This window comes from Ostrea edulis, chromosome 5, assembly GCF_947568905.1.
Source record: "Ostrea edulis chromosome 5, xbOstEdul1.1, whole genome shotgun sequence".
Lineage (NCBI taxonomy): Eukaryota > Metazoa > Mollusca > Bivalvia > Ostreida > Ostreidae > Ostrea > Ostrea edulis.
In genome coordinates, this window is record NC_079168.1 from 2656690 (window position 1) to 2728778 (window position 72089).

Genomic DNA, 72089 nt, shown 5'->3' on the forward strand with positions numbered 1-72089 from the left:
TATTTACAGATAATTATACACTGGATTCTGTAGTACAAGTCATACAGATGCATGTTTATGTGTGTATTTAATTGATTTATGGTAATGAAATGGATGTAAAGCGTTTCATAATCCTGCATTATTGGTGTGTTTTGACATGTGGCATTTGTTAGTGTATGTGTGTCCTTTACCAAAATTGTAAATTTCATGATCCAAGGACAGGGTTTTAGTTTAGTGTGGGATCAAAATTATCATAGTGACCATTGTTTTAACAACATCATATAAAATTTATATTTCAACGTGTTGAAAAGTTTCAGGACATTGCTTCCAATCCATATTTGTTATTTTCTTACAGAAAATGTACTACTTAGTTATGCGAAAATAAAGAATAATGCATAAACCTTTTTTTAATGTTGTTCCTGCTCATTAACATTACATACAGAATTCATGAAGTCAGCTTAGCGCTTTTCAGTACTTTGATTGTATTTAATGGCTGACTCTAGAATTCTTCAAGTGTAGTTTATCATTTCAAAATGTGTACTCAAATTCTTATTAAAACCCTTGAATTATATACGGCTGTAGAATAGTATATACTAAGGATCGTGACAGCGAGAGTTCTCTACCAACCGAGATATACATTGAGATCTCCGTTTCAAAATCATATCCAAAGAGCCTGTGACTTCTGTTTAATATTTTTATTGAATAAATCAAAAGAATTGGGAACACGAGATATACATCGAGATCTCCGTTTCAAAATCATATCCAAAGAGCCTGTGACTTCTGTTTCATATTTTTATTGAATAAATCAAAAGAATTGGGAACACGAGATATACATCGAGATCTCCGTTTCAAAATCATATCCAAAGAGCCTGTGACTTCTGTTTCATATTTTTATTGAATAAATCAAAAGAATTGGGAACACGAGATATACATCGAGATCTCCGTTTCAAAATCATATCCAAAGAGCCTGTGACTTCTGTTTCATATTTTTATTGAATAAATCAAAAGAATTGGGAACACGAGATATACATCGAGATCTCCGTTTCAAAATCATATCCAAAGAGCCTGTGACTTCTGTTTAATATTTTTATTGAATAAATCAAAAGAATTGGGAACAAGTTCTCACAAGCTACTAGTCATCTTAAAAATGCATCAAAGTGTCATGCATATTAATGATATGCATCAAAGTGTCATGCATATTAATGATATGCATCAAAGTGTCATGCATATTAATGATATGAATTTTGATTGAACAAGTAGTACACGTGTATGAAGTAGGCAATACGAACAATAATAGCTAAATTGAATCTACAAGTTTCATTAATATATTTGTGAACAGCAGAAAAAAAATCTATTCTATTAGTCTGTAAAGGGAATGCAACGTTATCACACAATAACAGATTTGTATCGATATTGATCAAGCCAAGCATAGAAAGTAGCAACCACCACCCATTTTTTAAAAATTACCCAAAACAATAAAAATCAGGTGTAATTACCAATTTTGAGTATGCTGATTTCAAATCTGGATTCCTTTTACTCCAATTTCTTATAGAAAATGAGGTATAGTGTCTTAAACACCCCTACCGTCAGGTTGCCTAAAACGGAAAATGTTTCATTTCGCATCAGAAAGTGACTCAACTGTATTTCTTGAAACACCATTACCCAAAACAATAAAAAGCAGGTGTAATTACCAATTTTGAGTATGCTGAATCCAATTCTGAATTCCTTTTACTCCACTTCCTTACAGAAAATGAGGTACAGTGTCTTAAACACCCCTACCGTCAGGTTGTCAAAAATTGAAAATGTTCCATTTCACATTAAAAAGTGACCTGAAAGTTATTTCTTGAAATAAGGCATACAACAGAAAAGGAAAACAATTAATACTGAATTGTTCCATGAACATTCTTAGTTGTTTTGGAAGGAATATATCTCACCTCTGGACTTCACAGATACAGGAAAGGAAGAGGAATACGGAGCGGATCAACGATCTTAAATTTAATCAGATTGGGCCGTAGCCTAATGAACTGATGAACAGGAGCAAAAGTAAAATTAATAGGAAAACTGATTTATTAAACATCAGCAAGTCTTTTCCGAGAACTTCTGGTAGAGCTGTCATGAGAATTTACCGAAACAGTGGACTCTCTGGCCAGTCTGGGGGCTGAGCTAGTTGCATCAGAACTGACAGAAACAGAACTCTCTGGCCAGTCGGGGGGCTGAGTGGCATCAGAATCTATTATTTATTTATTTTTATTTTTTCAAAATTCAGAAATTTAAAAACTGCATGATCAGATTTTTTTGGAACACCAATAATTAATGTCCCTTTATTGCGATGACTCTTCAAGTACAAACCATGATACTAAAAAAAAAAATGAAATGAAATGATAGATAAATAGATAAATAAAATATTTGTAAGTTACTTTATTTATCTGTAAGTCACTAATTAAGTGTAACTGGTGGCAGTGCAACTTGCAAGTGAAAATTGCATCATCTGTTACTTATGACCCCTTTTGCCTTGCCTTGTAATTGATATTGTTGAAAATTTGGCAAATAGAATTTTTAACCCCCCACTTTTCTTTAAACGTTAAAAATCCAGCTAATTCAGTGAGGAAGAAATGTCACTACCATATTTCGAATTTCCTCTAGACTATATCAAATTAAATACCGCACTGCTATCAGTCACAGATTGACACTGGTAGGGGTATGGGGACCTGATCTGTGAGTGTGATGGAAAAGATTCTGATGAAAATAAAGATTCACTCATCATTCAGAAATGTATAAACATTGTATTATTGTATACCACCGGTACGTTGTGAGTACGTTAATAATGGGAGTTATCTTTCCTTGGATATCTAAATCAATCAAATACTATATGAACACGGGCAATTATCGTCCATGTTTGACCTCAGTATAATTTATTTATGCATAAAATGTATTAATATGTCACTCTTTGTTGCGTATTTCACCGTTAAGTAAATGTTTACATATACTCGCTTTGCTTAATCGCTTCAATCTCAAAGGGATTTTCTGGAATGTGCCTAATCACGTGAGATACGCTAAATATAGCTATTTTAGATCCGAACGATCAACTTCGCATCATTCGTAGGCTCTAGGTTTATCCATACTAACCCGTAAAAAATAGGGTGGAACCTCGTCCCACTTTTCCTGTAGAAATAAAAATAGAACACGACGCGCCACCTAGCGAGCGTGGTTGTTGTTATAGAAAGGCGATTGAAGAAAAAGATTTCTTCACGTAGGTTTTGTGTAATTTTTACAAGCTGGAAAGAGATTTTTGATTCAGAACGCGTGACGAAGGAACAATCAATACCTATGATTGTTAAAAGAACGTCTTAAGTTTGACGCGACCGTCTGGTTTGAGAATCGGACACGCGACCCCTGGTGGCGAAGCGCGCTCCTTAACCACAAGATCACATGCTCCTACAAGTGAGAGCCTCGTCCTACGCTCCTTGTATACCTCGGACTCCTACCTCTGAACACCATTTTTCAACAAGCTCGTTCTGATTAAATTTTGGTCGGAAGGAGTTCTAAACAAAATCTACAGAAATAAATTGATATATTGGCCTTTCATTACCGCTAGCTAACTTTTATCTAATGGACTGAATCCTAATATCCCTTGGAAGTGCTAATATCGCATGTATTTAATCCCATTCGAATCGGTACACAAATAATCTATACATGATAACATAGAATACGAATGTTGTCGCTGAACCTCTAGCTGGCAGGAGTACAAGGTCACCGTGAGTAACGTCCTTTTTAAAAATAAGTATTGCGTTTAGATCATTTAATTATACATGTAGTTGGTAATTAAATGCAACAAGAACACCAAAGGAGAGACCCATATTGCGGTGCCATTGTTGTCATTGTACAATTGTATGGATGCATAATTTGAAATTCCAGGGTCCCAATCCTCCACAACTCCCAAATCCTCCCTTGAAGTTTCCATTATTTTCGTAGGTGATTAGCGGTCCATGCACCCCTTCAGACACAGATAGCTCGGATAATTCCCTAGTGGGTTCCGGATATAACGAGGGTCTTCACCTCCAATGTCTGGAGAGTGTTTTGGACTGGAGAATTGACAAAGTTTGTGTAACCCCTGATGACCTCGGAAATTTCCAGTTCCGGCCCTGTTCAATCCATACCACTGAACACGCCGGGTTTATAGAGCACCTAGACGAAATCTATCAACACCGTCTTAGTATTGAGTATAAATACCAAGTGGCGTCCTGTCTGGACAACCAACCAGAGGTAAGGAAGGAAGGGCGCAAGTTCAATGTTAGAAGCACCTTGTTGTGAATTACTATGTTCTTGCAACTCACTGATGCTGCTAGGAAAATAATATTTTCACGTGGATAATGTTGAGTAAATTTAAGCCACTTTATCAACATACTTTATTCATTGTAATGTTACGGGTATGTATTAACACCACTGAAGTTTTGAAGCTACTGCCTGATTTTCATTAAACTACAGGTGACTCCAGGCATGCGCGGACTTTTGATCAACTGGTTGACGGGACTTCATCATCAATTGAATCTCTGTCAGGACACTTTGTTTGTGACAGTCAACATCGTAGATAGAGTTCTAGATCTCATGCAAGCCTCGCGAGATTACCTGCAGCTACTCGGAATAACTTCACTATTGATAGCATGTAAATCTGTGAGTACTTTTAAAAGCTTTGAATTTTGTATGATTTGCCTTGAGTAAAACTCTTAGTATGTCACTAACTATGAATATTTGTGCTCGTACAAATGTGGGTTGTTTTGACAGGAAGAAATACACCCCCCAGAAATCAAAGAACTTTTGAGCAGATGTGACGACATGTACTCGCGTGACCAGGTGAAACAACTAGAGCGGGTCATTCTGAACGCGCTCCGATTTGACTTGATGGTTCCCACTTCGCAGTTCTTTTTGGAGTACTTCTCATCTTGCGTTATTAGTAACTTTTCTGGGTTCCACGGGGATCGCCTCAGGTACGCAATATATTGTAAACAGTCATTTTCTAAATTACCGAGCTGCGAAAGTTCATTCGGCACTGTGTTACTTAGAGACTATGTCAAATGCCCGACAGTTTATTAGATATGAAAGCCATTGTTGATTAATTCGTGTAAACTTCTAGGAGATTTTCGCCTTTGCATTTCCTTTGTTCATAAGCAGAATAAAGATGGAGATGTTAAAATGTCGTTGTTTACAGACAGGCACGAGCGATGGCGAGGTGTTTGTTGGAGCTCTCTCTCCAGGACTATGATCTCAGTCAGCTGCGACCCTCCATGTTGGCGCTGTGTGTGTGGAAGTCAGCCGTGGAACACGTCAATACAGACGATGGCAACTTCCTTCCGGAAGGCCTCTTTTTCACTCGCGAGGATTTTCATCATGTATATCAGGAGGTCAGGCTGTTCACCGAAAATCTTCGAAAAAGTTTTCCGGAAATCGTCAATATCTGTGATCACTACTCTAATTTGTATGGACACGAGTAATTCTTCTAGTACTGAAGGGGATTTGAAATACGTTGAGGCTGAAGTGTTAATGACGATATGACATGAATATTCGTGACTAGTTGTAATCAATCATGACTGAAAACAGACGCTTTGTGAATTTCTCTTATATCACATGACCCATTGGTAGCAAATAATGTACAATTTGTCTTTGACATGTTTTTTTTTTCTTTGACGCATTATTGTCTTTGACGCGTTTTTCTCTTTGACGCGTTATTGTCTTTGACGCGTTTTTTTTTCTTTGACGCGTTTTCCGTCTTTGACGCGCTTTAGTCTTTGATGTGTTTTGTCTTTGATGCGTTTTAAGATTTGACGCGTTTTTGGCTTAGGTGCGTGTTGTCTTTGACTTTGACGCGTTTTCGGCTGTGGCATATTTTTTGGCTTTGATGTGTTTTAGGATTTTATAAAAACCGGATAATTATTGATTCGTGCTTCTGGTTATAAGGCAGTTATAAAAATCTTGTAAATTAGTCAAACAATGATACCTGAAAGTTAAAGAATTTTGTCATAGATTATAATTCATGAAGGAAAATTATGTACACATGTGTGTTTCATTACAAACGTCTGTTATAATATATAAAGGAACATTAAGAGTATTTCATTACAAATTTCTGTTATAATTGATATAGGAACATTAAGAGTATTTCATTACAAACTTCTGTTATAATATATAAAGGAACATTAAGAGTATTTCATTACAAATTTCTGTTTTTACATTTTTGTATATGTTCTGTTAAACATACAAGTGCTGAAGTTTGTCTGTTAGCCTCATTTGTTTCTTTTTGGCTCACCTGACCGGAAGGCTGAAGTGAGCTTTTCTGATCAAAACTAGTCTGTTGTCGTCCGCGTTGTTAACTTTTCACATTTTCATCTTCTTCAGAACCACTGGGTCAATTTCAACCAAACTGGGTACAAAGCATCCTTGGGTGAAGGGCTTTTAAGTTTGTTCAAATGAAGGGCCCCTGCCCCATACAAAGGGGAGATAATCACATAAATGCAAAAGTAGGGTAGTGTCATTTAAAAATCTTCTTAAGAACCACTGAGCCAGAAGAGCTAAGATTTACATGAAAGCTTCCTAACATAGTGCAGATTCAAGTTTGTTCAAATCATGGACCCCAGGGTAGGTTGGGGCCACAATTGGGGATCAAAGTCTTACATACAAATATATAGGGAAAATCTTTAAAAAAAACTTCTCAAGAACCGTTGGGCCAAAGAAGTTGACATTTACATGAAAGCTTTCTGACATTGTGCAGATTCAAGTTTGTAAAAATCATGGCCCCCAGGGGTAGGTTGGGGCCACAATAGGGATTAAGGTTTTACATGCAACTATATATGGAAAGTCTTCAGATATGGACTAAGGTGATGCAGGTGAGTGATATGGCCCATGGGCCTCTTGTTTTTGTTTCTTTTCTTTCTTTCTTTTGACCTCTTCATGAAATTGAATAAGAATGTTTTTTCTTTTGAGGCTTTTGGTTTTTAGGGGTCTTTGGGGGTGGCGTTGATCATATATACTCCTTGTATAACTGATTGTGACAGGGGTTGCGAATCATCCTGGTTAGAAATAGATAAAAGTGACCTTGATTCTTAAGGGGTTTGGGGAAGTATATGTGAAAATGATAATCTGAATATGAATTACAAGAACATTATAATTTTAGAGCGATTTGATAACATTTGCTCGAGATGTGTTGGGTTATTTATGACCGCGTCTAGCGACAACGTGCCGTGGAGGGGGGGGGGGTGTATTTCAGCTAGCAGTCGAATCAATATTGAATCTTATATCCTCCTTGATAATGATATGTCGCTGTAGCGATCTAAGTGAGCGAATCAAAGGATCTAATTTCAATTAGATTGTTTAGCTACAGGACTTAACGACACATGCTACGAACTTTAAAAAAGATTTACGTTTTCTTATAAGTAATATGAATACGATTTACCATATGGAATGCAATTCATTTCCGTGATTTCTCAATCAAGTCCAAACAGTGGGAAAGATATAGGAATGCCAATAGACCGGTCGACTTTAGCATCATAGGAAATTTACAGGCCCTCTCCTTTTTTAGCTCACCTGAGCCGAAGGCTCAAGTGAGCTTTTCTGGTCAAAATTTGTCCGTTGTCTGTCGTCGTTGTCGTAAACTTTTCACAATTTTATCTTCTTCTCCAGAACCACTGAACCAATTTCAACCAAACTTGGCCAAAAGCATTCTTGGGTGAAGGGCTTTCAAGTTTGTTCAAATGAAGGGCCATGTCCCTTTCAAAGGGGAGATAATCACAAAAATGCAAAAATAGGGTGGGGTCATTTAAAAATCTTCTCAAGAACCACTAAGCCAGAAAAGCTGATATTTACATGAAGGCTTCCTGACATAATGCAGATTCAAGTTTGTTCAAATCATGAGCCCCGGGGGTTGGATGGGGCCACAATAGGGGATCAAAGTTTTACATACAAATATATAAGAAAAATCTTCTTCTCAATAACCAGAGTCAGAAAAGCTGATATTTACAAGAAAACTTTCTGACACAGTGCAGATTCAAGTTTGTTCAAATAATGGCCCCCGGGGGGTAGGATGGGGCCACAAGTGGGGGGGGGGGGTCAAAGTTTTACATACAAATATAGGGAACATCTTTTAAAATCTTCTTCTCAAGAACCATTGCGCCAAAGAAGTTAACATTTACATGAACGCTTTCTGACGTAGTGTAGATTCAAGTTTTCAAAAATCGCGGCCTCCAGGGGTAGTTGGGGCCATAATAGGGACTAAGGTTTTACATGCAAATATATATGGAAAGTCTTCAGATATGGGCCAAGGTGACTCAGGTGAGCGATGTGGCCCATGGGCCTCTTGTTGAAGGAATGCATAACTATTTTTATGGTTTCCGGACCATCTAGTACTCGGCAAATGTTAGCGACAAAAGTTCTCTATTTGTTTTAGTGATGATGCGCAAAAGTATAGTTCTCTTCCATTCTACACTGACAGGTTGTAAACTGAGCTCTTCTTGTATTTAATAACATTGTGTTATATAAAATGATTACTACTCTATACAAGTCAAATGAATTCAAACTTTGAAATTAATTACACCCCAAAGAAGACGCGAAAAAATATTTTTGTTAACAGCGTCGTGATGTATAGGCAAGTCTGAATAAAGGGCGGAGAACTCTAATGGGAAGACATTTATGCGCCAGTACAAAGTGTCAGGAATACAAATTACTTTATTTAATTTAGCTTACACACTGTTTCAAAATGTGATGATACCAATGCGGTTAGTTAATTTCAAAATAAGATTAAAAAATACTGTCATTTAGAATTTTCCGAATCACCCGCGTTTCGCGATTTTCGAAATTATTACTTTCACGCTAAACTTTGAACGACAAATCCACTCATTTGACACCCAAACAATTAGCACCCAGCAAGGTACATATTATTTATATTCCATATAATTAAAGGGTAGATATCATGCATTGATATATCAATTAACAGTTTAATTAATGAATTCACTATCATTAGCGTTCAATGCCCGTAAAGGAAACATTGCATGTTTAGTTACTTTCTAAATTTTGGTCAGTTGGACCACCAATCCAATTAAATTCAGATTATTTGATCCGCCCACAAGTAGTTTGCTATACAATATCAAAATGTGCAATTTTAATTAGTTTGGTTTGGCATCAGAGAGTTTTTGGTACAATCCAAAGAAAAGAGGGAAAAGTAAGTTATCTGATATAATAGGTACCCCCCCCCCCCCTCCATCTCCGACAAAGATAAAGAAACAGACGGTCGTAGATGACGGTCTGATGCCACATTGTATTACGTTTTATAAATACTTCTGAAACAATTCATATTTGTCTTGGATACCAGCAAGTTATACAGAAATCGGAGAAATGTGCAAAGGTCCGGCAGAACGATACAACTGACGATGAAACACAAAAGAATTATCCCTAATGACCCGACGCAAACCATTTCCGGTCTGCTATCCTGCACGGAAATTTTGGTCCTTATAAAGCTGGATATCGTTTCTTTAGGGATCACCAAATTTCGACTTATATTTAATAGCCAAACTTCTAGTTCTGCTTGTGTCATGGTGAAATTCTTTGCTTGGGGGCATGGACACGGGCATAAAGCTCCCATGGCTTGACCTGACGATGAAGATATTGTAGACGTGGTTTGTTGCTGTGTTGATGTCACCACATGTGTTGTGGATGCATGTGAAGATGTATGGAGCCGTGTACTTGATGAAGATGTTGAAGTTGTAGTCGTTATAGGCGCATGCGTAGAGGAAGTTATCTGCTCATTCGTTGTTGAAGTTGTTTCTGGTGGAAGTGTATTGGAAGTTGTGGTCGTCATAGGCGCATGCGTAGAGGAATTTGTTATCTGCTCATTCGTTGTTGAAGTTGTTTCTGGTGGAAGTGTATTGGAAGTTGTGGTCGTCATAAGCGCATGCGTAGAGGAATTTGTTATCTGCTCATTCGTTGTTGAAGTTGTTTCTGGGTGAAGTGTACTTGGAGTTGTGGTTGTCATAGGCGCATGCGTAGAGGAAGTTATCTGCACATTCGTGGTTGAAGTCGTTTCTGGCGGAAATGTAGTGGTAGGCGTTACTTGAAAAAAAAATCAACAATGAGCATTTTAAAGTCAGCTTAAAGAATGTTTCGTGCTTATGCTCTTTGTATCACCCCACCCCCTACCTTCTCGTATTTTAGGTATGTGAAACGAATTTGTAAGGAGGCGTTAACCTTTTGTCACGCTGAGGTGGTAAAAATATTACCTTCACATCCAATAGCATCGAAACGTAAACTGCAATACTGGTTACAGTCCGTGGGATACAGTCTTAAATATCGAGCACTGACCTCTACCGGAAATACATTTGTGACCGGGGTAGAAGGGTCGCTATTGGCGGTAAATTCCTGTAAAATACAAAACGGCTTCACAAGCGTGGGATTGGAGTACTGATTTCAGGTTAATCAAACTAATTCATTATAAAACAATGTTATGAGTAGAGTAACATTAGGCAATTATACTATCAAAAGAGTGGATGTTCTCAATTATACTATCACAAGAGTGAATGTTCTATCAATTATACTATCAAAAGAGTGAATGTTCTATCAATTATACTATCAAAAGAGTGAATGTTCTCAATTATACTATCAAAAGAGTGGATGTTCTATCAATTGAGTGTCCTTATCAAACGCTAATACTATCACGTGGAGTGCCGAGTCGGATACGTATCCATTAAACGATGATACGAAGAAACGGGGGGGGGGGGGCATTATCAAACAATAATGATATCCAAAGAATGTAATGCAATAATGATATAAAAGAATTGTTATTGTTGAACAACATAAATCTATTTCTCCAATCTTATAAACATCCTGATGATCGATATAAGGACAGATGGCGGCTTATTATTATTTTTTCAGATATGTATATATGTGATCTACATTATGTGATTTTTCTGAAATCTAAATAATTTATAATTATAATGTCTAATTTTTATAATATATTACATGGTTTTATTTATTGATGAAATATGTTTACTCTTCTCTTTACTAAATCAATGGAACATTTTTTTTCTATTGTTAAATGAAAGATCAACGTTTTTTTTCTATTGTTAAATGAAAGATCAACGTTTTTTTTCTATTGTTAAATGAAAGATCAACGTTTTTTTTCCCATTGTGAACCTATGTATATATACTTTAGTAACTCGAACTGCATGTACTTACTAAATGTATATTAAATGTCAGTACTTATTACAGTTTATCAAAGTACTTCCCATAGTAAACTTTAAAAGTACTCACTCAAGTAACAGTTTTACTATTGTAAAGTTGTTAAGTATAGTTACATAGATGTAAGACTTTCTTGAAAAAAAAATGCTTTCATTGGCTGTAATAAATACAAGGTACATTGCATCTAACTGGAGTAAAACGTAAAAGACGAATATTAAAACTGGCGAACAAATAGTACAATAATTAGTAAGCAAAGTTATGCAGAAATGTTGAAGACATCAGCTGGATGTAAGACATCAATGACATCGTTATTGCACAGCCCCGGTACATATCTTGTACATGTACATCGGTATTACACAGCCCCGGTACATATCTTGTACATGTACATCGGTATCACACAGCCCCGGTACATATCTTGTACATGTACATCGGTATCACACAGCCCCGGTACATATCTTGTACATGTACATCGGTATTACACAGCCCCGGTACATATCTTGTACATGTACATCGGTATCACACAGCCCGGTACATATCTTGTACATGTACATCGGTATCACACAGCCCCGGTACATATCTTGTACATGTACATCGGTATCACACAGCCCGGTACATATCTTGTACATGTACATCGGTATTACACAGCCCGGTACATATCTTGTACATGTACATCGGTATTACACAGCCCCGGTACATATCTTGTACATGTACATCGGTATCACACAGCCCCGGTACATATCTTGTACATGTACATCGGTATCACACAGCCCCGGTACATATCTTGTACATGTACATCGGTATCACACAGCCCCGGTACATATCTTGTACATGTAATATAATGGTAGGTGCAGGTACCAGTAAGTACTGTATATACATGTATAGTAGATTAAGTCACACGAGGAATATAAACTTTCCACAGTCTCCTTATAGATACTGCATGAAAACAAGCATGTGTCACAATGATTTAATGTATCCTGGTTTAGATTAAAACCTAACAAATAATTATTGCATTTGCTGAATGAAATGTTGACATACGTTAGAGGCGCCGTGAATGACCGTTGTCCATGTCGAGGCCGTGTCGCTGTACTTCACCTGATATTTTTTCACCCACTCCAGCAGTGACGTTTCCCCCAGTCCTTTGGTCACTACCCCTTTAAGTCTAACTACCCTTTCGAAGTCCACCTGAAAATAGCGCCCATGACAGATGCGACAATGTGTTCAAGATAAGATTTTTCGGGCATTCAAAATTATCATACAAATATAGGAATGTAAATCAAACATATAATTCATAACCATTATCCTTACTGATATATCCCATTGCATGTATAAATATTTCAAATATATAAATTGTATGTTACAGTGTTGTATGTGACAGTGTTGTATGTGACAGTGTTGTATGTGACAGTGTTGTATATTACAGTGCTGTATGTTACAGTGTTGTATGTAACAATGTTATATGTGACAGTGTTGTATGTTACAGTATTGTATGTGACAGTGTTGTATGTGACAGTGTTGTATGTGACAGTGTTGTATGTGACAGTATTGTGTGTGACAGTGTTGTATGTTACAGTGTTTTATGTGACAGTATTGTATGTGACAGTATTGTATGTGACAGTATTGTATGTGACAGTGTTGTATGTGACAGTGTTGTATGTTACAGTGTTGTATGTGACAGTATTGTGTGTGACAGTGTTGTATGTTACAGTGTTTTATGTGACAGTATTGTATGTGACAGTGTTGTATGTGACAGTATTGTATGTGACAGTGTTGTATGTGACAGTGTTGTATGTGACAGTGTTGTATGTTACAGTGTTGTATGTTACAGTGTGTATGTGACAGTGTTGTATGTGACAGTGTTGTATGTGACAGTGTTGTATGTGACAGTGTTGTATGTGACAGTATTGTATGTGACAGTGTTGTATGTGACAGTGTTGTATGTGACAGTATTGTATGTGACAGTATTGTATGTGACAGTGTTGTATGTGACAGTGTTGTATGTTACAGTGTTTTATATGACAGTATTGTATGTGACAGTGTTGTATGTGACAGTGTTGTATGTGACAGTATTGTATGTGACAGTATTGTATGTGACAGTGTTGTATGTGACAGTGTTGTATGTGACAGTGTTGTATATTACAGTGTTGTATGTGACAGTGTTGTATGTGACAGTGTTGTATGTTACAGTGCTGTATGTGACAGTGTTGTATGTGACAGTATTGTATGTGACAGTATTGTATGTGACAGTGTTGTATGTTACAGTGTGTATGTGACAGTGTTGTATGTGACAGTGTTGTATGTTACAGTGCTGTATGTTACAGTATGTGACAGTGTTGTATGTGACAGTGTTGTATGTTACAGTGTTGTATGTTACAGTGTTGTATGTGACAGTGTTGTATATTACAGTGTTGTATGTGACAGTGTTGTATGTGACAGTGTTGTATGTTACAGTGTTTTATATGACAGTGTTGTATGTTACAGTATTGTATGTGACAGTGTTGTATATTACAGTGTTGTATGTGACAGTGTTGTATGTGACAGTGTTGTATGTTACAGTGTTTTATATGACAGTATTGTATGTGACAGTATTGTATGTGACAGTGTTGTATGTGACAGTATTGTATGTGACAGTGTTGTATGTTACAGTGTTTTATATGACAGTATTGTATGTGACAGTATTGTATGTGACAGTATTATATGTGACAGTGTTGTATGTGACAGTGTTGTATGTGACAGTGTTGTATGTGACAATGTTGTATGTGACAGTGTTGTATGTGACAGTATTGTATGTGACAGTGTTGTATGTGACAGTGTTGTATGTGACAGTGTTGTATGTGACAGTGTTGTATGTGACAGTGTTGTATGTGACAGTATTGTATGTGACAGTATTGTATGTGACAGTGTTGTATGTGACAGTATTGTATGTGACAGTGTTGTATGTGACAGTATTGTATGTGACAGTATTATATGTGACAGTGTTGTATGTGACAGTATTGTATGTTACAGTATTGTATGTGACAGTGTTGTATGTGACAGTATTATATGTGACAGTGTTGTATGTGACAATGTTGTATGTGACAGTGTTGTATGTGACAGTGTTGTATGTGACAGTGTTTTATGTGACAGTGTTGTATGTGACAGTGTTGTATGTGACAGTGTTGTATATTACAGTATTGTATGTGACAATGTTGTATGTGACAGTGTTGTATGTGACAGTGTTGTATGTTACAGTATTGTATGTGACAGTGTTGTATATTACAGTGTTGTATGTGACAGTGTTGTATGTGACAGTGTTGTATGTTACAGTGTTTTATATGACAGTATTGTATGTGACAGTATTGTATGTGACAGTGTTGTATGTGACAGTGTTGTATGTGACAGTATTGTATGTGACAGTGTTGTATGTGACAGTGTTGTATGTGACAGTATTGTATGTTAAAGTATTGTATGTGACAGTGTTGTATGTGACAGTATTATATGTGACAGTGTTGTATGTGACAATGTTGTATGTGACAGTGTTGTATGTGACAGTATTGTATGTGACAGTGTTGTATGTGACAGTGTTGTATGTGACAGTGTTGTATGTGACAGTGTTGTATGTGACAGTGTTGTATGTGACAGTATTGTATGTGACAGTATTATGTGACAGTGTTGTATGTGACAGTATTGTATGTTACAGTATTGTATGTGACAGTGTTGTATGTGACAGTATTATATGTGACAGTGTTGTATGTGACAATGTTGTATGTGACAGTGTTGTATGTGACAGTATTGTATGTGACAGTGTTGTATGTGACAGTGTTGTATGTGACAGTGTTGTATGTGACAGTGTTGTATGTGACAGTGTTGTATATTACAGTATTGTATGTGACAATGTTGTATGTGACAGTGTTGTATGTGACAGTGTTGTATGTTACAGTATTGTATGTGACAGTGTTGTATATTACAGTGTTGTATGTGACAGTGTTGTATGTGACAGTGTTGTATGTTACAGTGTTTTATATGACAGTATTGTATGTGACAGTATTGTATGTGACAGTGTTGTATGTGACAGTGTTGTATGTGACAGTATTGTATGTGACAGTGTTGTATGTGACAATGTTGTATGTGACAGTGTTGTATGTGACAGTATTGTATGTGACAGTGTTGTATGTGACAGTGTTGTATGTGACAGTGTTGTATGTGACAGTGTTGTATATTACAGTATTGTATGTGACAATGTTGTATATGACAGTGTTGTATGTGACAGTGTTGTATGTGACAGTATTGTATGTGACAGTGTTGTATATTACAGTGTTGTATGTGACAGTGTTGTATGTGACAGTGTTGTATGTGACAGTATTCTATGTGACAGTGTTGTATGTGACAGTATTATATGTGACAGTGTTGTATGTGACAATGTTGTATGTGACAGTGTTGTATGTGACAGTGTTGTATATTACAGTATTGTATGTGACAATGTTGTATGTGACAGTGTTGTATGTGACAGTGTTGTATGTTACAGTATTGTATGTGACAGTGTTGTATATTACAGTGTTGTATGTGACAGTGTTGTATGTGACAGTGTTGTATGTTACAGTGTTTTATATGACAGTATTGTATGTGACAGTATTGTATGTGACAGTGTTTTATGTGACAGTATTGTATGTGACAGTGTTGTATGTGACAGTATTGTATGTGACAGTGTTGTATGTGACAGTATTATATGTGACAATGTTGTATGTGACAGTGTTGTATGTGACAGTATTGTATGTGACAGTGTTGTATGTGACAGTGTTGTATGTGACAGTGTTGTATGTGACAGTGTTGTATATTACAGTATTATATGTGACAGTGTTGTATGTGACAATGTTGTATGTGACAGTGTTGTATGTGACAGTGTTGTATGTGACAGTATTGTATGTGACAGTGTTGTATGTGACAGTGTGTATGTGACAGTGTTGTATGTGACAGTGTTGTATGTGACAGTGTTGTATGTTACAGTGTTTTATATGACAGTATTGTATGTGACAGTATTGTATGTGACAGTATTATATGTGACAGTGTTGTATGTGACAGTGTTGTATGTGACAGTGTTGTATGTTACAGTATTGTATGTGACAGTGTTGTATGTTACAGTGTTTTATGTGACAGTGTTGTATGTGACAGTATTGTATGTGACAGTATTGTATGTGACAGTGTTGTATGTTACAGTATTGTATGTGACAGTGTTGTATGTGACAGTGTTGTATGTTACAGTGTTGTATGTGACAGTGTTGTATGTTACAGTGTTTTATGTGACAGTGTTGTATGTGACAGTGTTGTATGTTACAGTATTGTATGTGACAGTGTTGTATGTGACAGTGTTGTATGTGACAGTGTTGTATGTTACAGTGTGTATGTGACAGTGTTGTATGTTACAGTGTTGTATGTGACAGTGTTGTATGTTACAGTGTTGTATGTTACAGTGTTGTATGTGACAGTGTTGTATGTGACAGTATTGTATGTTACAGTGTTGTATGTGACAGTGTTGTATGTTACAGTGTTGTATGTTACAGTGTTGTATGTGACAGTGTTGTATGTGACAGTATTGTATGCTACAGTATTGTATGTGACAGTGTTGTATGTGACAGTGTTGTATGTTACAGTGTGTATGTGACAGTGTTGTATGTGACAGTGTTGTATGTGACAGTGTTGTATGTTACAGTGCTGTATGTTACAGTATGTGACAATGTTGTATGTGACAGTGTTGTATGTGACAGTATTGTATGTGACAGTGTTGTATGTGACAGTGTTGTATGTGACAGTGTTGTATGTGGCAGTGTTGTATGTTACAGTGTTGTATGTGACAGTGTTGTATGTTACAGTGTGTATGTGACAGTGTTGTATGTGACAGTGTTGTATGTTACAGTGTTGTATGTTACAGTGCTGTATGTTACAGTATGTGACAATGTTGTATGTGACAGTGTTGTATGTGACAGTGTTGTATGTGACAGTGTTGTATGTGACAGTGTTGTATGTGACAGTGTTGTATGTGACAGTGTTGTATGTGACAGTGTTGTATGTGACAGTGTTGTATGTGACAGTGTTGTATGTGACAGTGTTGTATGTTGCAATGTTGTATGTTACAGTGTTTTATGTTACAGTGTTGTATGTGACAGTGTTGTATATTACAGTATTGTATGTGACAGTGTTGTATATGACAGTTTTGTATGTTGCAATGTTGTATGTGACAGTGTTGTATGTGACAGTGTTGTATGTGACAGTATTGTATGTGACAGTGTTGTATGTGACAGTGTTTTATGTGACAGTGTTGTATGTGACAGTGTTGTATGTGACAGTGTTGTATGTGACAGTGTTGTATGTGACAGTGTTGTATGTGGCAGTGTTGTATGTGACAGTGTTGTATGTGACAGTGTTGTATGTTGCAGTGTTGTATGTGACAGTGTTGTATGTGACAGTGTTGTATGTGACAGTATTGTATGTGACAGTGTTGTATGTGACAGTGTTGTATGTGACAGTGTTGTATGTTACAGTGTGTATGTGACAGTGTTGTATGTGACAGTGTTGTATGTGACAGTGTTGTATGTGACAGTGTTGTATGTGACAGTGTTGTATGTGACAGTGTTGTATGTGACAGTGTTGTATGTGACAGTGTTGTATGTGACAGTGTTGTATGTGACAGTGTTGTATGTGACAGTGTTGTATGTGACAGTGTTGTATGTGACAGTGTTGTATGTTACAGTGTTTTATATGACAGTGTTGTATGTGACAGTGTTGTATGTGACAGTGTTGTATGTGACAGTGTTGTATGTGACAGTATTGTATGTGACAGTGTTGTATGTGACAGTGTTGTATGTGACAGTATTGTATGTGACAGTATTGTATGTGACAGTGTTGTATGTGACAGTATTGTATGTTACAGTGTTGTATATTACAGTGTTGTATGTGACAGTGTTGTATGTGAGTGTTGTATGTGACAGTGTTGTATGTGACAGTGTTGTATGTTACAGTGCTGTATGTTACAGTGTTGTATGTGACAGTGTTGTATGTGACAGTGTTGTATGTGACAGTGTTGTATGTGACAGTGTTGTATGTGACAGTGTTGTATGTGACAGTGTTGTATGTTACAGTGTTTTATATGACAGTATTGTATGTGACAGTATTGTATGTGACAGTGTTGTATGTGACAGTATTGTATGTGACAGTATTGTATGTGACAGTGTTGTATGTGACAGTGTTGTACGTGACAGTGTTGTATGTTACAGTGCTGTATGTGACAGTGATTTCTACACATCGCTATACCTGTATCCACGGATCAGACTGGCCTGTATTTGGACTCCAGCCACGTGTGTTAGAGAGCCTTGCTTCGATTGCAGTATAACGGGGACCATAATTGCTTGACGCAGTGAGTTGATCGTCTGTCACATTTTCTATCAGATAACTTTGACAGTCAAATCCTACAAGAGACCATACCAAATAGACTGCAGTTGTTTGCAGAATTGTTTTACGTCCCTTCTAGCTTTTTTTTCACTCACACCGGGAAGTCATCAGCTGTATGTGAAATGCAACAAATTCAGATCTACGTATGGTTCTCAGGGCCGTTAGTGTAGCAGTGAGGTTCATTTATCCTGGCAATGCTTGTCACAACACAGGGGTTCGTTTTATTGGTGTCATCCAAAAGACACGTGATTCTCACTTCTACATGTCAAGGATTTGCAAAGTTTTTATATTTGCGTCTTTCGTTTGACGCGACCACATTAACGAGTAGGACTCGAATCCATAAACTTCCGGTCATAAAGCGAATTGAGCACTTTTTATCAATTAACAAAATGTCCATGGTTCCAAGTAGGGCTGTGCGGTGCACCGAAAATTTCGGTACACCGCGATTCATACCATTCGATTCGATGCACCGATTACAAATTCCGGATTTCGGTTCGGTTCGGTTTAGATTTTACTTACACCAAAACAACAAATATGGCGTCCGAGTGATGTTGAAAACATGCGGATTTTTGGGAGTTGAACTATGTTCAATCTCCCTTGGTCATCACGCACTTTTCTGCGTAGTAATTTGTATTGATTTGTATAGTGGTCGTCAACGGGGGTTCTGTGTCAGCTGATTTACTCCTAGGTAAATCAACATAAACTTTTATAAACATCCGCCATTAAATAATCCATGTAACTTTTCTGAATTAATCTAATTTTGATAATTGACATGTAAGTAAATGCAATGATATTGTATTCAAATCAATTTGAATACAAGATTTCGATCAAATTGATACTGATATACATAGAAAAATAAAAGATAAGGTTGAAAATTGTCGTTTGTAGCTCAGCGTCACCTATAAACATTGATAGGGAAACGAACAACAACTGCACACAAGACCTATTGACACCGTGGCGCGAAATATCGAATATGGTGCGAAACCTCAGAAAATTTACAAGAAATAACTCTACAACATTGTGTATGTGTATATATTTGGGTTTTTTTTAATGTGATATAAAAAATGCTCGATGTTACATGTATATTGAATTAAAACACGTCATTCCCAGTCAACAACTTTCGATCGGGATCGGAATACGAAATAAAATTTCTTATATCCGGTTGCAAAGTGAAACTGCTTCATGCTTCAAGTTATTGAATTACGTAGTAATTGCACGTTACACATTAGAGAACTGTTCCTTTTAATAAAGAAAGTCACAAAATAGATACAAAATGAGTGTACCTTATTCATTACTGTTACCGAGCTTTCGTCGGCGAAAATCTCGAAATGGCGTGTTTCACTGCGCTTGATGACGGTAAGGTCCACATTTTCTACGTGAGTATTTTGATATTTGTTTATGAATTTTTTGCGCATACATGGTATGTCTCGGCTAGGAATAATGGAAACTTTCTCACCTATGTATGTAAAGACATATTAATCTCTATTTTTAAAAATGTAGAACACTTTTATCAAATGACAATGTTTGAAAACGCTTAGAGCCCCGATGTCAGAATTTCCTTTTCCAAGACATCAATATGTCAAATTCATTATCCTTTTCGAATAGTATGTACCATATTTTGTACCAGTTATCCATTTTGAATCCCCTATTACAATGGGATTTTGCTGCACTCTGTAATGTTTGAGTGGATGTCATGAGTGTGTGTCAAACAGAAATTTTAAGAGCATGGGATAAGGTGCTGCCATGTATTACTTCACTATCAAAGTTTAACCCAGTTGCCACAATGTTGAATTTATGCTGCAAAAAGGATTGGAAATTGCTCTGGTCAAAACACATTGTTTATTTGTCTACAGTTTATTTGTCTACAGATGAAAGAGACATGAGGATTCTCCCTCATAAACTGAAAAAAAAATAGTTATGGATCTTGTACATGTATAGTTTATTAATCACTATAGATTTCCAGCATCACAAGTCTGATTCCACTGTATGCTTCCCATACTGTCAGGTTCATTCACCCCCTGTTTGAGCCACAGTATAATATCCCAAATACCTTGGCAATGAATAACATTATTTGACTAGTGTTTCATTTTTAGTGGAGTTGCGATGAAGTCGAACTCGGCTTATGATCTGATGAAGTGCCTTTGGGCGGGCACACATCAACATTTCATTTCCGCACCATAGCTCTTGAGCAAATTATAGGACCTCATTCAAACTTAGATGGATTGTCACCCTCAGTAAGATGGGGAAGCCTATCGATTTTGGGGTCACTAGGTCAAAGGCCAAGGTCACAGTGGCTATAAATAGACTGAAATTTGGAGAAAATTTTGTTTTTCGCACCATAGCTCTTGAACGAATCATACGATCTCAATCAAACTTAGGTGGATTGTCACCCTCAGTAAGACCAGGAAGTCTATCGATTCTGGGGTCACTACGTCAAAGGTCAAGGTCACTGGCTATAAATACACTGAAATTTGGAGAAAATTTTGTTTTCCACACCATAGCTCTTGAACGAATTATAGGATCTCAATCAAACTTAGATCGATTGTCACCCTCAGTAAGACAAGAAGCCTATCGATTCCGGGGTCACAAGGTCAAAGTCACAGTGGCTATAAATAGACTGAAATTGGAGAAAATTTTGTTTTCTGCACTATAATTTTTTAACAAATTATAGGATCTCAATTAAACTTAGATGGATTATCGCCCTTGATGAGACAAAGAAGCCCTTAGCCTATTGATTTTGGTCAAGGGTTAAAGGTCAAGGTCAAAGGATTTAAGTCGGCTGAAATTTATGTACGCAAAATTTTGCTCCTTGCTTGATAATTCTTGCAAACTTTTCTGCCGGTTTCCTTTATGCCCATTCCTTGCTCAACTCGGTTTGTGCATCTCCGATGCCAGACGATTTTTAATTTTTTTGCATTTCATATATTTTGAGTTATTATACAATTATTTACCATTCCATTGATCCTCTACAGGACTGTAGTATACTCAGGTGACAGTTTAGCATATTGGACTCTTGAATGTATATATACAGGGGAAAAAACTTCTTCATAACTGCAAGGCATTGATAACCATATTGATTTGAATGTTTGGGCCATAATATGTGGTCACATTTATCATGAGAATATAAAGGGGTGAAATTCTAGAAAACAACAACACAACTTCAGTTACTCGAGGAGCGTTGTGGCCCATGGGCCTTCCATTATCCATGTTTGCTGTTGTAACGCTTTGAAAAACAACAACAGTTGATTTGTATCTAAAATCATGATAATATTCAGTCATTTATCCCCCTATCCTTCCAGTGCTATCTGTTCTAACTGAATTTCCACAATGTTCAACTCCCATGAGTACTTTCAGTACTTTGATTATGCAACAGAGATTTAAATCACTACTGTGTTGAGAGTTAGCATTTTCACCACTCATATACCAACAGAATATGGTCCATAAGATCATTGCAGTTTATCTTTACATGACATATAACATTTCTGTCAGTGGTGGAATGAAATCAACATCGTAGGTAATGAAACAGATTTGACAGTTAATATGAGAGAAGTAAATCAATAAAGGAGAGATTTTCAAAGACTCTCAATTCATAGAATTATTGAATTTTTGCATATCAATGAAAGCAATATCATATACATTTTAGATTCACTATAGATTTGTTTAATAATCCAAAACTTATGTAGCATATTGATATAACAAATTTTGATAGACTGTCAGTGTTTTCTTTTTTCTATCAAAGTTATAAAATGTCATTATGAATAGATATGATCTTTACAAATGACGACATATAGTTATATAACTTGAATAAAATAAAATCAAATATGCTACTCATTAAAATTGTTAATTTTTGTGGTGTCATTAGATAAATTGGACCTAACATGAACCGAATCGAAAATAACCGAACCGTGCTGTTCTGAATCGAAACCGAACCGAATCGAGCTAACCCTGAATCGTCCCAGCCCTAGTTCCAAGGGACATGGACACATTTGAGCTGAAAATTGTCCAATTTTCTTTTTCCATTGTTAGCTCACCTGAGCCAAAGGATCAAATGAGCTTTCCTGATCAAAATTTGTCCGTTGTCTGTCGGCGTCGTCGTTGTTAACTTTTCACATTTTCATCTTCTCCAGAACCACTAGGTCAAGTTCAACCAAACTTGGCCAAAAGCATCCTTTCATGAAGGGCTTTCAAGTGTGTTCAAATGAACGGCCATGTCCCTTTCAAAGGGGAGATAATCACAAAAAATGCAAAATTAGGGTAGGGTAATTTAAAAATCTTAAGAACCACTGAGCCAGAAGAGATAAGATTTACATGAAATTTGCAAATCATGGTCCCCGGGGTAGGATGGGGCCACAATTGGGGATCAACGGTTTACATGGGAATAAATAGAGAAAATCTTTAAAAATCTTCTTCTCAAGAACCAATGAGCCAGAAGAGCTGACATTTACATGAAAGCTTTCTGACAACTTGCAGATTCAAGTTTGTTCAAATCATGGCCTCCGTGGGTAGGTTGGGGTAACTATAGGGGGTCATAGTTTTACATAGAAATATATAGGGAAAGTCTTTCAAAATCTTCTTCTCTAGAACCAATGAGCCAGAAGATCTGACATTTACATGAAAGCTTCCTGACAACTTGCAGATCCAAGTTTGTTCAAATCATGGCCTCCGTGGGTAGGTTGGGGTAACCATAGGGGATCATAGTTTTACATAGAAATATATAGGGAAAGTCTTTCAAAATCTTCTCAAGAACTACTGAGCCAGAAGAGCTAAGATTTACATAAAAGTTTCCTAACATAGTGCAGATTCAGGTTTGTTCAAATCATGGCCCCCTGGGATAGGATGGGGCCACAATAGAGAATCAAAGTTTTAGATAGAAATATATAGGGGGAATCTTTAAAACTCTTCTCCTCAAGAACTAATCAGCCACAACAGCTGAGATTTACATGAAAGCTTCCTGACATAGTGCAGATTAAATGTTTTACATAGAAATATTCAGGGAAAATCTTTAAAAATCTTCCTCTTTATGATTTTGGGTTCACGGTGATGGTTCAGAACCATTGGGCCAAAGAAGTTGACATTTACATGAAAACTTTATGACATAGTGCAAAAATCATATAGCGATGTGACCCATGGACCTCTTGTTAATGTTTATAATGCTTAACTTAGGTATTTCTAATGGTCAGCAAACTATCTGAATGTCAGTGGTCGAGTTACAAGAGAAATACGAATCTCCCAATTATCTGTTGATGTAAACAAGGCTCATGTCATGTTTTTGTTTACATAGGTTGATATACATGTACTAGTAAAAGTTTGGTTTAAAGCAGATTTTTTTCAAATTACATGTTGATTCTGAACAATATTTAATAGTTCTAGTGTTTAGCACATCTCATGCTATTTTCTATGTAAATAAAAACATGGCATGAGCCTTGTTTACATAACAAACATTTGTGAATGCTGTATCTCACATGTAACTCAACAACTTGCGCTCAAAGTTTTGCTGACCATTAGAAGTACTCCAGTTAAGCAATGTAAACGTTGAAAATGGAAAAATAAAATTAGCAAATTTTCAGCTCAAATCATGTTCATGCCCCTTTAAACGTGGCCTTGTGAATTTGACTTGTTAATATCTGTTCTGAGTATTGCACTATTCTGTTGAGAGAAGTCGAGAGGCATAGCTTTCATCGACTTCTCTTCGCAAACATTCATGCTTTGATTCTGGAAAACGTATAAATGCCGGAGTCGGTGACGGTTTGTACTTCGTCCGAGCTTTCGACTCGGATGTGCCTGGATTTACGCAATAGACAAGTTGTTTTCAAACCAATTTTCAACATGTCCCCATTCCCGGGATTACGTCACTGGTCTATGTCCCCATTCCCGGGATTACGTCACTGGTCTATGTCCCCTGTCCCGGGATTACGTCACTGGTCTATGTCCTCATTCCCGGGATTACGTCACTGGTCTATGTCCCCATTCCCGGGATTACGTCACTGGTCTATGTCCCCATTCCCGGGATTACGTCACTGGTCTATGTCCCCATTCCCGGGATTACGTCACTGGTTTTGGGAGAAGCTGTCACAATAGAGGACCTGTTAAGAAACGGCTGACGTCATCAGAGTTGTGATTTAAACCCGGGACAGGAGACATGTTGAAAATGGATTAAAAGCACGTAAGATAGCCAAGATAACGAATATTGATCAATCTCATAACTCCTATAAGAAATGTATCTGGTGAGAACGAAATTCTGATTAAAATTCTTCAGCTGTTCACAGATGAAAGGTGAAGATAATGAACAGTAATCAATCTAATAACCCCTATAAGCAATACAAAATAGATGGTTGGGCAAACACGGACCCCTGGACACGTCAGAAGTGGGATCAGGTGCCTAGGAGGAGTAAGCATCCCCTATCGACCGGTTACACCTGCCGTGAGCCCTATATCCTGATCAGGTAAACGGAGTTATCCGTAGTCAAAATCGGCCTAACGAATAAAAAAAATGGAGTATCTGTAATAATATAGGGTTATTGAACTTATATTGGTGAATATTGGCACGAGTTGGCTGTCAAAATGCACGAGCTTGCGAGTGCATTTTGACAGCCAACGAGTGTCAATATTCACCTATATAAGTTCAATAACCCTTTTATTATATAGCTAAAGTGTTTAGTTGTTAAATTATATCCCTTTTCACTCAAACTACTCCAAAATAGACGAGAATTCATCAATATTGGCATCTAAGGTGAAGGTGTGCAATATCGGCATGCATTTCTTAACTGTTCAATATTTAATCCGTCATTAATGCATGAAGCAAACTGATTTTGTGAATGGGGACATTATAATTTATGTACAGTAAAACATTTGCTTAAGTAAATATCAAATACCGGCTCTGTCAGATTCGGAGGACCGCCGTCTGCCATTTTGGCTTGTTTACGTCGTTACGGTAACGTCAATATTGAACGCTCATACTCGGAATGTTTCGGGCGCATACAATTTACGCAATGCAAAGTTAGCGTTCAATAAATTCTCGGGATATTGAACGCTAACTTTCTCTAGATTTTACGCAGATTTTATAATAGACTATTTATTAGCTATATAATAATGTCCATTATTGTTTGCGTGTAACACATATGAGGAAAAGCATACTGTAATACAAAGGAAAACAAAACAAATAACACCAGTTTGGGGAAGTATATGTGAAAATGATAATCTGAATATGAATTACAAGAACATTATAATTTTAGAGCGATTTGATAACATTTGCTCGAGATGTGTTGGGTTATTTATGACCGCGTCTAGCGACAACGTGCCGTGGAGGGGGGGGGGGGGGGGGTGTATTTCAGCTAGCAGTCGAATCAATATTGAATCTTATATCCTCCTTGATAATGATATGTCGCTGTAGCGATCTAAGTGAGCGAATCAAAGGATCTAATTTCAATTAGATTGTTTAGCTACAGGACTTAACGACACATGCTACGAACTTTAAAAAAGATTTACGTTTTCTTATAAGTAATATGAATACGATTTACCATATGGAATGCAATTCATTTCCGTGATTTCTCAATCAAGTCCAAACAGTGGGAAAGATATAGGAATGCCAATAGACCGGTCGACTTTAGCATCATAGGAAATTTACAGGCCCTCTCCTTTTTTAGCTCACCTGAGCCGAAGGCTCAAGTGAGCTTTTCTGGTCAAAATTTGTCCGTTGTCTGTCGTCGTTGTCGTAAACTTTTCACAATTTTATCTTCTTCTCCAGAACCACTGAACCAATTTCAACCAAACTTGGCCAAAAGCATTCTTGGGTGAAGGGCTTTCAAGTTTGTTCAAATGAAGGGCCATGTCCCTTTCAAAGGGGAGATAATCACAAAAATGCAAAAATAGGGTGGGGTCATTTAAAAATCTTCTCAAGAACCACTAAGCCAGAAAAGCTGATATTTACATGAAGGCTTCCTGACATAATGCAGATTCAAGTTTGTTCAAATCATGAGCCCCGGGGGTTGGATGGGGCCACAATAGGGGATCAAAGTTTTACATACAAATATATAAGAAAAATCTTCTTCTCAATAACCAGAGTCAGAAAAGCTGATATTTACAAGAAAACTTTCTGACACAGTGCAGATTCAAGTTTGTTCAAATAATGGCCCCCGGGGGGTAGGATGGGGCCACAAGTGGGGGGGGGGGGTCAAAGTTTTACATACAAATATAGGGAACATCTTTTAAAATCTTCTTCTCAAGAACCATTGCGCCAAAGAAGTTAACATTTACATGAACGCTTTCTGACGTAGTGTAGATTCAAGTTTTCAAAAATCGCGGCCTCCAGGGGTAGTTGGGGCCATAATAGGGACTAAGGTTTTACATGCAAATATATATGGAAAGTCTTCAGATATGGGCCAAGGTGACTCAGGTGAGCGATGTGGCCCATGGGCCTCTTGTTGAAGGAATGCATAACTATTTTTATGGTTTCCGGACCATCTAGTACTCGGCAAATGTTAGCGACAAAAGTTCTCTATTTGTTTTAGTGGTGATGCGCAAAAGTATAGTTCTCTTCCATTCTACACTGACAGGTTGTAAACTGAGCTCTTCTTGTATTTAATAACATTGTGTTATATAAAATGATTACTACTCTATACAAGTCAAATGAATTCAAACTTTGAAATTAATTACACCCCAAAGAAGACGCGAAAAAATATTTTTGTTAACAGCGTCGTGATGTATAGGCAAGTCTGAATAAAGGGCGGAGAACTCTAATGGGAAGACATTTATGCGCCAGTACAAAGTGTCAGGAATACAAATTACTTTATTTAATTTAGCTTACACACTGTTTCAAAATGTGATGATACCAATGCGGTTAGTTAATTTCAAAATAAGATTAAAAAATACTGTCATTTAGAATTTTCCGAATCACCCGCGTTTCGCGATTTTCGAAATTATTACTTTCACGCTAAACTTTGAACGACAAATCCACTCATTTGACACCCAAACAATTAGCACCCAGCAAGGTACATATTATTTATATTCCATATAATTAAAGGGTAGATATCATGCATTGATATATCAATTAACAGTTTAATTAATGAATTCACTATCATTAGCGTTCAATGCCCGTAAAGGAAACATTGCATGTTTAGTTACTTTCTAAATTTTGGTCAGTTGGACCACCAATCCAATTAAATTCAGATTATTTGATCCGCCCACAAGTAGTTTGCTATACAATATCAAAATGTGCAATTTTAATTAGTTTGGTTTGGCATCAGAGAGTTTTTGGTACAATCCAAAGAAAAGAGGGAAAAGTAAGTTATCTGATATAATAGGTACCCCCCCCCCCCTCCATCTCCGACAAAGATAAAGAAACAGACGGTCGTAGATGACGGTCTGATGCCACATTGTATTACGTTTTATAAATACTTCTGAAACAATTCATATTTGTCTTGGATACCAGCAAGTTATACAGAAATCGGAGAAATGTGCAAAGGTCCGGCAGAACGATACAACTGACGATGAAACACAAAAGAATTATCCCTAATGACCCGACGCAAACCATTTCCGGTCTGCTATCCTGCACGGAAATTTTGGTCCTTATAAAGCTGGATATCGTTTCTTTAGGGATCACCAAATTTCGACTTATATTTAATAGCCAAACTTCTAGTTCTGCTTGTGTCATGGTGAAATTCTTTGCTTGGGGGCATGGACACGGGCATAAAGCTCCCATGGCTTGACCTGACGATGAAGATATTGTAGACGTGGTTTGTTGCTGTGTTGATGTCACCACATGTGTTGTGGATGCATGTGAAGATGTATGGAGCCGTGTACTTGATGAAGATGTTGAAGTTGTAGTCGTTATAGGCGCATGCGTAGAGGAAGTTATCTGCTCATTCGTTGTTGAAGTTGTTTCTGGTGGAAGTGTATTGGAAGTTGTGGTCGTCATAGGCGCATGCGTAGAGGAATTTGTTATCTGCTCATTCGTTGTTGAAGTTGTTTCTGGTGGAAGTGTATTGGAAGTTGTGGTCGTCATAAGCGCATGCGTAGAGGAATTTGTTATCTGCTCATTCGTTGTTGAAGTTGTTTCTGGGTGAAGTGTACTTGGAGTTGTGGTTGTCATAGGCGCATGCGTAGAGGAAGTTATCTGCACATTCGTGGTTGAAGTCGTTTCTGGCGGAAATGTAGTGGTAGGCGTTACTTGAAAAAAAAATCAACAATGAGCATTTTAAAGTCAGCTTAAAGAATGTTTCGTGCTTATGCTCTTTGTATCACCCCACCCCCTACCTTCTCGTATTTTAGGTATGTGAAACGAATTTGTAAGGAGGCGTTAACCTTTTGTCACGCTGAGGTGGTAAAAATATTACCTTCACATCCAATAGCATCGAAACGTAAACTGCAATACTGGTTACAGTCCGTGGGATACAGTCTTAAATATCGAGCACTGACCTCTACCGGAAATACATTTGTGACCGGGGTAGAAGGGTCGCTATTGGCGGTAAATTCCTGTAAAATACAAAACGGCTTCACAAGCGTGGGATTGGAGTACTGATTTCAGGTTAATCAAACTAATTCATTATAAAACAATGTTATGAGTAGAGTAACATTAGGCAATTATACTATCAAAAGAGTGGATGTTCTCAATTATACTATCACAAGAGTGAATGTTCTATCAATTATACTATCAAAAGAGTGAATGTTCTATCAATTATACTATCAAAAGAGTGAATGTTCTCAATTATACTATCAAAAGAGTGGATGTTCTATCAATTGAGTGTCCTTATCAAACGCTAATACTATCACGTGGAGTGCCGAGTCGGATACGTATCCATTAAACGATGATACGAAGAAACGGGGGGGGGGGGGGCATTATCAAACAATAATGATATCCAAAGAATGTAATGCAATAATGATATAAAAGAATTGTTATTGTTGAACAACATAAATCTATTTCTCCAATCTTATAAACATCCTGATGATCGATATAAGGACAGATGGCGGCTTATTATTATTTTTTCAGATATGTATATATGTGATCTACATTATGTGATTTTTCTGAAATCTAAATAATTTATAATTATAATGTCTAATTTTTATAATATATTACATGGTTTTATTTATTGATGAAATATGTTTACTCTTCTCTTTACTAAATCAATGGAACATTTTTTTTCTATTGTTAAATGAAAGATCAACGTTTTTTTTCTATTGTTAAATGAAAGATCAACGTTTTTTTTCTATTGTTAAATGAAAGATCAACGTTTTTTTTCCCATTGTGAACCTATGTATATATACTTTAGTAACTCGAACTGCATGTACTTACTAAATGTATATTAAATGTCAGTACTTATTACAGTTTATCAAAGTACTTCCCATAGTAAACTTTAAAAGTACTCACTCAAGTAACAGTTTTACTATTGTAAAGTTGTTAAGTATAGTTACATAGATGTAAGACTTTCTTGAAAAAAAAATGCTTTCATTGGCTGTAATAAATACAAGGTACATTGCATCTAACTGGAGTAAAACGTAAAAGACGAATATTAAAACTGGCGAACAAATAGTACAATAATTAGTAAGCAAAGTTATGCAGAAATGTTGAAGACATCAGCTGGATGTAAGACATCAATGACATCGTTATTGCACAGCCCGGTACATATCTTGTACATGTACATCGGTATTACACAGCCCCGGTACATATCTTGTACATGTACATCGGTATCACACAGCCCCGGTACATATCTTGTACATGTACATCGGTATCACACAGCCCCGGTACATATCTTGTACATGTACATCGGTATCACACAGCCCCGGTACATACCTTGTACATGTACATCGGTATTACACAGCCCCGGTACATATCTTGTACATGTAATATAATGGTAGGTGCAGGTACCAGTAAGTACTGTATATACATGTATAGTAGATTAAGTCACACGAGGAATATAAACTTTCCACAGTCTCCTTATAGATACTGCATGAAAACAAGCATGTGTCACAATGATTTAATGTATCCTGGTTTAGATTAAAACCTAACAAATAATTATTGCATTTGCTGAATGAAATGTTGACATACGTTAGAGGCGCCGTGAATGACCGTTGTCCATGTCGAGGCCGTGTCGCTGTACTTCACCTGATATTTTTTCACCCACTCCAGCAGTGACGTTTCCCCCAGTCCTTTGGTCACTACCCCTTTAAGTCTAACTACCCTTTCGAAGTCCACCTGAAAATAGCGCCCATGACAGATGCGACAATGTGTTCAAGATAAGATTTTTCGGGCATTCAAAATTATCATACAAATATAGGAATGTAAATCAAACATATAATTCATAACCATTATCCTTACTGATATATCCCATTGCATGTATAAATATTTCAAATATCTAAATTGTATGTTACAGTGTTGTATGTGACAGTGTTGTATGTGACAGTATTGTATGTGACAGTATTGTATGTGACAGTGTTGTATGTTACAGTATTGTATGTGACAGTGTTGTATGTGACAGTATTGTATGTGACAGTGTTGTATGTGACAGTGTTGTATGTTACAGTGTTGTATGTGACAGTATTGTGTGTGACAGTGTTGTATGTTACAGTATTGTATGTGACAGTGTTGTATGTGACAGTATTGTATGTGACAGTGTTGTATGTGACAGTGTTGTATGTTACAGTGTTGTATGTGACAGTATTGTGTGTGACAGTGTTGTATGTTACAGTATTGTATGTGACAGTGTTGTATGTGACAGTATTGTATGTGACAGTGTTGTATGTGACAGTGTTGTATGTGACAGTGTTGTATGTGACAGTATTGTATGTGACAGTGTTGTATGTGACAGTATTGTATGTGACAGTGTTGTATGTGACAGTGTTGTATATTACAGTGCTGTATGTTACAGTGTTGTATGAAACAATGTTATATGTGACAGTGTTGTATGTTACAGTATTGTATGTGACAGTGTTGTATGTGACAGTGTTGTATGTGACAGTATTGTGTGTGACAGTGTTGTATGTTACAGTGTTTTATGTGACAGTATTGTATGTGACAGTATTGTATGTGACAGTGTTGTATGTTACAGTATTGTATGTGACAGTGTTGTATGTTACAGTATTGTATGTGACAGTGTTGTATGTGACAGTGTTGTATGTGACAGTGTTGTATGTGACAGTGTTGTATGTGACAGTGTTGTATGTGACAGTGTTGTATGTGACAGTGTTGTATATTACAGTATTGTATGTGACAGTGTTGTATGTTACAGTGTTGTATGTGACAGTGTTGTATGTTGCAATGTTGTATGTTACAGTGTTTTATGTTACAGTGTTGTATGTGACAGTATTGTATGTGACAGTGTTGTATGTGACAGTGTTGTATGTTACAGTGTTGTATGTGACAGTGTTGTATGTTGCAATGTTGTATGTTACAGTGTTTTATGTTACAGTGTTGTATGTTACAATATTGTATGTGACAGTGTTGTATGTGACAGTGTTGTATGTGACAGTGTTGTATGTGATAGTGTTGTATGTGACAGTGTTTTATGTGACAGTGTTGTATGTGACAGTGTTGTATGTTACAGTGCTGTATGTTACAGTATGTGACAGTGTTGTATATTACAGTATTGTATGTGACAGTGTTGTATATGACAGTGTTGTATGTTGCAATGTTGTATGTGACAGTGTTGTATGTGACAGTGGTGTATGTGACAGTGTTGTATGTGACAGTGTTGTATGTTACAGTGTTGTATGTGACAGTGTTGTATGTGACAGTGTTGTATATGACAGTGTTGTATGTTGCAATGTTGTATGTGACAGTGTTGTATGTTACAGTGTGTATGTGACAGTGTTGTATGTTACAGTATTGTATGTGACAGTGTTGTATGTGACAGTATTGTATGTGACAGTGTTGTATGTTACAGTATTGTATGTGACAGTGTTGTATGTGACAGTGTTGTATGTGACAGTGTTGTATGTGACAGTATTGTGTGTGACAGTGTTGTATGTTACAGTGTTTTATGTGACAGTATTGTATGTGACAGTGTTGTATGTGACAGTGTTGTATGTGACAGTATTGTATGTGACAGTGTTGTATGTGACAGTGTTGTATGTTGCAGTGTTGTATGTGACAGTGTTGTATGTGACAGTGTTGTATGTGACAGTGTTGTATGTGACAGTGTTGTATGTTACAGTATTGTATGTGACAGTGTTGTATGTGACAGTGTTGTATGTTGCAGTGTTGTATGTGACAGTGTTGTATGTGACAGTGTTGTATGTGACAGTGTTGTATGTGACAGTGTTGTATGTGACAGTATTGTATGTGACAGTGTTGTATGTGACAGTGTTGTATGTGACAGTGTTGTATGTGACAGTGTTGTATGTGACAGTGTTGTATATTACAGTATTGTATGTGACAGTGTTGTATGTTACAGTGTTGTATGTGACAGTGTTGTATGTTGCAATGTTGTATGTGACAGTGTTTTATGTTACAGTGTTGTATGTTACAGTATTGTATGTGACAGTGTTGTATGTGACAGTGTTGTATGTGACAGTGTTGTATGTTACAGTGTTTTATGTTACAGTGTTGTATGTTACAGTGTTGTATGTTACAGTATTGTATGTGACAGTGTTGTATGTGACAGTGTTGTATGTGACAGTGTTGTATATGACAGTGTTGTATGTTGCAATGTTGTATGTGACAGTGTTGTATGTGACAGTGTTTATGTGACAGTGTTGTATGTAACAGTGTTGTATGTTACAGTGTTGTATGTGACAGTGTTGTATGTGACAGTGTTGTATGTTACAGTGTTGTATGTTACAGTGTGTATGTGACAGTGTTGTATGTGACAGTGTTGTATGTGACAGTGTTGTATGTGACAGTGTTGTATGTGACAGTGTTGTATGTGACAGTGTTGTATGTGACAGTGTTGTATGTGACAGTGTTGTATGTGACAGTGTTGTATGTGACAGTGTTGTATGTGACAGTGTTGTATGTGACAGTGTTGTATGTGACAGTGTTGTATATGACAGTGTTGTATGTTGCAATGTTGTATGTGACAGTGTTGTATGTGACAGTGTTGTATGTGACAGTGTTGTATGTGACAGTGTTGTATGTGACAGTGTTGTATGTGACAGTGTTGTATGTTACAGTATTGTATGTTACAGTATGTGACAGTGTTGTATATGACAGTGTTGTATGTTGCAATGTTGTATGTGACAGTGTTGTATGTGACAGTGTTGTATGTGACAGTGTTGTATGTGACAGTATTGTATGTTACAGTATTGTATGTGACAGTATTGTATGTTACAGTATTGTATGTGACAGTGTTGTATGTGACAGTGTTGTATGTGACAGTGTTGTATATGACAGTGTTGTATGTTGCAATGTTGTATGTGACAGTGTTGTATGTTACAGTGTGTATGTGACAGTGTTGTATGTTACAGTATTGTATGTGACAGTGTTGTATGTGACAGTATTGTATGTGACAGTGTTGTATGTTACAGTATTGTATGTGACAGTGTTGTATGTGACAGTGTTGTATGTTACAGTGTTGTATGTGACAGTGTTGTATGTTGCAGTGTTGTACGTGACAGTGTTGTATGTTACAGTGTGTATGTGACAGTGTTGTATGTGACAGTGTTGTACGTGACAGTGTTGTATGTTACAGTGCTGTATGTGACAGTGATTTCTACACATCGCTATACCTGTATCCACGGATCAGACTGGCCTGTATTTGGACTCCAGCCACGTGTGTTAGAGAGCCTTGCTTCGATTGCAGTATAACGGGGACCATAATTGCTTGACGCAGTGAGTTGATCGTCTGTCACATTTTCTACCAGATAACTTTGACAGTCAAATCCTACAAGAGACCATACCAAATAGACTGCAGTTGTTTGCAGAATTGTTTTACGTCCCTTCTAGCTTTTTTTTCACTCACACCGGGAAGTCATCAGCTGTATGTGAAATGCAACAAATTCAGATCTACGTATGGTTCTCAGGGCCGTTAGTGTAGCAGTGAGGTTCATTTATCCTGGCAATGCTTGTCACAACACAGGGGTTCGTTTTATTGGTGTCATCCAAAAGACACGTGATTCTCACTTCTACATGTCAAGGATTTGCAAAGTTTTTATATTTGCGTCTTTCGTTTGACGCGACCACATTAACGAGTAGGACTCGAATCCATAAACTTCCGGTCATAAAGCGAATTGAGCACTTTTTATCAATTAACAAAATGTCCATGGTTCCAAGTAGGGCTGTGCGGTGCACCGAAAATTTCGGTACACCGCGATTCATACCATTCGATTCGATGCACCGATTACAAATTCCGGATTTCGGTTCGGTTCGGTTTAGATTTTACTTACACCAAAACAACAAATATGGCGTCCGAGTGATGTTGAAAACATGCGGATTTTTGGGAGTTAAACTATGTTCAATCTCCCTTGGTCATCACGCACTTTTCTGCGTAGTAATTTGTATTGATTTGTATAGTGGTCGTCAACGGGGGTTCTGTGTCAGCTGATTTACTCCTAGGTAAATCAACATAAACTTTTATAAACATCCGCCATTAAATAATCCATGTAACTTTTCTGAATTAATCTAATTTTGATAATTGACATGTAAGTAAATGCAATGATATTGTATTCAAATCAATTTGAATACAAGATTTCGATCAAATTGATACTGATATACATAGAAAAATAAAAGATAAGGTTGAAAATTGTCGTTTGTAGCTCAGCGTCACCTATAAACATTGATAGGGAAACGAACGACAACTGCACACAAGACCTATTGACACCGTGGCGCGAAATATCGAATATGGTGCGAAACCTCAGAAAATTTACAAGAAATAACTCTACAACATTGTGTATGTGTATATATTTGGGTTTTTTTTAATGTGATATAAAAAATGCTCGATGTTACATGTATATTGAATTAAAACACGTCATTCCCAGTCAACAACTTTCGATCGGGATCGGAATACGAAATAAAATTTCTTATATCCGGTTGCAAAGTGAAACTGCTTCATGCTTCAAGTTATTGAATTACGTAGTAATTGCACGTTACACATTAGAGAACTGTTCCTTTTAATAAAGAAAGTCACAAAATAGATACAAAATGAGTGTACCTTATTCATTACTGTTACCGAGCTTTCGTCGGCGAAAATCTCGAAATGGCGTGTTTCACTGCGCTTGATGACGGTAAGGTCCACATTTTCTACGTGAGTATTTTGATATTTGTTTATGAATTTTTTGCGCATACATGGTATGTCTCGGCTAGGAATAATGGAAACTTTCTCACCTATGTATGTAAAGACATATTAATCTCTATTTTTAAAAATGTAGAACACTTTTATCAAATGACAATGTATGAAAACGCTTAGAGCCCCGATGTCAGAATTTCCTTTTCCAAGACATCAATATGTCAAATTCATTATCCTTTTCGAATAGTATGTACCATATTTTGTACCAGTTATCCATTTTGAATCCCCTATTACAATGGGATTTTGCTGCACTCTGTAATGTTTGAGTGGATGTCATGAGTGTGTGTCAAACAGAAATTTTAAGAGCATGGGATAAGGTGCTGCCATGTATTACTTCACTATCAAAGTTTAACCCAGTTGCCACAATGTTGAATTTATGCTGCAAAAAGGATTGGAAATTGCTCTGGTCAAAACACATTGTTTATTTGTCTACAGTTTATTTGTCTACAGATGAAAGAGACATGAGGATTCTCCCTCATAAACTGAAAAAAAAAATAGTTATGGATCTTGTACATGTATAGTTTATTAATCACTATAGATTTCCAGCATCACAAGTCTGATTCCACTGTATGCTTCCCATACTGTCAGGTTCATTCACCCCCTGTTTGAGCCACAGTATAATATCCCAAATACCTTGGCAATGAATAACATTATTTGACTAGTGTTTCATTTTTAGTGGAGTTGCGATGAAGTCGAACTCGGCTTATGATCTGATGAAGTGCCTTTGGGCGGGCACACATCAACATTTCATTTCCGCACCATAGCTCTTGAGCAAATTATAGGACCTCATTCAAACTTAGATGGATTGTCACCCTCAGTAAGATGGGGAAGCCTATCGATTTTGGGGTCACTAGGTCAAAGGCCAAGGTCACAGTGGCTATAAATAGACTGAAATTTGGAGAAAATTTTGTTTTTCGCACCATAGCTCTTGAACGAATCATACGATCTCAATCAAACTTAGGTGGATTGTCACCCTCAGTAAGACCAGGAAGTCTATCGATTCTGGGGTCACTACGTCAAAGGTCAAGGTCACTGGCTATAAATACACTGAAATTTGGAGAAAATTTTGTTTTCCACACCATAGCTCTTGAACGAATTATAGGATCTCAATCAAACTTAGATCGATTGTCACCCTCAGTAAGACAAGAAGCCTATCGATTCCGGGGTCACAAGGTCAAAGTCACAGTGGCTATAAATAGACTGAAATTGGAGAAAATTTTGTTTTCTGCACTATAATTTTTTAACAAATTATAGGATCTCAATTAAACTTAGATGGATTATCGCCCTTGATGAGACAAAGAAGCCCTTAGCCTATTGATTTTGGTCAAGGGTTAAAGGTCAAGGTCAAAGGATTTAAGTCGGCTGAAATTTATGTACGCAAAATTTTGCTCCTTGCTTGATAATTCTTGCAAACTTTTCTGCCGGTTTCCTTTATGCCCATTCCTTGCTCAACTCGGTTTGTGCATCTCCGATGCCAGACGATTTTTAATTTTTTTGCATTTCATATATTTTGAGTTATTATACAATTATTTACCATTCCATTGATCCTCTACAGGACTGTAGTATACTCAGGTGACAGTTTAGCATATTGGACTCTTGAATGTATATATACAGGGAAAAAAACTTCTTCATAACTGCAAGGCATTGATAACCATATTGATTTGAATGTTTGGGCCATAATATGTGGTCACATTTATCATGAGAATATAAAGGGGTGAAATTCTAGAAAACAACAACACAACTTCAGTTACTCGAGGAGCGTTGTGGCCCATGGGCCTTCCATTATCCATGTTTGCTGTTGTAACGCTTTGAAAAACAACAACAGTTGATTTGTATCTAAAATCATGATAATATTCAGTCATTTATCCCCCTATCCTTCCAGTGCTATCTGTTCTAACTGAATTTCCACAATGTTCAACTCCCATGAGTACTTTCAGTACTTTGATTATGCAACAGAGATTTAAATCACTACTGTGTTGAGAGTTAGCATTTTCACCACTCATATACCAACAGAATATGGTCCATAAGATCATTGCAGTTTATCTTTACATGACATATAACATTTCTGTCAGTGGTGGAATGAAATCAACATCGTAGGTAATGAAACAGATTTGACAGTTAATATGAGAGAAGTAAATCAATAAAGGAGAGATTTTCAAAGACTCTCAATTCATAGAATTATTGAATTTTTGCATGTCAATGAAAGCAATATCATATACATTTTAGATTCACTATAGATTTGTTTAATAATCCAAAACTTATGTAGCATATTGATATAACAAATTTTGATAGACTGTCAGTGTTTTCTTTTTTCTATCAAAGTTATAAAATGTCATTATGAATAGATATGATCTTTACAAATGACGACATATAGTTATATAACTTGAATAAAATAAAATCAAATATGCTACTCATTAAAATTGTTAATTTTTGTGGTGTCATTAGATAAATTGGACCTAACATGAACCGAATCGAAAATAACCGAACCGTGCTGTTCTGAATCGAAACCGAACCGAATCGAGCTAACCCTGAATCGTCCCAGCCCTAGTTCCAAGGGACATGGACACATTTGAGCTGAAAATTGTCCAATTTTCTTTTTCCATTGTTAGCTCACCTGAGCCAAAGGATCAAATGAGCTTTCCTGATCAAAATTTGTCCGTTGTCTGTCGGCGTCGTCGTTGTTAACTTTTCACATTTTCATCTTCTCCAGAACCACTAGGTCAAGTTCAACCAAACTTGGCCAAAAGCATCCTTTCATGAAGGGCTTTCAAGTGTGTTCAAATGAACGGCCATGTCCCTTTCAAAGGGGAGATAATCACAAAAAATGCAAAATTAGGGTAGGGTAATTTAAAAATCTTAAGAACCACTGAGCCAGAAGAGATAAGATTTACATGAAATTTGCAAATCATGGTCCCCGGGGTAGGATGGGGCCACAATTGGGGATCAACGGTTTACATGGGAATAAATAGAGAAAATCTTTAAAAATCTTCTTCTCAAGAACCAATGAGCCAGAAGAGCTGACATTTACATGAAAGCTTTCTGACAACTTGCAGATTCAAGTTTGTTCAAATCATGGCCTCCGTGGGTAGGTTGGGGTAACTATAGGGGGTCATAGTTTTACATAGAAATATATAGGGAAAGTCTTTCAAAATCTTCTTCTCTAGAACCAATGAGCCAGAAGATCTGACATTTACATGAAAGCTTCCTGACAACTTGCAGATCCAAGTTTGTTCAAATCATGGCCTCCGTGGGTAGGTTGGGGTAACCATAGGGGATCATAGTTTTACATAGAAATATATAGGGAAAGTCTTTCAAAATCTTCTCAAGAACTACTGAGCCAGAAGAGCTAAGATTTACATAAAAGTTTCCTAACATAGTGCAGATTCAGGTTTGTTCAAATCATGGCCCCCTGGGATAGGATGGGGCCACAATAGAGAATCAAAGTTTTAGATAGAAATATATAGGGGGAATCTTTAAAACTCTTCTCCTCAAGAACTAATCAGCCACAACAGCTGAGATTTACATGAAAGCTTCCTGACATAGTGCAGATTAAATGTTTTACATAGAAATATTCAGGGAAAATCTTTAAAAATCTTCCTCTTTATGATTTTGGGTTCACGGTGATGGTTCAGAACCATTGGGCCAAAGAAGTTGACATTTACATGAAAACTTTATGACATAGTGCAAAAATCATATAGCGATGTGACCCATGGACCTCTTGTTAATGTTTATAATGCTTAACTTAGGTATTTCTAATGGTCAGCAAACTATCTGAATGTCAGTGGTCGAGTTACAAGAGAAATACGAATCTCCCAATTATCTGTTGATGTAAACAAGGCTCATGTCATGTTTTTGTTTACATAGGTTGATATACATGTACTAGTAAAAGTTTGGTTTAAAGCAGATTTTTTTCAAATTACATGTTGATTCTGAACAATATTTAATAGTTCTAGTGTTTAGCACATCTCATGCTATTTTCTATGTAAATAAAAACATGGCATGAGCCTTGTTTACATAACAAACAATTGTGAATGCTGTATCTCACATGTAACTCAACAACTTGCGCTCAAAGTTTTGCTGACCATTAGAAGTACTCCAGTTAAGCAATGTAAACATTGAAAATGGAAAAATAAAATTAGCAAATTTTCAGCTCAAATCATGTTCATGCCCCTTTAAACGTGGCCTTGTGAATTTGACTTGTTAATATCTGTTCTGAGTATTGCACTATTCTGTTGAGAGAAGTCGAGAGGCATAGCTTTCATCGACTTCTCTTCGCAAACATTCATGCTTTGATTCTGGAAAACGTATAAATGCCGGAGTCGGTGACGGTTTGTACTTCGTCCGAGCTTTCGACTCGGATGTGCCTGGATTTACGCAATAGACAAGTTGTTTTCAAACCAATTTTCAACATGTCCCCATTCCCGGGATTACGTCACTGGTCTATGTCCCCATTCCCGGGATTACGTCACTGGTCTATGTCCCCTGTCCCGGGATTACGTCACTGGTCTATGTCCTCATTCCCGGGATTACGTCACTGGTCTATGTCCCCATTCCCGGGATTACGTCACTGGTCTATGTCCCCATTCCCGGGATTACGTCACTGGTCTATGTCCCCATTCCCGGGATTACGTCACTGGTTTTGGGAGAAGCTGTCACAATAGAGGACCTGTTAAGAAACGGCTGACGTCATCAGAGTTGTGATTTAAACCCGGGACAGGAGACATGTTGAAAATGGATTAAAAGCACGTAAGATAGCCAAGATAACGAATATTGATCAATCTCATAACTCCTATAAGAAATGTATCTGGTGAGAACGAAATTCTGATTAAAATTCTTCAGCTGTTCACAGATGAAAGGTGAAGATAATGAACAGTAATCAATCTAATAACCCCTATAAGCAATACAAAATAGATGGTTGGGCAAACACGGACCCCTGGACACGTCAGAAGTGGGATCAGGTGCCTAGGAGGAGTAAGCATCCCCTATCGACCGGTTACACCTGCCGTGAGCCCTATATCCTGATCAGGTAAACGGAGTTATCCGTAGTCAAAATCGGCCTAACGAATAAAAAAAATGGAGTATCTGTAATAATATAGGGTTATTGAACTTATATTGGTGAATATTGGCACGAGTTGGCTGTCAAAATGCACGAGCTTGCGAGTGCATTTTGACAGCCAACGAGTGTCAATATTCACCTATATAAGTTCAATAACCCTTTTATTATATAGCTAAAGTGTTTAGTTGTTAAATTATATCCCTTTTCACTCAAACTACTCCAAAATAGACGAGAATTCATCAATATTGGCATCTAAGGTGAAGGTGTGCAATATCGGCATGCATTTCTTAACTGTTCAATATTTAATCCGTCATTAATGCATGAAGCAAACTGATTTTGTGAATGGGGACATTATAATTTATGTACAGTAAAACATTTGCTTAAGTAAATATCAAATACCGGCTCTGTCAGATTCGGAGGACCGCCGTCTGCCATTTTGGCTTGTTTACGTCGTTACGGTAACGTCAATATTGAACGCTCATACTCGGAATGTTTCGGGCGCATACAATTTACGCAATGCAAAGTTAGCGTTCAATAAATTCTCAGGATATTGAACGCTAACTTTCTCTAGATTTTACGCAGATTTTATAATAGACTATTTATTAGCTATATAATAATGTCCATTATTGTTTGCGTGTAACACATATGAGGAAAAGCATACTGTAATACAAAGGAAAACAAAACAAATAACACCAAGATGCAGTATTATGTACTGAAATATAAAAAAAACAACCTCATAACAAATAGCATAAACGCAAAACGTAGAAGAACTATGTACTAAAATATGAAGAAACTTCAATACAAATAACTAGGGCTGTGCAATAATATCGATATTCCGGTGTATTACGATTCGTTGTTAAAAAATATCGTATTGCGATACGTTTTTTAAATACCGATATACCGGCAAAAAATGCTCGGGTTCGGAATTAAGTTATGAGCTCGAGATTCATAAAATTAAATACAGTAAAGATGTCAGAGGAAACGTTGATAGAAGTTCATCAACTTTGTAATTGTGCCAAATAAACGTGCGAAAGCTGATGCATGGATGCATTTTGGGTTCAAGAAAGACAACAACAACAAAAAAAAAAAAAAAAAAAAAGACGAACGAAATAGACAGATCTATCGCCATTTGCAGATTAATGAGATTATGTAACGCAGAAGTCAAATACGCAGGGGGACAGTCGGACCCGGACAACGAATCTGTTGCATCGTTAAAGTGATAATATCGTACGGACCCAGTTTAACGATAGAATGCATCACATATACCCGCAATGTAACTAAATAAAAATTTCACTCAGTACATGTTTCGGTAAAATCAAGTCACATATCATTGATATACAACCAAAAAAGTTACCTTCACAACTGACTCGCCATTAATCCATTTTAATCAGCGTAGAAAGATAACTAAAACAACTAGTTTGAATTTCGCTGTTTACAGCTTCCATTTTACCGGAACTTGTCATTGCGTAATCGAACAGCTTCCAAATATGGAGCTATGGCCTTATATTTCCTACAGTTGCTATTACATTCCATTTTTTTTTGTTGTTTCAATTTAGGAAAATATGTCATAATAAGTCAACTGCCAAAGTGCAGATCATGTATAATATTATTTATCCTTCCACCAGATAAGTAGAGCGATACACACTAGTCTTACTATGTCAAGTTTAACTTTTGCTCGAAAAATACAAATTGAATGTTCATCTTCATTTCTACCAGGTTCATGTTCATTTTCAATGAAAAATGTGGTTAACAAGAACTTCTATTATTTATCATACTTAGGTAGATGCATGTAAATTCTGTATGAAAAAGTGAGGATAACGAACAGTGATGAATATAATGGAAGGTGGATAAAATAATACATCTCAAATTATTATTGAAAATATTGCAATACACCAATATTTATTGCAATACAATTTAAAATATCGCAATATATCGCAATACGAAATTTCCAGCCAATACCCAGCCCTACAAATAACAGAAAGATAAAAACATTAGGAAAAAATCGTAGAATTATACAGATGGTGCATCGCTCTCTTCGATCCTTAGGATTTATTACATTGATCATTGTTTATTAATTTCACATTTTGCATGTGATAGTTTCATTTGAAACTATCAAAGAAGTAGGTACAGTTTCTAAAGTCATTTGGCCCAAACTATCGATGATTTCGCTAGGAGCTCAAACCCTGGCATTCAAATAAGGAATAGATTAGCAAACCCAAAATCCGTTCCGTTTGATCAGCAAAATGATGTGTGTCATATGACGAGAGCTAAACTATCCAAATATGAAACAGACATGCTTTGTTTATATATTCCTTATTTGAATGCCAGATTTTGGGACTCCTACTGAAATCATTTATTTTCTGGGTCAGATGACTGTAGAAACTGTACCTACTTCTCAGTCAAATTGTTGCGCTGACGATATATACACTGTAACGTGAATTACTACAAAAGGCGAACACAAAAACACTGAACATGTGAAGAAAAGATTGTAATTTCATACACTGATAAAATCTCTATTCTATGTTATTATATATTTTGGGGGATATCACAACTTCTTTTCTTTTTTATTGGTTTAAATAGTGGAATCTCACTCTACTCCCTCAGTTTATTAATGTTTGTTTTTTTGTGCAACTTCATGTTGAAAAATACTGCCAGTTACATGTAGCACCTAATTAGTGAAAATGTGTAATCATACAATTATGTAAAATCTTACCTTTCGTCGGCACAAATATCCCAATGACCATCAAGAAAAGGGGAGAACAAGTAGGAGGAATACCAACATCCATTGTCACAGATATTTGTCACCATCAAAAAAATAATCTGATGTGAGGGACGCCAGGTGCGAAACACATAGAAATCAATTTCCAATACCTAGGTGTCAATCTAAAATATACCGCTAGGTGAAGAAACTCGAAAGGTCTTTGATAGGAAGTCGATGGGGTGATGAAAGGTCTTCAACATTAATAATCAATTAAGAATTATTTTTTAAAAAATACTTCTAAATCTAATAGGATAGGGAGGCGAGGGAGGCGTGTTCTTTCACGGTGGGAGCTTTAAATATTGATGTGTAAAAACACTTCCGTGGGGGAAAAAACAATTCTCATGTACTTGTCATTTTTCTTTATCAATAAGCAGAGTGATAATTGACTTAATATGGATCTAATTAGCGCATTCGTTATCACCGTATACCACTAACTGTCCTAATGTCGATATTTTGTCCTAACTAAATAATAATTCTTTTTATTTAGAAACTTCAAAATTAATTAATTGATTCGTGTTTTGAAGAATGGTTTGTTCGCTTGAACTGGACAACCTGAGAGTGGCAAAGGCTTTTTTCTTTCTGAATTGACATATAGGTATATAATCCCACCCCATGATAAGTTAATTCTCAAAGCCCTGGTTAGTTGACAACCTATATATCCCATACCTATACTGGATTCTAAAACTACATATAAACCCTTATGAATATACATTACAGGGCCCAGTAAATGTTCTATTGGAGTCTAAAACTACACATAAATCCTTACAAATATACATTACAGGGCCCAGTAAATCTTCTACTGGATTCTAAAACTACATATAAATCCTTACAAATATACATTACAGGGCCCAGTAAATCTTCTACTGGATTCTAAAATTACATATAAATCCTTACAAATATACATTACAGGGCCCAGTAAATATTCTCGTTACCCCAACGAAAATACATATATCAAATATATCAACTGCTTTGAAGGAGAAAAAAAACCGGAATGTGTCACAACATGCAGGAAGTGATGCAAATCAAATGTGGATTCTAAAAATAATTCCAAAGAACTTTTAGTAAATTTGAAATTACAAAACTTTTCCCAAATCAATAGCATCAAAAATACGACCCCCACCCCCCAATTTACACGACCATTCCTCACCCCCAATTTACACGACCATTCCTCACCCCCAATTTACACGACCCTTCCTCACCCCCAATTTACACGACCATTCCTCACCCCCAATTTACACGACCATTCCTCACAATAAATACCAGCTTTACAGTTTACACGACCATTCCTCACAATAAATACCAGGCTTTACAGTTGTGTTTTCTAAAAAAAAAAAAAAAAAAAAAAAAATGGAACACGGAAATACAAGTTTTCATAGAATGTACTGTCATCCAAAAAAAAAAAAATGCTTTGTTAAACACCACTTTAATTCTACGCATGAGTACTCTGAAGTTGATTTGAAAAATATGTTGCAGTTCCTCGTTGACGATATTTACGTACTATTTGATGATCAGGTCCCCCAACCGTATGTTGGAATTTTGATAGGCACAAATTGTGCTCCATTATTAGCTAACTTGTTTTTATATTCTTATGAGGCATAAGTTATTCAAAGGCATCTATAAGAGAAGTGAACTCGATATTTAGATACATCAACAACGTTTTATCTATTGACAACGCTCATTTTCATTCATATGTCGATTCGATATACCTCAGTGAACTCAAAATAAAAGAAACAACAGAGTTTTACATGTCTGCTTCATATTTGGATAGTTCATTGAATAAAGATGTTAACGGCAGACTAACATCACAATTTTAAGATAAACAGGATGACGTCAGCTTCTCCATCGTCAACTTCACATATTTGTGCAGTAATATTTTTTCACAACTTGCATATAGTATTCAATAAAAACCTTGGAGCATGTTCTGCATGTGATAATTTTTTAATCGATGCAGGTTACTGAGCACTAAATTGACAGGTTTTCAAAAGTATTGTTCAATGTCATCATATCGGAAATTCTATGACTGTTATAATGATCCTAATTGTAAGCACAAGCTCTCAGTGGGTCGAATGCTGTCTGACCTTGTTAGGCCGTTCTTTACAAATTGATTTTGACTGCGTATTACTCCGTTTACCTGATCAAGATATAGGGCTCTTGGCTGGTGTAAGCGGTCAATAGGGGATGCTTTCTCCTCCTAGGCACCTGATCCTACCTCTGGTGTGTCCAACTCGTAATTGTGTTTTCCTTGTGGGAATTATAAGATTGATCACTGTTCACTTGTTTACATGAAAAATGAATTCACAAAGTTTGGATGCTTTTCTGATTGAACGCATATTTCTCTGGCATAATTTACCTATATTCATATTTCTACTTTTGAAAATAAACGTCATTGCTACAAGTACATTTGTAAATATTTAAAACTGGACTTATGTATTAGATATTGGCATCTGGTGAGGAATTGAACTTTGTTCAACTTCGAATTCCCAAAGTAATCACGCACTGTGCGCATGAATATATTGTAAAGGACTTCAGTGTGGGTCCCTTAACATCCTCAGTTTTTTTTAATTAATGCTTGTCCAAAAAAACAAAAAACAAAACACACCATCCTCCAAACAATATGATGCTACAATAAAAAGCTAGAATTTAAAACAAAGAGAGCTTATTTCAAATTATTAGCTCCTGGTCCCACCTCTGGTGTGTCCAGGGGTCCGTGTTTGCCCAACTCTCTATTTTGTATTGCTAGTAGGAGTTGTCAGATTGATCACTGTTCGTTATCTTCACCTTTCATTAGCACCATATAAGCAATATGTTCGTTTTACATAGTGATATAAAACATGTACAGGTATGAGATTGATCACTCTTCCTTATCTTTACTTTTAATATTCACACAACCCTTTTCTTTAATTTATATTTGTTAACGAGTATCGTACCTAGGTACTTTAAGGACGAGCTGATTGCTGATTAGAGGGATTGACAATTAAGACATGCTCCATAATACGCTCGAGTTTCTGCTAAAAGTGAACGATTGAATACATCGTACCAATGGTTACTGCGCCAGTATAATGAAAATAAATCAATACCAAATTTAAATAGGCGAAATTACTTTGACTTGTACAGTAATTATTTCTTCTTTGAATGAACGCTCAGGAGAACATTCTGTACTTCGATTAAATCTAAGTCATTATATTAATATTGTAATGCAGGAGCCGGATCTTTCGTGTCCAATGATTTGAATTCCGCTACGCCGAACAAATATATCGACACCCTCTTAACACCCAGCATTACGTGCAGTACATCTTCCCATTTTGACTATTTCTTTACTACCTCCTACTGGGAGTAGATGGGATCCTTATCGAAATAAGATTGAATTTTTCTTTAATTCAGAATTTCTTGGGTATAAGTTGTCATATGCAAGGTGAAGATAACGAACAGTGATCCCTGGACACACTAGAGGTGGGATCAGGTACCCATATCTGTCTAAAATATGTCCGTCACTCATTCCTCTCAGTGAAACTCCTGTTACATTTAAGAGGTGGGAAATATTTTTGTATATGATTTGTATTTCTTTTAGATGTTTAATGAGCTTTTTGGAACTTTGACTAAGGTTCAGTGGATGCGAATAGGGTCCAGAAAGGGTTGGCTTCTTGTGAATGTTCATCACTGGAATTTCGCTTGTGCTATCTATCATTGATTATCTTGTAGATGTGTTATGACGCTCCGGATCATGCAGTTAACCTAATGTATTTCCGAATGAGAGGTCACAAGTCATTTATCTTTTCCTTTTTTTAATATTCCTAGTGTGAATTCTAGAACTAAGCGATAATATTCTCACCCTTTGTTTGCCTCTACACGAAAAGAAAGTTTATTTGAGGAATTTATCACACACTGTTATCGTTAGAAAATCTACTATACTACTGTATTCAGCCCAAAATGTTGTTGTAACATTTTGATTATCAAGGAATGAATCTGTCCTTGTAATTCAATAATTCCGTGGGGATCCGGGTTAGCATAGGGCCTCAGTTTCCCTTGCTTGTCGGAAGAGGCGACTAAATGGGGTGGTCTTTCGAATGAGACACAAAAACGGAGGCCCTGTGTCACAGCAGGTGTGGCACGATAAAGATATCTCCCTGCTTAAAGGCCGTAAGCGCTGAGCACAGGCTTACAAAGCTAAAATATACAAGAAACTACATTGCGTCGTCAAAACAGGAATAGCCGCACCCTGATGTTTACCTGTGAAACATAAACTTTTCTAGATACTAGTAAGTGAGCACATTATCTATATAGGTTGGTTGGTTGGTTGATTGATTGATCGTATACTGTTTAACGTCCCGCTCAAGAATTTTCACTCACATAGAGACGTCACCACTGCCAGTGAAAGGCTGCAAAATTAGGCCTATGCTCGGCGTTTATGGCCATTGAGCAGAGACGGATCTTTATCATGCCACACCTTCCATTTAGTCGCCTCTTACAACAAGCAAGGGGTACTGAGGACCTCACGGGACGACATTGAAGAAAATCAAACTTGCACCACACATAGAATGAGCAATTTTCAATAGCTAAAACTTGAAATTATTGGTTTTTAGTGAATTCAACCGAATGAATTGGATATTAGAATTAGCGAGGCCGAGCGACGGTATAAAATGCACGTAACAAAAGTCTTGGAAAGCTTTGATGGTGCAGAAATGAAATGTTTCGAACACCAAATTCATGAAATATTCATAAAACAATATTTTATAGCTGTTTCTCACTTCTCTCTCCAGGTTTATTTTTAGATTTAGGATGGGTGGGGGGTTTTTTTTGTCAGTGTGTTGCGTGCAAATTCGGGGGAAATAACGATATCAAAGGTGGCGAACGTTTAAAACACTGAATTTTACATGTTTGTTAATCACTAAGGTAATTTATCACGAAAACAGAATTTCTAATCAATATTCCGAAAACTTTGAGAATATAAACACCATAGAATTGGGACTTATTTGATTTTTAAATTTTCGTGAAGCGTTGATTGGTTCTATCTGTATATATATCGTTCTTTTTTACACTACCCATGACAACCAATATGGTATCCGGTCCATAAGATTAGATTGGGGACTAGACTATTTGACATCATAGATAGTTGCTTCTTCAATAGGAATGAAAAAATAAAAGAAATATTTTTATCTAGAGATCAGTCGTCACCCCAAAAATACTTTGTTAAAGACCACTCTGATTCCACGCACAAGTACTCTGAAGTTGAAAATAAAAAGATGCTGGAGTTCCTCATTGACAATATCTTCGTGGTCTTTGGTGATCAGGTCTTCCAACAGTCTGTTCGAATTTCCAAGGGTACTACTGTTGGAAGGATCTTTGATGAACGTTGGTTACAAGGAGGAATTGCACAGGATATTTTCTACAGCGTAACTAAGCATAAAAAGTCATCTCCCACACTGTCGTCATCTTAGTAAGTAAGTAAGTAATTTTTATTTAAAGTCGGAACTATATACAGGTAACAATAAACGTGAGCTAAGAACTCGTTAACCGACCATATAGCATAAAAAAACACACAAAGCACTAATGATATATAATTGCATGCATAGACATAAAAACAGAAATTTGAAATAAAACAGGACGCATACATGTATACGGATATCACAAGTCATGCATATATATACACAGGGAAAATAATCTCATCAGAATAGAGTAAAGAATACCCCCCTTTTGCAACAATTTTGTAATGTTACACAAAATATCCAGGGTAAAAGGAAATGGTTATTGTTTACACAGATCATAACAATACACATTCTGTGATCTACGAATTCCTCTAGGGTATATTTCAAATGATTCCCGCTTTTTGATAGTTTCAGTCGAACACCAGCTACATACAACCTTATAATTTTGTGTTTAAATGAGGTGCGTTATAAGGTCTTCAGTCACACATAAGGTAATCAGTCTATAAATACAATTTCGCTTGGAGTCACCAAACTTAATAACAAATGTTCAAATGAAGTTTGACATGTCCTTGTTTTCTAAGATCTGATAACAACATCCACTAATTTGTTTACATCCTCAGTCAAACGATCATCAGCTGATGAGGTGGAACATAAAGTTGGTTTCTCGTTTGCCTGGGGTGCCAACGGCCGGGACTTTGTCATCTGAAAGCGAGATAGTGCATCAGCAATCATGTTATTTCTATGACCAAGAATATATTTGGCATGTACAGTGAAATTATTATTATAACGAGGGAGGTGAAGAACGTTCGATTTTCCCTTATCAATTATATTCACAGTAGACATATTATCACATTAGAATAAAATACGTTTTCTGGACCACTCACTGTCCCACAAGACACACGCCATCACAACTGAGTAAAAATAGAAATAGCCTGAGATGATTCAAGAGAATTCACTGTTATAAATAAAGCACTAAGGATTGTACTTTATTCAAAGATTTGAAGACCATCCATGCTATACCTTGAACCTTACAAAGTAAGTCAAAAACAGGTCCATTCAGGTTAGGGTGTATACTATTTATGTCCTGTTTCCACCATGACTCAATATATTCAGGTCAGGTCATTAAAATTTCCCACATCATATTCACCTATGTTCATTGATGTGTGAAATGTTGTACAGAGAAAATCATATGCATGTTTATACATCTGCTACAAAGGCTTAACCTGGATGACCAAAAATACTGTGGACATTCCTTTAGAGTGACTTCTTCGACTGCAGCAGGTGTACAATATCATCTCATACAAACCATATGTAGATGGTCATCCAATCCGCAATTTCCGAGTTGTCCAATAGTTATTTCCCTTTGTTGAACTCTTCCGTACGATGAGAAGCAAAACATGTTTTCTTTACACATTCTTATCGTTGCGTTCATAACTTGCTTAAAGGGTAAGGCAACCCCAAACAATTTACATGATAAATGATGGATTGATTATATGATAAAAAAATTGGCATACTCTTCTGTTGATATACGGCCTAGATAAGTTTCATTACCAATTTGAAAACGTTAAAAATTGAAATTCCCGCCATCTATAGAGGTTGCCATGATGTGGAACTCTTTTGTATTAAAAACCACAAAAATCAATGATTTTGATGTCACACCGTCTGTTGCGGTATTGATGATATTCTAAGAGCATCAAAAATGGCATTGTGCATGTGGTAGATTTTAAGAATGAATAGGTTGATGCCTTCCTGTCAAGCTGTTAATTGCACTAATACATGTATATGCTAAGGGGAGATGGAAGGCGAAGATAACGAACAGTGATCAATCTCATAACTCCTACAAGCAATACAAAATAGATAGTTGGGCAAACACGGACCCCTGGACACACCAGAGGTGGGACCAGGTGCCTAGGAGGAGCAAGCATCCCCTGTCGACCGTTCACACCCGCCGTGAGCCCTATATCCTAATCAGGTAAACGGAGTTATCCGTAGACAGAATCAGTGTGCCAAGAACGGTCTAACAATCGGTATGAAACACGTCAGACAGTATTTGACCCATGTAAAGAAAGTTGTTTTTTTTTTCGAAATTCCTGAACCAACCAAGTCATCTGAAAAGAAATATGTAAACTGTGGATTCATCATTTGCATAATGACAATTTGAGGTTCGGGACATTTGTATGAAGAAACGTGTACCGTCTGCTTGGTTACTCGACTGAACGTCTTTTCTCAATTTCTTCTTGTGAAAGAACGGGCGTAAATCTATACGGCTCCAAAATTTGTCATGTTTACAGTGCTGTATGCTGATGAAATAAACCGGAAACGACAGTGTGACATCACACTGAAGTTAAACTTCAATGGCCGCTCTCTTAGCGGCGGGTAATTTAAAATATATGATTGGTTAATATTTATGTAATCGTTAAGCAAGGATTGTTGTTGTTAAAGACAGTCATTTACTATATCAGTAAGTAATACTTTATTCATATAAGCAACAATGTGGTTAAGGTTGCCTTTCCCTTTAAGGTTGTACACACACACACACCTTGAAAATTGGTTGGCACGGCCCCAACGATGTAGGCCTTTAGAGTAGTCAAAAGTAATTCTGCACTTTTAATTTTCACTGTATATTCATTACAACTTTCATATTTTAAAAACTTCGCAAATTTTTTATAATTAATACTATCATTATGAAATTATCAGTAAGTAATACTCTATTCATAAAAGCAACAATGTGGTAGGGTTGCCTTTTCATTTACAGAATGATAACCAGCTATCAAGCAACCACCCGAACTGCAGGGGAACTAACTTTGTATGTTGATGATTATAAAATAGCGCAAACAAAAATCAATAATCAACATCTTTATTTGATAAAAGTATCAATCGAGTAGAAGAGGAAACCAATTATTTAAAAATGATTAATAAATAGATTGATCACTGTTCGTTATCTTCATCTTTCATAAATCAATTTCAAATTTAATTCAATGGCCTAATTCAAATACATTATTCTTAATGCGGTCAGTTTAATGTATATCGGCGGCTGATGTCAGCAAAATGGTTGCTTTCATGATTTTAATCATTATTTACATAACTCGTCTATAACACGTGTATACATCTGGTACTCGACCAAGCGTTAAACAGAATACTGAACGTACCTCCACCACAGAAGAGCTCATATCTCAGAAACTGCATATTGTTACACTAAATATATAAGAACAATGAGGTAAGATATATCTAAGTTAAAATTTGTTTTAAAATTAAGTGCTTTGTATCTACCATTTCTTGGGGCTCTCATGTTTTCCTTGTATAACACTGCAAAAAACCGAGGCGCCGTGTCATAGCATGCGTGGCACGAAAAAGATCCCCATGCTCAAAGTCCGTTAGCGCCGAGCGTAGGCCTAAATTTTGCAGCCCTTTACTGGCAACTGTGACGTCTCCATATGAGTGAAAAATTCTTGAGTGGGACGTTAAACAATATACAATTACTCAATTTTTCTATTTATGAGAACAATCCTGAACTAATTTGATGCGCGCATCGATTAAATTATCGCGCGCAATATTTCAATAGATGCACGCATCATGATAAGTTTTTAAATCGAGACAGGCTACTGACAAACACGTTGACGTTACAGTCTCGTTTAAAGTCAGCATTTCTTTAAGGAATGAATATATTATCTTTTCGGTGGATGGAGGGATCCACGAACAAAAAAGACGGAAAACTGCATCATTGCGCGTAGCGCATGATGCAAAGTTTTTCATTCCTTATTATTTAAATATGTAAAGCATTGAGTTTGAGTGATAAAACATGATTTGAGTTCAATTAAAGATTTATTCTTGAACTACATTATATGACGCTTCGAAATTGGCGTAGTAATTTATGAAAACATCAACTGAAAATCAGAAATGGCGGCTTCCACGAACTGTTCACTTTTGACTCACAAACGGGTTCCTTGAGAACTGAAAGGCGCAGCTTTGAAAGGATGAGTTAGAGATGAATCCTGTGGATAGAAAATTGCTGGAACTTTGTTGAGTGTAACTGGCATTCACCTCAATGTTCGATGTCTGTACGAACGATAAGCGTGGGACATGTGCATGATGTGTCATGCGATCAGAGACCAGAGAAGTAGGGTTCTCTTGAGGGTTTCCAGGGGGACGAGTGAGTGTTGCAGAGGGTCTTGTAACTTTACTAGTGAATTACTAAGGCATTGCTTTTGATGATCACTGCAATCCCTGTTATAACTGCGTACAGACACCTCGTTCCGGTTCACTCTCATGAACATATACACGTAATATGTCGGAGTTCAAAACCATCCTCGTTAAGGGTTAGAATTGCAGTCGCTCTGAGACAGTGTGCGGTGTAATTTTGAGAGCATCCAGAATTTCTAGATATGTCGGACACGAATTTCGAAAACTAGTACGCTTTGACAGGCTAATTTGCTGCATGAACCACACTTTCTCTGATTGTGGAGACGCCATTGCGGCTTCGAACAGTGATTGAATAATAATGTGGCATTCGGGTCTGTGACATGAAGTTGTTGTAGGGTGCGAACTGGACAATTAATTGTCATTCCCCGTTCAGTACATTCGCTTATCCTGTGGAGCATAAGATGTGTTAAGACCACCCTGCCAATTCTTTTGGTTGGTTTCATGGGAGTTATATTTATTTTATTTTGCATAATTAATTGTTTATTTATCCTGAAAAGAACAACTTTAAAACTCTATCGATCCAAATAAATTCATCCAACAAAAACATTAACATATTAAAAATGATTCCCAATCTATAAATAGATCTATAAATAGACCATCCAGGGGAATCACCAACATTCCAATAGAAAGTAGTTCCAGTCATTTAATATTTTATTTTTCGGGGTATACGATATTCATATGATAATTCAACCAATTAAAAGGCGTGTAAACATGTAAAATTAAATGATATAACGATCTAATTTAAAGATGCAACCTGTCTTTTGGTCGAATGCTGTCTGACGTGTTTCATGAAAGGTGAAGATAACGCACAGTGATCAATCTCATAAATACCATAATCAATACAAAATAGAGAGTGGGACAAGCACGGACCCCTGGACACACCAGAGGTGGGATCAGATGCCTAGGAGGAGTAAGCATCTCCTGTCGACCGGTCACACCCGCCGTGAACCCTATATCTTGATTGGGTAAACGGAGTAGTCAAAATAGTCAAATCCATAGTCAGAATCAGTGTGTTAAGAACGGTCTAACAATCGGTATGAAACAAGTCAGACAGCATTTCAACCAACGATAGGTTGTATTAGCAAAATAGATCGTTATAAACGACCATAGAAGTTGCGAAATGCTGACTTTAAACAAGACTGTTGAAATCCCTGTACTATCAACTTGTTTGTCAGTAGTCTGCCTCGACTTAAAAACTGACCATACGTAAAATAAGCTCTTGCGTATCGAATCAGTTGAGAGATATAAACAATATATGCAGGTGATATTGGAATGATTGAATATTGTTTAACGTCCCTCTGGAGAATATTTCACTTATATGGAGACGTTACCATTACCGGTGGAGGGCTGCAAAATTTAGGCCTATGCTCGGCGCGTACGACTTTTGAGCAGGGAGGGATCTTTATCTTACCACACCTGCTGTGACACGGGACCTCGGTTTTTGCAGTCTCATCCGAAGGACCGCCCCATTTAGTCGCCTCTTACCACAAGCAAGGGGTACTTAGGACCTATTCCAACCCGGATCCCCATGGGAATGATAATGGAATATTGCTACATAAATATGGGAAGTTAACGATGGAGAAGCTGAAATCATCCCGTCTGTCACAAAGTTGAGATATCCAATTGTCCAGTCAAAGCAGATATAACCGGAACAAAATTGCAACATGATTAAATTTTATTTCATCACATATCATTATATATGCTGATAGGCACAACATACATGTATTAAGAATCTAAGGAAATCTACAGAGGAAAAAGTTGAAAATCGTGTTTTAATTTATCGCATGCCGAACAAATTCACCGTTGCAATTGTAGGCTTCCATAGACATGGTCATCTTGGCTATTGCACCCACAGTGAAGAACAAATTACAATTTTTGCGTGCTCCACACACTTCTCATGGTATATGGCGAGAGAAAATCAGTACATATTATAATATTAACATTTATTACTATTCACAAACTTAACATAAAAGTGCTACTCACTTTTATTCAGTTTGTGAGTAAAATGTCCGGAGTTTACACATCGATAAATTCTTCAAAAAGAATGTTTAATCCTATGATATTTTCATTTACATGTAAAGATAGTAATTTTCAGATGCAAAATAAAATATATTGGGTGTATGCCCCCCCCCCCCCCCCATTTTTATATAAGAATTGAACGGTAGAAATGTACGATTAAACTGATAAAATGAACCCATTCAGTGAAGGACCCCCACATACCCCTCCCCCGCACGATTTAGGATTTGGAAAGTTTGGACAAAATAACATTGAAAATGACAAAATGTAGACAAATTAACAGTGCAAAATGAAGGGATTGAATATTTGAATGTCTATGTCAGGACTCAATGTCTACCCCACACCCCCACCACCCCGGAGATAGAAATATAAGGATGACGTCCACAGTCCCTCACATGTATGTCTCTCGTTAAATACTGCACTATATTTTGTATAAATTTTGACATTCTATCTAAATAAAATGGACACATTTAAAATCTATGAAAACAGGCTTACACTATACAAACCGTGACAATAGCCCACGAAAACAGGCTTACACTATACAAATCGTGACAATAGCCCACGAAAACAGGCTTACACTATACAAACCGTGACAATAGCCCACGAAAACAGGCTTACACTATACAAACCGTGACAATAGCCCATAAAAACGGACTTACACTATACAAACCGTGACAATAGCCCACGAAAACGGACTTACACTATACAAACCGTGACAATAGCCCACGAAAACGGACTTACACTATACAAACCGTGACAATAGCCCACGAAAACAGGCTTACACTATACAAATCGTGACAATAGCCCACGAAAACAGGCTTACACTATACAAACCGTGACAATAGCCCACGAAAACAGGCTTACACTATACAAATCGTGACAATAGCCCACGAAAACGGACTTACACTATACAAACCGTGACAATAGCCCACGAAAACAGGCTTACACTATACAAACCGTGACAATAGCCCACGAAAACAGGCTTACACTATACAAACCGTGACAATAGCCCACGAAAACGGACTTACACTATACAAACCTTTGGGACGGTAGGGAACTGAGATACATGTACGTGTAATTTTCTCAGGTTGAGGGAATTTTCTTTGGTTGAGTGGATTCGGAGTAAAACCACTGAGAAAACTCGTGAAAACAATGGTGTATCAAATGCGTGGATGTATTTCAAAAGGGGATAACTTTAGATTTCAAACTGGTAAATTCTCAGTTTCCGCAAGTTTTTATTGACTATTCGAATAAAAAAAAAATTAGTGCAACGTCGACGGTATCGAATATTCGTTGACATCCCAAAGATATATATATATATATTATAAGAAAATTGTAGAGAAAATATATGGAAGCTTAAGTTGCTTTGAAATACGTTTTCGCTATGATTCTGATTTTCGAACAAAAGGACCAAATACTTATTTTTCCACAAAAAAAAAAAAATTTTCGTTTCAATTTTCAGGTTACAAATATATATTATAATATATATAAAACATATACACGAACAGCAAACTTCTCTCTTGGCAAATCAAAGAAAAGGCCATTACTATCTAGATGAATTGTATAATTAAATGGTCATGTTTCTCTTGACGTCGCTTATTTCTGCTAATTAATTGGGAACGCAACACGTAGCTTGCTGTGATGCAATATGATTGCAAACTGGAGGTAGCTTGTCATGTGGCGCTGTACCTTTGGATCATTTCCCTTCACCTCGTCACTTTAATAAGTTATTACAAATTGTATGTTCACCCATGAGGCGGGAGTATTGACAGACACTCACTGCAGTATTTTGATGACGCCTGGAATCCAATTAAAGACAAACACTTAGAACGTATGTCAATATATGTCACAGCCTTTCCCAGCCCCATATATTTCAAGTATTTGCATTTCTCCCGGTATATCGGATGCTTTTTATAGAGGGTCGAGTAATGGATGAGATCAGAATATATTCTTTTGTTTTATTTAGGACGGAAATGACGTGACTAAAAAGAAATTAGCATTGTTCATATACAGCAATAGTAAGTTGTCATTAACATTGATAAATATTTGGATGGAACATATTGTACAACATATCTAATGGCGTCAAATACAGCCCGATACATCTGTAAGCATTATACTGAGTTCAAAATATCGATCAATGTAGCAAAACGTAGGTAGAGCAGAGTTAATTTATACCAGCCGTTTCTGTACTTACTCAGTAACATCCCAGGATTATTTCCTTAGAAGACGACACATATATTACATTACAGTAATTATAAAACTCTTCACAGAGGCTGTTATTTCTATTTCATCGTGTTTTCAATTCTAAACACATTCATGATAAGAACTTGTTCAATACAATCAATCAAATGTAAATGAAAGGGATACTGGTGTGTTCACACTTTCTGTTCTATGAATCATGAATTTCTGCACATTCCAAGCTAAAGTGACGCTGATATTTCCTAATTCAAAATCATAGAAAATCCGCAAGGCTGTCCATTTCTTTGTCAGCTGAACTCTGAACATCAGTTCACTGTTAACAATTAGCGTTATAAAAGTTATAATATATAAAGTTTTTAGCCGAGTTGCAACGGAGTTGAACTCGGCTATTGGTTTGGTGATGCGGGCGGGCGGGCGGTTGGGCGTCAACAATTGGTTTCCGGATGATAACTCGAAAAGTTTACAATCTAATCTAATGAAACTTTGATATATTGTTGAGTACCAGGTAGGGAAGACCCCTATTGATTTTAGAAAAATGATCAAAGGTCAAGGTCACAGTGACCGAAAATAGAATGAAAATTTCAGGAAAATTTGGTTTCCGGATGATAACTCCGAAAGTTTAAATCCAAATCAAATGAAACTTAGATATATTGTTGGGTACTAGGTAAGGAAGACCCCTATTGATTTTGGAGAAAAAAGGTCAAAGGTCAAGGTCACAGTGACCGAATATAAAATGAAAATTTCAGAAATATTTGGTTTCCGGATGATAACTCAGAAAGTTTAAATCTGAATCAAATGATACTTGAAGATATTGTTATGTACCAGGTAAGGAAGACCCCTATTGACTTTGGAGAAAATAGGTCAAAGGTCAATGTCACAGTGACTGAAAATAGATTTAAAATTTCAAAAGGATTTTGGTTTCCGGAGGATAACTCGAAATTTTTTAATTTGAATCAAATGAAACTTGGATATATTGTTGGATACCAGCAAAGCAAGGCCCCTATTGATTTTGGAGAACAAAGGTCAAGGTCACAGTGACCGAATATAGATTGAAAACTTCAGACAAATATGGTTTCTGGACAGTAACTCGAAAAGTTTAAAACTGAAATTAGTTCTTCACAATTATAAATATACCACGTCATTCCTGACTTTACAATGTATCCCATGCAACTCGGCTCATGCACCCCTGGGTGTATGTATTGATTTTATTTTGTTAAACAATGAAATATTCATTTAAAGTTGGACCTTCTTAATATTTTCATCTTTCATACTTTGTTTTAAATAAGAGAAATAAAAATCGGCAAAACGTGAAAAGGTCTGGTAGAACAATCAAACTGGCGACGAAAATCAAAAGAACCATCCCCACTAACCCCACATAAACTACTTCCGGTCTGTTGTCCTGCACTGATATTTTGCTTCTTATGAAGCTGGATGTCGTTTTCTTAGGAACTGTTAGATTTTGCACAATGTCCGATAATCGGACATCAAGTTCCGCTTGCGTCATGGTATAATTATATCCCTTCACGCACGCACACGAGCAGGACTCTTCCAACGTTGTAATTGTTGTAGGTCGCGAGGAGGTCGTTGTTGAAATTGATGTTGTAGGAGTAATTGTCGTTGTAGACGCATGCGTAGTTGTAGTAGACGTCGTGGTTGGATCAGTTGTCGTTGTAGGCGCATGCGTAGTTGTAGTAGAAGTTGTGGTTGGATCAGTTGTCGTTGTAGGCGCATGCGTAGTTGTAGTAGAAGTTGTGGTTGGATCAGTTGTCGTTGTAGGCGCATGCGTAGTTGTAGTAGAAGTTGTGGTTGTCGAAGCTGTCGTTGTAGGCGCATGCGTAGTTGTAGTTGTTGTTGTCGAAGTTGTTGTGGTTACTGAATTTGATATGTTTCTTGTAATAATTCTATTGGTTAGTTTCAGGTGATGTTAGACAATAAACATAAAATTGTAAGATTTTGTTTCATAAATATAGAATATCAAGAAGTGACGCTAGCATATTAATGAAATTCCGTAAAATTACCTTCACACCCAATAACATCAAAGCGTAAACTGCAGTAACTTTCACACTCAGTTGGATACAGCCGAAGATAGCGCGCCTCGACCGCAGACGGAAGGTCGTTCCTCACTGATGTCGAACGGTCAGTGTTCGCGTTGAATGTCTGCAAGATATAGATTTGAACAATTACAAACATAGCCATGTATAACGGTTTTAATTGGATAGATTGAGGAATTGATAGAGTTGAAATGTAACGATAATTCTTAGTACATGTAAATAGTAATATTAAACTATAAAGAATTGAAACAATTTATTCAATTGCTATCTTATTTCATACACTGGTACATGTATTCATGTATTCATTGAGCATCTTAAATTACTTTAAAAAGTAATCGTTTTAAAACTTTCATCTGTTAATGAGCCCTTAAATTTCACTATTTCCAACCATATATGATAAAAACAACTCCATATCAACCCTTGACGAATATCAGTCCGAGCGCCGTAGTCATTCTCTATATACATGTATTTCTATCAATCTGTGCCACGTGGCATTAGAATGTCGTGGTTCAGGGCATAGATGTATATTAAGGTTTCCGGTGTAGAATAAACAATGCAATGCTACCAGAAGTTGCATTGGCTTGTCAGTATAAACGTAACAGATTATTTTTATTTTTATCTACATGTACTTACATGCAAAATCAGGGATATTTTTTAACTAGATGATTTAAAACATTAACTTTTAAAAAATGAATTGTTCCAAATTGGTCATTATTGCAAAAAGCATATTACAAATATATGTTGTATTTATACGAGAGGTCCACAGCGCTCATTAGAACAATCTAGTCACACATTGAAGAGGAAAGTTTTATATATGTTGTATTTATACGAGAGCTCCACAGCGCTCATTAGAACAATCTAGTCACACATTGAAGAGGAAAGTTTTCAATCTGATTGTAGTTACCGGATGTTATAACGCGATCACAACGATAATCAATAGTCATTGGAACACTCTGCTCATACAGCTCGTAAGCTTGTTTTGTTTATTTGTTTTACTTCCCTTCTAGAATCATTCACACATATCGAGGTCAACGATCCTTGACCAGGTCCATAATCTTAAAAGTCAATAATATACAATTAATCACCCATCATCAGGTCAACATGAAAAAATGAGAACCCGAGACTGATCCACGAAGTGACCTTAGCAATGTCGCGCAGGACAGAACTGTCTAAGATTGGGGTTTTATTCACTCGACATAATCATTGCATTTTAATTTACAATGTTATTTTAAATCGATTCGTACGCGGTCAAATTTCAGCGTTCATTAATGATAATGACCCGTCAATATATTGCACATGCAGTGATTCGGAGGTCATCATTGCAGTCGGCAGTGCATTTTGAAGTCATTATTGAATTTTAAAGACTTTTCGTCAGCCAATCGGATTTGAAAATTAATAATAGAGGTATAATAATTTACATTATAAATCCATGTTACCGGAAAGCTGCGATATACTGTGGATTCCGAAATGCATGTTTATGCGAGGAATTTATTTTCGGATAATTCAGCGAAATAAAATCATGCACCCACTTTCATTTGTATATTGCTGAAAGATACAACTTGACAGACCAGTTTACTCGCGAATTCATATTCCCGCTATTTATGTCTCAATATTAATTAAGGACTCGTGTAAAATAAAGAATCTACAGTATTACAGGATGTACCTATGTATTACAGAATTGTAGTCGAATATTACAGGATTGTAGTCATATATTACAGATTTGTAGTCATATATTACAGAATTGTAGTCATTTGTTACAGTATTGTAATCATATATTACAGGATTGTAGTCAGATATTACAGGAATGTAGTCATATACTACAGGATTATAGATATATAATACGGGATTGTAGTCATTTGTTACAGTATTGTAATAATATATTACAGGATTGTAGACATATATTACAGGATTGTAGTCATATATTACAGAATTGTAGTCATTTGTTACAGTATTGTAATCATATATTACAGGATTGTAGACATATATTACAGGATTGTAGTCATATATTACAGAATTGTAGTCATTTGTTACAGTATTGTAATCATATATTACAGGATTGTAGTCAGATATTACAGGACTGTAGTCATTTGTTACAGGATTGTAGTCATATATTACATGATTGTATAGACTGTATATTATAGTAACCTGACTTTGTGTTACAGTAATATCATTGTATACTGATGTAGGTAACTGTTTATTACAGATTGTATACCTATAAAAAGGACTATAACGTAAATATACTTATAACTGTAAATCATAGCAGTGTACTTGTATTTTACTTTATTTTATAGCAATGTAGCAATGAAATATTTGAATTGTGATTGTATATGACAGAATTGTGATTGTATGTGACAGAATTGTGATTGTTATGACAGAATTGTGATTGCATGTGACAGAATTGTGATTGTTATGACAGAATTGTGATTGTATGTGACAGAATTGTGATTGTTATGACAGAATTGTGATTCTATGACAGAATTATGATTGTATGTGACAAAATTGTGATTCTATGACAGAATTGTGATTGTATGACAGAATTGTGATTGTATATGACAGAAATGTAGCCGCATTGTAATCACCGGATTGTACAAGTATTGCAAACGTTTAGCTGTATATCAGTAGTCAGGATTCTTCAGTGTGCTATTGATTTGACTGTACTTTAATAGCGCGGTTAAAAATGTGTATTTTTACTTCTCCTTTGTAATAAATGTTTTAGCGTTGGTTATGCAGACAGGGAGAAATCGATCAGGTGTAAAATTTGCGGTATTTTCCAATTCTTTACCTTATACTTCATTACAGTAAAACAAATTAAATTCTTGTCTACAAGCACAGCGCTTATCACCACATCTATTATTGAAAGGTTATTTTGAATTCAATGTGACCTTGGAGCATACCCCCACTGTCCACCAATACAATCGATCTTTGTTATATTTTTCTTTGGCATAAAACAGTTGGTTCCATTTTGTATGAGAATTAAGAATAAAAGTCTACAGTTCTTTCATGGGTGCATTGCAGAGTTGACATTAATCTTCGTCTCTCTGTGAATACAGTGCTCGCCACTCTCTCTGTGTGTGGTAGGCATACGCTGTTTATCATTTTGTCTCTCTATGAATAACAGTGCCAGTCACTCTCATTGTGGTGTGGCATAAACTATATATCACTTTAATGCACTTCATCTCTAAAGGAGTAGAGTTCCTTGAGGGGGTACTATTTGACCCAAGAAATCTGATATCACTTTTCAGAGAATAAGTGTCAATAGCAGCATATGAAGCTGTTAACGTCCAAGTTTCAACACTGTATGATAAATAGTTGATAGGAATTGCAAACAAGAATGAGATTCTAAATGTTTCGCGTCCGGAAAATACATGTATTGGTAAATCACGTGTTCTTGGTTGATTTGTACATGTATAATTGATGATCACCCATGCAAGATTTATCACTACACAGTATACCTTTTCAGCTCGCCTGAGATAAACACTCAAGTGAGTTTTTCTGATCATCTGTTGTCCGTCGTTCATTTATCCGTCTGTCTGTAAAATTTACACATTTTCTAATTCTCCAGAATCACTGTGTCAATTCAACCAAAATTTCCATAAAACATCATTTTAAATGGAATCAATTTTGTATTCTTAATAACAAATTATGAGATCGTTCATTCTTCGTTATCTTACCCTTTCAAATCATGGACACGGTGATTGGGTGGTACTACAATATAGGGGAAAATCCTTAAAAATATTTTTCTCATGAACAGTAAAGCCATTGGTTCAGCTAAACTATAAGGTCAAGTGAGAGTTTATCATCAGCTGTTGTCCGGCGTCCATCTGCCCATTCGACCGTCTTTACATATTTTAACTTCTTGTCTAGAACTGGGACAATTTCAATATGGAGCATTTTTCGGTAAAGGGGATTCAAAATTGTTCAAATGAAGGTTCATATCCTTTTCAAAGGGGAGGTAATCAAGAAATAGTGGAAATATGGTGGTATCTTTTAAAAATCGTCTAGTAAAACAACCCACTGGGTTAGAAAAGACCAATGTTATGAGAAAGATTTCCTAAGGAATGCCGATTCAAGAACCACGGAGGGTAAGGTGTAGTCACAAGCGGATCAATGTTAACTAGAGATATTTAAATTTAAATCCTCTCACGAAAAACAGGGCCATGATGAAAGATGAAGGTAACAAACGGTGCTCAATCTCATAACTCCTCTAAGGAATACAAAATAGAGAGTTGGGCAAACACGGACCCCTGGACACACCAGAGGTGAGATCAGGTGCTTAGGAGGAGTAAACATCCCCAGTTAACAGGTCATACCCGTTGTGAGCCCTATATCTTGATCGGGTAAACGGAGTTATCAGTAGTCAAAATCAGTGTACCAGGAACAGTCTAACAATCGGTATGAAACGCATCAGACAGCATTTGCCCCAATGTTAAGTTGTATTGGCAAACTAAATCATTATAACGACCATAGAATTTGCGAAATGCTGACTTTAAACGAGACTGTTGAAATCCCTGTAACATCAATTTGTTTGGTCAGTAGCCTGCCTCGATTTAAAAACTGATCATATGCTGATTTCAGCTTCTCCGTCGTCAACTTCCCATATTTATGTAGCAATAATCCATTATCACTTCACTTGCATATGGTGTTTATATCTCTCAATTGATTCGATACGCAAGAACTTGTTCTGCGTATGATCAGTTTACATGTAAGTCGATTGTATTGTTTAGGTTATTTTAAGGGTATTTGCCACTGACTCTCTTATAAGTCGGCAAACTGTTTTGCCAGAATCGATTGACAATCTCTAAATAAATGTTTTGACTTCTGTTACAAATAATATTTTGGAATATGATATTGATAGTTAGCCTTTTATTCTCAACAAACAAGACATCTACCTTCTCGTTTATATCGTCCATGTTTTGTTTAAAAGAGTTATATCCCTTTTAAAACAGTTTTATGTAGTTTGAACACCGATCCCGATTGTCTATTCTACCTTACATATCTATCGGAACTTCTCGAATGTGTCGCAATTCCCAAGTAAAATAAAAATCTAAGTTGTATAAGTTTATTTAAAGAGGTTCGCACCTGAGATTTGGAATGATGACAGTTTTTTGGGAAGTGGTTTTTTTTTTATTATTTAAAACTACATTGAAGGAAAATTAGGAAATTAAAAAGAAAACAACTGGAGTCGCAATGCTTGTTATTGAGCTACAGTGTTCTAAACATGACCTTTTTGCACTTAAGATTGACTCAAGATCAATTTTAAATTAATTTATGCACATTCCCATATCAAACTTTGATGTCCTATTGTGGACCCAGCCTACTCCTCAAGATCGAATTTTAATCACTTAAACTTGATTTATCTGTTGGTGTCAACACAACATAAGCAACATAAATCAATCATTACATAAAATAAATACATATTCATGTCTTCTAACAATACAGATAAAAAAAAGTTTCATACAATTGATGGAAATAATGACCTTTTTGCACTTTATATACGAAATACAAATACATGATATCAAATTTTGAGAGTTTAAAAGGACATATTAGGAGTAATGTCAATTTCTAAAATTTTACATAAGTTTTGAGTAAATTAATTTGAATTTTTTAAAGAATCGTTGTTCTGTTTGGAAAAATATATCAACAAAATTAATAAATTACAACATTTGAACTAGTTCTAAGTCTGAACTACTTGTATCATAAATGATGAAACTGAAATACTTGTATAGGAGTATAGAACTAGAAGATATACCGGATGATGTTGTGTGATACCGTATGATGGTGGCCTTGTAATGTCTGTTATTATATTTTTGCGGAATGAATTGATTGAGATGGCTTCTCTGGCTTCTACATTTAATAAACTCCACTGTTTTACGGAATCAGGTACAAATGATTTTTTGAATAACTCTAATCTGCATCTTGGAATATAAAAATGATCTTTGTTTCGTGTATTATAACGGGATATATTTTCAGGTCTATGTAGAATAATTTCATTTAAATAGTGGGGGCGCTACCATTGCAAATTTCAAACATGGTAGTCATTTTTGCGATATACCGTCTACTTTTGTAAAGTTTGCCAGCCTGTTTCTGAGTAATGGGATTCTCCAGATGCAAAAATAGGAAGACCATTTACAATTCTAGCTGCACATAATTGTACTTTTTCAAGCTTATCAGTATCGTGAATAGAACAGCCATCCGAAACAACTGAAGCATATTCAAGAGTAGGTCTCAATCGGAGTAGGTCTAATAAATGCTATGTACAATTTTGATAGATGTTTTCTACCAATTTTGAACTTAAGCTTTTTTTAAAAGCCCTATTTTTTAATAAGATTTGTCAACTATGGAATCAATGTATGAAGACTAACTGAGGTTATGTGACAATAATAAGCCTAGATGACGATGGACTGGAACACACTCCAGTCTATCACCTTGAAAAAATAATTTTGGTAGAATGGAGTTATTGAGAATAGAATAGAGAAACGTCGTTTTAAATGATAATCCGAAAACCTTCTTGCACATCTATAGGACACCAACAATATACCTTCCAAAAGATTATTTGGCTACTGCGTAAATTGTATGGGAACCAAGTTTTCTTTCTGAAAAAATGTCGTTTTTCGACCAGCATTTGGGCCCGAGGGTGAAAATGAAAATTCTGAAACCTTATTGCACATCTAAAGGACACCATCAATCATCTTCCAAAAGATTATTTGACTACTGCGTAAAAAAGTGAGATGTATTATGGAAACCAGGTTTTTATAGAAAAACTTACAGAAAAACGTCGTTTTTCGATCCCACCCCTCCGAGTGAGCAGGGTAACAACTGTATACCCGAACGTTAGAAAGTGCGGGTATAGATAGCGTGAGTCATTCAAAAATATTCTTTTAAAAAAAACGACACAAGGCCGGAAAAGAACGCTTCCTGACAAGATGTAGATTGAGGTGGGTTTTTATTTTAAATCATGGTCCCCGGGGATAGGGTGGTACCGCAATAGGGGATCAAAGTTTTACATGGAAATACTAAAAAAATCTTTAAAAATCCTATTCTCAATAACAGTAGGGTCATTAATAATCTTATCATTATGTAAGCATCCCAAGGTAGTGCAGAGTGAAGTCCAAATCATGACCGTCAGGATAGGATGGGACCACAAGAGTGGCTAAGTATCTATTAAGAAAGTTACATGTAGCTCCTGGGCTTTTGAGCACAACTGCGAAGGATGCTAAAACTAAGTATTCACTGGTTCAATACTGATACCATTGGTGCAAATATATAACAAACTTATTACTGAACTCTATCCAGTTGAGCATTTGGTGTCAATTCAAATTTTGAAAGCGTTTGGCAGGGACTATATTTTGTGGCGCAAGGATTGATTAATCAAAACGTTCTAAATCTGCATGGTATTACAGTTTCTGTTTCACCAACAAGAGAGGATCAACATTTTTATAGGAATATATGGGGAAACATTTTTAAAAATCTTCTCAAGAACAGAAGAGTCATGATTAGCCCAAAGGCACTAGACGTTTTAGATATCTATAATAAAAAAAATGTCTTCCTATAAACAGAATATTCACAATATCACGCTGCCATCTTGATTTTCTTTTTTACTGGCTACATCAATTGCAATTTTCGGCGAAAAGTTTGGATTAACCATATCAATATGCAAGGATCTTCAGGTATGGTGCAAATTCAAATATGCTCAATTCAGGGGGCCCAGGAGTAGGCTGGGCCCATAATAGGGCATCAAAGTTACACATGAAGTTAATTTAAACGAATTCTTTACCAAGATTAGCAGGGCCACACTAAATCATATAAAACAATCCCTAAATTGTGTGGATTAAAGTTTTTTATGCCCCCGTGACTAAAGTCGGGGAAATGTTGTTTTCGTTCTGCCTGTTTGAAACTTGACCCTTGCTCATAACTTTCGAATGGTTAGCGCTAGGATTTTCATTTTTCACCTGCGCATTCCTTGTGAATAACCTTTCTTTTAGTACCAAGGATTTAATCTTGTGACCTTCACCTTGGAGTTTGACCTACTTTTAAGAGGACCTAACATAACCAATATCTCATGTTTTGTAAATAGATTCCTTATGGCAGGGAATTCCATTTCATGTAATGATGTTGACCTTGTGACATTTCATGTATATTTCTTGTGACGAGACCTTTCTCTTGGTATCAACGTCTTTGATCTTGTTATCTTAATCTTGGATTTTGACCTAGGTTAGGGTCACAATTTAGGGTCAAAATCATTCTTGGGAATAAGTCACAACAGCAGGGACAAGGTGACTCATGTGAGCGACGCGGCGTACGAGCCTTGTATTTTACGTATGTTAAGAAATTCATAACAGTAGCACTTCAGAGCTGATTGACGATTATAAATAGAAGTCTGGCTGAAAACACAGCTGACACGCGTCATTCTTACTAACGTACATCATCCGGGCTCTTTGATACGGTTGTCCATGTTGATAACGTGTCGCTGTACTTTATTTGATATTTTTTCACCCATTCATTCAATCGCTTGTCGCCCAGCCCTTTCGTTGTCACCGCTATTATCCTCACTGCTTTTCCAAAGTCAGCCTGAAAAAGATTTACAATATATAGACTTGTCTAGATGGTCAAGCGGTATATATAGAGCGCTGATTACATGCTGCTAGGAGATTTGGTTCCTCGCAGGTCGTGAGTTCAACTTCGGGTAGGGATAGAAGTAGGTATCCAAATAAAATGAAGTGAAATTTTCTGTACTTTATAACTATGTTTTATTTAAGAGATCCTGATGGTCAATCTTTACACAGAGTTCTCGTTCCTTGCTCTCACATACACCTCTGTCAACGTTTCGAGGGTTTTACAAGATTCTTGTAAAATGGCAAGTATGCTCAAATAAAGTATGGTTTCGACTTCAGTTACAAAAATATACGTAAATGAATAAATACTGAGCAGATGTTAAGTCTCTTTGTGACACAAGAAGCATTGATTTGGGTTGGAGTGTGGATATTGGGTTGTTCTATTGCACCAGGCCTATACATAGGTACATGAAGAATGAATAGTAATGGGGAAAAACTACAAACAGCTGCTTGTCCTACATTTTCCCGATATTTTATAAAGTAGTTCTTAGTTTTATTAGCCTTAAAAAAGTGGATTTACATATGGAATAACATTGCTTATTTTGAGACGTTGACAGTATATGTGAGTGTAAGGAACGATAACTCTGGGTAGCGATTGCCCTATGGTGTGACACTCCAGAGTGCGATAATCCAAACTCATGCACAAAAGTAGTTAAATAACGGTGTAACAATTGGTATGAAGCACGTCAGACAGCATTCAACCTAACTGCAACAAGATTCATCAAGGCTGGATATTTAGACTGACGCCTCTTCCGAAGATCTCGCTGAGATTACATTCAACCCAGAGATATATTGTATTTGCAAATTAGATCATTATTATAATAAAGATCATAGAATTTGCAAAATGTTGATTTTTGATCTGGATATACGGCTAACGGCGGGTCTGATACACTTATTCCTCCTAGGTACCTGGCCCCACCTTTGATGTGTCCAGGGATCCGTGTTTGCCCAACACTCTATTTTGTATTGCTTATAGGAGTTTTGAGATTGATCACTGTTTGTTATCTTCACTTTTCATCCATGAAAGTGTAACGTCTCTGGGTTCGTTTTGGGATTCGGCTATTCTACCTGAATAGATCAGCAAAACATATTTCTCAATCTCAGACTTAAATTACAAGTATTTACATAATAATCACTGCGTTTCTCTGTAGCGCACGCACTTATCAGGGCCTTAAGCGTATGCGCTTTTCAAGGACTAAAGCGCTCTAGCTTCACTTCAGTATACAAGCCAGCTAAACAGTATATATTTATATACTCAAAGTCTCGAAAGCCTATTTCAGGCACGTAAGACTTTATTCAGTTTATACTTACAAAACCTTATTTTTCTCTGGCTACCTTTCACCCCGTCCGTCAGACACAGAATGCTTATCATCCCGATTGTCTCGGCTTATATAGTACCCAGGTATCACGTGACCTCCGATAACCTAAAGGAATGACGAATGTGAAACCGGAAGTTATTACAACGTCACTACAGGGAACGAAGGGATATTTTGATCTCGATTACGACTTTGCTTCAATACCCACGCCTCCAGGAAATGCGTCTCGCATTCCTTTTTAAGCATTGAGAACATTAACAAAATGAAAAACATATATATATATATATATTTAAAATTGGAATCTGTACTTAAATTAACTGCCGCACTGTAATACAAATTTAAAGCAATATCAAACACCATTCTTCAGAAAGTTAATTAACTCTAACAAAAGTGCAATATCTTTGCACTGTACAAGAAAATTGTCATATACATGTACATCTCAGAACCACTCTTCATCCTCGTGAATCTCAATCACTGACTGTCCACCAACTTGATATATCTTCTGAATCCGATCTAGGCGTCTCTTCTTGGTACTCTCTGTCTGTATTGCAGCCTCTATTCTAGTTAATGGGATAGTTTGGGTGGATGCGTCCACAGTAGCTTGAGTAGACTGAGTAGCACAGTCACGTAAAGAGCTGGGTAAAGTAGCTGCATCATTATCTTCTCGCTCACGTACAGTTATCATGGAAGTGACAAATGGACTAGGTGCAGTTGGAACCATAGTATCAGGACCCACGATGGCCTTTGCCCTCGGAACATACACTGAAAGTGATCTAGTTGGCTTCCTCCTGGTCACTTCCGGAATAACAGGGATTGCTTGCAGTAAGTCAGAGTTGCCCAGTACGTCAGAAAGGTTCCCCGGATCCAGCGTTTTCCACTCCTGCTCTGAATCCCTTTCACCTGGTACAGGTCCAGTACTTCCGCCATGTCGTGTTCTTTCATGTCTCTGCATATCACTCTTCTTATTAGTGGCATAGTCACAATGATTGCACTCGAATCTTTTCTGGCGACGCTTTCGTCCACACTCTATCACATGCTTCTCCCAGGAATCTTCTTCCATGATACGCTGATTACACATGGGACAGCGGTGGCCCCCTTTTCTAGATGTTGTCTTAGTGTTTACCATTTCCAGTGCGCGTCCACTTTCAAGAAACTTTGACTCTGCCTCAACCAAGTAGTCTGCGCAACCAAATGTGTTTTCTCCCAGTACCTTAGTCATAACTACTACTTCACTCCCTGGTGAAACGTACCAGTCCTCCCCCTGGTACTCCAAATGAGGTATCCCCTCCGTTGCCAAGAGGGAGAGAGGGATACTAGGACTGTAGTGACGTCCTGAGTAGCCCCAATCGACTTTTACATTTTCAACTTAGGGTTTTTTCCTAATATACATTTGTCACTTTCTGCCCTCCGTCTTTGTATGACAGAAGGGAGTGAAACAACGGGCCAGATCGGACGACCACTTTACTCAATTATACCCCCCCAGACCTGCCACAGACATCGATATGATTTTCCTCCACTACCAACATGAAGTCCAAGACCGAAATTTATTCCCAATAGGTTGACAAATTGCTGTGATTAAATTAGTTCCCGGGTCGCGTGGTAAAAACATTTCCCTGACCGCCAAGAAACATGTGAAGAGCTGCCTGAATGTTACTGAGGAAGAGAGTGTTACCCTCCCTAGATGGGTGGATCCTGTTGTATCTAAAAAGGGGGATGACAGAAGGGGGGCATAGTTGTGGTGAATAAAGAAACAATGATTTCCTGAGGTATGCAGTGGAGTGCCAAGAAACAGAGTATATTTTTAACTGGGCATGCTGACGTGTGTGGTTGTTTCTTAATGATCAGGGGCGTTTTGACCTGCTTGATGGTTTTGAATGTGATATTGTGAATATAATTTGGGATGCCTGTCGGTCTAGTGACATTTTGTAGTTTGATGCAGTGTGAATGTTGCTGACTGGCTGGAGTGACATTTTGTAGTTTGATGCAGTGTGAATGCTGCTGACTGGCTGGAGTGACATTTTGTAGTTTGATGCAGTGTGAATGTTGCTGACTGGCTGGGGTGACATTTTGTAGTTTGATGCAGTGAATGTTGCTGACTGGCTGGAGTGACATTTTGTAGTTTGATGCAGTGTGAATGTTGCTGACTGGCTGGAGTGACATTTTGTAGTTTGATGCAGTGTGAATGTTGCTGACTGGCTGGAGTGACATTTTGTAGTTTGATGCAGTGTGAATGCTGCTGACTGGCTGGAGTGACATTTTGTAGTTTGATGCAGTGTGAATGCTGCTGACTGGCTGGAGTGACATTTTGTAGTTTGATGCAGTGTGAATGTTGCTGACTGGCTAGAGTGACATTTTGTAGTTTGATGCAGTGTGAGTGTTGCTGACTGGCTGGAGTGACATTTTGTAGTTTGATGCAGTGTGAGTGTTGCTGACTGGCTGGAGTGACATTTTGTAGTCTGATGCAGTGTGAATGTTGCTGACTGGCGGGGGTGTGGATGGTGATGCAGTGTGAGTGTTGCTGACTGGCTGAGGGTGTGGATGGTGAATTGTTTTATGCTAGGTTTGACTTAATGGCTTGTGTTTGGTAGGGGGTATTGATGTAAAGTAGCCATAGTTCAAAATTGATGAAC

General features: G+C 36.7%; 4 protein-coding genes across 4 annotated transcripts in view; 1 reads left to right on the plus strand and 3 right to left on the minus strand.

Annotated features, from left to right (window-relative positions):
• Window positions 1–6246, plus strand: part of LOC125651840 (cyclin-O-like) — a 17050-nt gene extending 10804 nt beyond the window's left edge. The window contains exons 2-5 of the mRNA XM_048880643.2: window positions 3952–4242; window positions 4465–4650; window positions 4762–4964; window positions 5186–6246. Of these exons, the coding sequence (XP_048736600.1) occupies window positions 3952–4242; window positions 4465–4650; window positions 4762–4964; window positions 5186–5468 (963 nt within the window). The 3' untranslated portion in view covers window positions 5469–6246. The remainder of the gene's footprint in view (window positions 1–3951; window positions 4243–4464; window positions 4651–4761; window positions 4965–5185) is intronic.
• A 1932-nt stretch (window positions 6247–8178) lies between these two features.
• Window positions 8179–18795, minus strand: LOC130054498 (uncharacterized). The gene is made up of 5 exons (XM_056164462.1): window positions 18756–18795; window positions 18475–18629; window positions 12229–12375; window positions 10236–10374; window positions 8179–10068 (listed from the first exon to the last, which is right to left on the minus strand). The coding sequence occupies exons 1-5, from the start codon at window positions 18793–18795 to the stop codon at window positions 9281–9283; spliced, it is 1269 nt and encodes a 422-aa protein (XP_056020437.1). The 3' UTR covers window positions 8179–9280.
• An 8387-nt stretch (window positions 18796–27182) lies between these two features.
• On the minus strand, window positions 27183–45322 carry LOC125651839 (mucin-5AC-like). The gene is made up of 5 exons (XM_048880642.2): window positions 43595–45322; window positions 34270–34424; window positions 30653–30799; window positions 28944–29082; window positions 27183–28776 (listed from the first exon to the last, which is right to left on the minus strand). The coding sequence occupies exons 1-5, from the start codon at window positions 43665–43667 to the stop codon at window positions 27989–27991; spliced, it is 1302 nt and encodes a 433-aa protein (XP_048736599.1). The 5' UTR covers window positions 43668–45322; the 3' UTR covers window positions 27183–27988.
• Window positions 45323–57225: 11903 nt separating this feature from the next.
• Window positions 57226–72089, minus strand: part of LOC130055200 (uncharacterized) — a 38502-nt gene continuing 23638 nt past the window's right edge. Inside the window, exons 3-5 of the mRNA XM_056167023.1 lie at window positions 67953–68099; window positions 59499–59637; window positions 57226–59352 (exon numbers count right to left, since the gene is read on the minus strand). Coding sequence (XP_056022998.1) covers window positions 58739–59352; window positions 59499–59637; window positions 67953–68099 — 900 coding nt within the window. The 3' untranslated portion in view covers window positions 57226–58738. The remainder of the gene's footprint in view (window positions 59353–59498; window positions 59638–67952; window positions 68100–72089) is intronic.

Coding starts and splice junctions, on each gene's coding strand:
- LOC130054498 (XM_056164462.1), bottom strand. CDS start 18,795: ATGAACCTCACTGCTACACTAACGGCCCTGAGAACCATAC. Junction 18,630..18,755: donor AACGGCCCTGAGAACCATAC/GTAGATCTGAAT, acceptor GGTCTCTTGTAG/GATTTGACTGTCAAAGTTAT. Junction 10,069..10,235: donor CGATGCTATTGGATGTGAAG/GTAATATTTTTA, acceptor TTTTTTTTCAAG/TAACGCCTACCACTACATTT.
- LOC125651839 (XM_048880642.2), bottom strand. CDS start 43,667: ATGGATGTTGGTATTCCTCCTACTTGTTCTCCCCTTTTCTTGATGGTC. Junction 30,800..34,269: donor AGTCTGATCCGTGGATACAG/GTATAGCGATGT, acceptor CGCTATTTTCAG/GTGGACTTCGAAAGGGTAGT. Junction 29,083..30,652: donor TCATTCACGGCGCCTCTAAC/GTATGTCAACAT, acceptor TGTATTTTACAG/GAATTTACCGCCAATAGCGA.